Source organism: Thalia democratica, chromosome 5 (assembly GCF_965202585.1).
Source record: "Thalia democratica chromosome 5, ktThaDemo2.hap1.1, whole genome shotgun sequence".
In the NCBI taxonomy this organism is placed as follows: Eukaryota; Metazoa; Chordata; class Thaliacea; order Salpida; family Salpidae; genus Thalia; species Thalia democratica.
In genome coordinates this window covers 3,160,639-3,211,296 of record NC_139169.1, presented here as the reverse complement: position 1 = coordinate 3,211,296, position 50,658 = coordinate 3,160,639, and the positions used below count along the sequence as shown (strand labels likewise).

At 24.1% G+C, this 50,658-nt stretch overlaps 4 protein-coding genes and 1 long non-coding RNA gene across 5 annotated transcripts in view; 1 reads left to right on the top strand and 4 right to left on the bottom strand.

Moving 5' to 3' along the window:
- Nucleotides 1-7,236: 7,236 nt before the first annotated feature.
- On the bottom strand, nucleotides 7,237-13,328 carry LOC145835613 (sideroflexin-1-like). The gene is made up of 13 exons (XM_082943287.1): nucleotides 13,211-13,328; nucleotides 12,641-12,713; nucleotides 12,273-12,360; nucleotides 11,657-11,739; nucleotides 10,947-10,999; nucleotides 10,542-10,587; nucleotides 9,992-10,067; nucleotides 9,233-9,318; nucleotides 8,869-8,996; nucleotides 7,874-7,923; nucleotides 7,706-7,755; nucleotides 7,596-7,643; nucleotides 7,237-7,333 (listed from the first exon to the last, which is right to left on the bottom strand). Exons 1-13 carry the CDS (start codon nucleotides 13,284-13,286, stop codon nucleotides 7,237-7,239), a joined length of 954 nt encoding a protein of 317 aa, XP_082799413.1. The 5' UTR covers nucleotides 13,287-13,328.
- Nucleotides 13,329-16,204: 2,876 nt separating this feature from the next.
- LOC145837048 (uncharacterized) lies at nucleotides 16,205-17,862 on the bottom strand. Its single transcript, XR_014369903.1, has 2 exons — nucleotides 17,695-17,862; nucleotides 16,205-16,537 (listed from the first exon to the last, which is right to left on the bottom strand). It is a non-coding gene; the product is annotated as an uncharacterized LOC145837048 (long non-coding RNA).
- Nucleotides 17,863-21,976: 4,114 nt separating this feature from the next.
- On the bottom strand, nucleotides 21,977-23,146 carry LOC145836071 (uncharacterized). The gene is made up of 2 exons (XM_082943869.1): nucleotides 22,948-23,146; nucleotides 21,977-22,348 (listed from the first exon to the last, which is right to left on the bottom strand). The coding sequence occupies exons 1-2, from the start codon at nucleotides 23,093-23,095 to the stop codon at nucleotides 22,188-22,190; spliced, it is 309 nt and encodes a 102-aa protein (XP_082799995.1). The 5' UTR covers nucleotides 23,096-23,146; the 3' UTR covers nucleotides 21,977-22,187.
- Nucleotides 23,147-25,257: 2,111 nt separating this feature from the next.
- On the top strand, nucleotides 25,258-26,391 carry LOC145836147 (uncharacterized). Its single transcript, XM_082943959.1, has 2 exons — nucleotides 25,258-25,448; nucleotides 26,059-26,391. The coding sequence occupies exons 1-2, from the start codon at nucleotides 25,301-25,303 to the stop codon at nucleotides 26,217-26,219; spliced, it is 309 nt and encodes a 102-aa protein (XP_082800085.1). The 5' UTR covers nucleotides 25,258-25,300; the 3' UTR covers nucleotides 26,220-26,391.
- A 19,314-nt stretch (nucleotides 26,392-45,705) lies between these two features.
- Nucleotides 45,706-50,658, bottom strand: part of LOC145836196 (putative E3 ubiquitin-protein ligase RNF144A-A) — a 20,930-nt gene continuing 15,977 nt past the window's right edge. The window contains exons 9-11 of the mRNA XM_082944014.1: nucleotides 49,027-49,116; nucleotides 48,356-48,469; nucleotides 45,706-45,912 (exon numbers count right to left, since the gene is read on the bottom strand). Coding sequence (XP_082800140.1) covers nucleotides 45,706-45,912; nucleotides 48,356-48,469; nucleotides 49,027-49,116 — 411 coding nt within the window. The remainder of the gene's footprint in view (nucleotides 45,913-48,355; nucleotides 48,470-49,026; nucleotides 49,117-50,658) is intronic.

Below are 50,658 nucleotides of genomic sequence, written 5' to 3'. Positions count from 1 at the left end.
AGTCCCGCAACCCCAAACTTAATAACTGTAATACTGAAAATAATTGTAAAATCCTGTTTTTGTGGTTAAAGAAACTATTTTTTACCTATACCGTCGTTTTAAAAAAAAAACTATTTTTCAAAATACTTTTAAGTCACTTTAAGCTGATTTAAAGCAGTATCTAATTTTTTTTAAATATAATATCGTTCAATAAGCTAATTGTGTTAGAAACTTGTAAAAACTAAACAACATTTTCTAGATCATCCCTAAGCTAAAAGAATAGCGTCGACTGCAAATATAAGGTCGCTTCTGATTGGCTAGTATTTAACTTGGCTTATTTTAAGTTTTAATTAGTATTACTTTTCTTTTTCGGTTATTTTTTATATATATTTTAGTAAAGTGGATATGGGTAAATATTCTGCTCTATTATTACTTTACCTCATTTGCATAATGTAATGAATGAAAAAAGAATACGAGCGAAATTGGCATTACAGTTTTGTCGTTGCTACGAAAACAGATATTTCTATTTTATGCATTATATGCAAATTAAGGTAGTTATGCGTATATCACTTAACAATTTCTGCCATTACAAATCTGCACATTTATTTACCAATACACAAAATTTACTTCTGTTAAAAAAGTCTTGATGATTATTCGAATTGTTCTATTCTTGCTACTTTTTAAAACGCAAAGCGCTTTAGGCGACTATCCCGATGAAACTTTTTCAAACTCGAGACCTTTCAACTGCAAGACGTATGAGACGAGAGCAAAAAACGATTTTATTTGCCTGGATTTATTTGCCTATGATTGCAGAGTTAAATGCGGAGATGAATTATTCTGTTGCGCTCCAAATAAATGTTGCGAGTATTACACTTATCTAGAAAGTCCAACAGATAACTATCCTGAAACTTATGAAACAAGAGGCGGCAAAGATTTTACCTTGGGCGGAATCTTGGCCGTTTCTGGTGTTTTTGCGGTCGCCCTTTTTATTTTAGGGGGAACTTGTTTTTTGGCTATAAAAAGAAGCAACTCGAGTGTAGGCTCACCGACTAACATTTACGGTAACGGTAACTATGGAAACAACCAGACCACCCCACAAATTCCCCCACCTGTGTACTACGATGCCCCTGGACAATATGGCAACAGTAACTACGGTAACAACCAGCCGACCCCACAAGTTCCCCCACCTATGTACTACGATACCCCTGGACAACATCCCGGACAGGACATCAATCAAAATCCACCTAATGTTGTGTAGTGAATAGACAGTTTTTTGAATAGTGCTTATGTGAGGTAGATGTAGTACCACAATTTTAACTCAATGAAGAATAAACAAGTAGTAAACGTAGAAAGTATGTAAAACTTTGTCGATTTCTATTTGTTACTTCTCATTAACTTAAATCTAATTAATTTTTTTTATAACTTGAACTGAATTTTTAGAAACTATAGCGAAATGCAAGCGGTTAGAGTTTAAACCTTTCATTTTTTTTGTTACTTTCTTGAATTTTGACTTTCGGTTACGTATAGTAAACACAGCTCTAATTTACAAGCAAAAGAACTAACTGTACGCTATTATTTCCGAACTTATATGAGAAAACCGCCCCACCATTTACGAGCATTACATTTTAAGTTAAAACAAACAAAAATTTGTTAATATTTCTGTATTTCTGCAAATTTTGCCACAATTTGTGAATTCTAAAGAAGTTATAGAAGTATTAATTTTCTTTGTTTATAACAGTTATTTTTAATTAAATCTATTTTTAACTTTTTGTGTAAAGTTGTTGAAAGTTTTATTTTTTGCGTATAAAAACTTTGTTAAAACCATGTTCTGAATAGTCTACAAATCTTGCATTGCTAAACTATAGAAGAATTAAATTATAAAAAGTTTAAATAAATTATTTTAAATGCAACTTTGTAGAGTTTCATCAGAAATTTTAATACTTGTTGCATGTGTCAAAATGTGATTTATATAATGTGAGGATAAATACGAAACTTCAAAAAAATTATTCTACTATGTTTGACAATCTATGCGCCTGGATTTACTTTTGTTTTGAAAAAATTTCACATGTGTTAGAACTTTTGTGTGAGAATAAAAAGTAAACCTGTTAAGTTGTTGCCACTTTTTGATATTTAAATTATTCTATATGTTCTAATCTATTTAAGATAGAACAACTTTATTTCAAAAATGCTAGGCAACTTATTGATATTTAAACTATTCTCTATGTGCTATCCTATTGAAAATTATAACAACTTAATTTCAAAAATGCCAGGTAATTTGTTGATTGCTTATTACTTACTTCAAACTTAAATTTGAATATCGATCAAAAGCAAAGTTACTGAAAAACATCTGTCAAAATATTTTTTTTTTACAAAAAGTAAATTTTACCCTTATATTATTTTTCTTAATTTCATCATTTGATATCTTACTAGATTTAATTATCTTATGTAGAACATTTCTTTGGTTTTAAAACAAGTTTAAAGTCTAAATCTTTTGGGGTTTAAATTTAATGCAAAACCCCTTTATAAATAACTTTAGGCCTTTTTGTAAAAGTAAGTTGTTTTGTTAAAAAAACTTTTAACAACAAATTATTTTGTCCTGGAGATCTTTATATTATTTAAAATATCCACTTGAAAAAAAAACATGATTTCTTCGTTTTTATAGTACTTTTGAATACATTGCATGAAGTATATTGGTATGACTAAGCTATAAAAAATAAACTTGATTGTTGTTTTATTTTATCCTTTTCTTAAAGGGTTAGTAACAAGTTTGTATAAAATTATGATTTTAAATATATTGTATTTTTTTAAATACGTCCCTTAAATATTTAACTTTATAAATTAATTTACTTTTTGTAAATATTTCATTCCAAAAAACACTGCACTGAATATTTTTGCAGTAAAGTAAAATAATTTCTTACAAAAAGTAGTAATATTAGTGACAACGTTATAAATTTAATATTTTCACTGATAATATTAATGATAGTTCACTCTGTGTTAATGCCATATAATTTAATTAGATTTTTTTTTTATCGAAAATAAAAAATAGTAAACTACACCTGACTGTAGGGTTTTAATATAGTGTACAACCGCAGTGGTAAAAAAATCGGACCTGGTCAAATATTAATAAAATAGTAAACTACACTTGGCATGTTGTTTATTTATAACGTTGTTTAAAACTTAAACATGTATGCAAAATACAAACAAAACTAAAATGTTGCATAATCTAAAATTACAAACTTATAAGGGGTAGGCTGCAGTTTTAAGTTTATAGATTTTTTTTTAAATTTATAACATAATGCAAGCTTAGAGGTAGAGTGATAATACAGCAGAATGCCAAGAACATCTGTACTCTTGCCCCTGACCCACCTTACCCAAAAAAAAGTTTACTACTTAAAATAAAGGTAAGTAAAATATTAACCAATCAGAAGCGACCTTAGAACTGCACTTGACGCCTATTCGAAATTCTTTTTAAAATGCAAAGCAATGTGAGCTATCACCACAGCGAAACAGTATTTAATACGGCCGTCATCAACAAGTTGAGATGCTTTGCGCCAACAATAACAAACAATAAACCTTAATATAACATAGAAAAAAACTGTAAAACCCTGTTTTTGTAAAAAAAAACTAAATTTATTTATAACATAAAATATTTATAACACCGTGGTTTTGGAAGTAAAATAGTTATCGCAATACTTCTGAGAATATTTTTATTGAGTTTTAGTTTTTATCTGCTGTTTATTTTTAGTTGTTTAGTGAGCTATTTTTGTAATAAAAACTTCTAAGAATGATAACATCTTCCAAGTCCCAGCTCATCCCTAAGCTAAAAGAATAGCTAAATGACAATACAAGGTCGCTTTTAATTGGCAAATGTTTTACTTATTATTTAAGTTTTCTTTTACGGTTTATTTTTATGCATGTTTGGGCAAAGTGGGTTAGGGATAAGGGTAACTATTCTGCTGAATTATCATTTTACCTCATTTTCATAATGTAATGAATGAAAAAAGAATACGAGCAAAATTGGCGTTACAGTTTTTTCGTTGCTACGAAAACAGATATTTCTGTTTTATGCATTATATGCAAATTAAGGTAGTTATGCATATATTACTTAACATTTTCTGCCATTACAAATCTGCACATTTATTTACCAATACACAAAATTTACTTCTGTTAAAAAAGTCTTGATGATCATTCGAATTGTTCTATTCTTGCTACTTTTTAAAACGCAAAGCGCTCTAAGCGACCATCCCAGTGAAACTTTTTCGAACTCGAGACCTTCAGAATGCAAAACGGATGCGACGAAAGTGGAAAACGATTTTATTTGCCTGGATTCATCTTATGATTGCAGATTTAAATACGGAGACGAACTATTTTGTTGCGCCCCACAAGAGTTCTGTGGAGGAAGCATTGACTTGGTTGGAATTTTGATCATTTCTGGTTTCATTGCTCTCTGGTATATTGCTATGGGGGTGTTTTGTTTTCTAATGAAAAAAAGCAGTCAATTTGACAACTACGGTAACTATGGAAACAACCAAACCACCCCACAAGTTCCCCCACCTGTGTACTACGATGCCCGTGGACAATATGGCAACAGTAACTATGGTAACAATCAACCTACCCCACAAGTTCCCCCACCTATGTACTACGCTGACCCCGGACAACATGGCAACAGTAACTACGGTAACAATCAGCCCACCCCACAAGTTCCCCCACTCCAGTATTACGAAGCCCCCGGACAGTACCCAAGACAGAACAATAATCAAAATTAACACCGTATTCTAATAATGTGTGCTATATGAACAGTATATTAATAAAAAAAACTTTTAGTAGAAAACAGAGTATGGTACTAAAAGCTTAATGTCGAAAAATTTGTTTGTTGAATAATACAACAGTAGCATACGTTTTATTTTTTGTTATGTTTAATAAACAGTAACTTAATTAATTCAAATGTTTTTAGTAGTTTAGTGTTGTTTTCAACGGTTTAAGTTTATAGTAAAAATGATTAGTAAAAAAAATTAGAAATACAGTAGACTACCGCTAAAGTACGCGCTTTTTTTGGTACGCACCCCGCCTTAAGTACGCACTTATCCAGAAAGACAAAAAAAATTCAAATTTTTTTATAAATTTTTCATATATTTATATCAAATTCAAATAAACAAATAACCTGAATAATTGCTTTCACAGATTTTCACATATTTACGTAGTGGTTGCAGAAAAGTAAAAAGAATAATGATATTTGAGCTGTAATGCTATAAAATAAATAAATCTAGATGACAAAGTTAAAAAACCTACAAATACAACATAGTTAAGTCATAATTTAGTTTAAATGTACACACATTGATGTTTTGAAAATGTTTGGTAAACACAATGTAGTTTGGTACTTTTACTCTGACAAACAAAATATGGAAAATATGGCTTAATATTCTTTTTTATATCATTGACTGACATTGACTTTCTATATTAAATGTATGTATTTATTATATAGAAACTTTTTAAAGAAAAATGAAAAAATTTTAAATCTAACAAAAAATTTTGCAGATTAGCATTATGTATTAAATGTTATTTAAAATAAAAAGACTGGTTTATTTGGCTTAATTATTCGGTGGCTAGTTGTAAGAAAGAAAACAAACAACTAAATTTCATATTATACTATGTCGTCAAAAAGTACGCACTACCCGTTTTAAGTACGCACTTTTTGGTCGGGTTCAATTTGCGTACTTAAGCGGTAGTCTACTGTAAAATAAAACAATCACATTGTGATAAATAAAAATAGTTATTACAAAATATAACAATTATTTTAACTTTACTATCTTTTATCTGAGGTCAAAAATTTCCAGATTGATTAACTTGAACTGGCCAGCTCTTCTACTGAAACTTTTTACTAACTATATACTAAAAAAACTACATATTTTTTGTTTATTTGAAAATTAAAGCTTTTATTCAGCAGTCGGAAAATAGCGGCCCGCGGTAGAGTTTTCAGCTAAATAAAAATTTAAATAAATTAAAATTTAGTGCTCACTTTATCAAAATTCTAGTTCAAAAAAAAAGATTTTGTTTTTATTACTGCAACAGTTTTAAATAACAGCGAATGCGGCAGAAATTCTCTGTAAAGAGCGACCCACAAACCTTATTTCTAGGAAAATTAACCTGTAAGGGCCTCTGCTCTAATTGTTTAGCTAAGAAAAACCATAACATTTTTATAAATATATATGTTTTTACTGTTGTTGAATTGAAATGTTAAGCTTTTAATAAGTAATAAAAAAAATAACTGTTTGGAACAGATTAATAAATCAAATATACGAGACGTTAAAAGTCGTTAAATATTTATATTTTTTGAAATTTAAGTTATCTATTTTTAGAAACTAAAGAAAAATCTTAAGTATTCTGAGAGTTTGAAGAAGTAGACAGTTTATTCAAAGTGAAATTATACACAGCTTTACTTTATTATTTGTTAAAGTAAATGTTGATGTTTTACTTAAGTTTATATTTAAGAATATAGACGTTAAACATAAAATATAAAAAATAACAATTTTGATAATTAGAAATACATTTTATTAGTTACACTAAACTTAAATTGAAACTAATTGCACTGATACAACAAAATTTCAATAAAAAGCATTAATAAAAACAATTAAAGTTTGAATTATATGGTGGTTTGAGGCTAAAAACTAAAAAAAAGCATAAATGGTATAATTCAAGTACTATACCTTAATGGGTCTTTTGAAAAATTCATAAACAATTAACATTTTATCAACCATTGTATATTAATGGACTGCTGTTACTTTGAGATATATATATATTTCTATTTGTTTTTATAGTCTTATTTAGACTTTTGAGGTCAAGATTTTTCAAATATTCATGTTAATAAAAATACTTACTAGCTTTTTTAAAATTAAAATGTAAAGCAGTGTTATTATATTAACAGTAAGTTAGTTAGAAAGACAAAAACTCTTTAAAAGTTAGCACCACACAAAGTTAAAATAAATTAATTAAGGACTACCTTTAAAGTTTTAAAAACTTACTAAAGCAAGCAAACAACTTATAACTATAAAATAAATGAAAATAATAAAGAATTGTATTACATACTAAAAAACTAAAGATTTTGCAAGCTTACTTGAAATATAACGGTTTGTTTTAAATATTTTAAAATAAAAAGTGTTAATCAAGAATTAAATTACAAGTTATTACAAATCCAAAGTTTGCACTGAAGTTTTATACTAATGTATTTATTCTTAATAAATATATGATTAATAAAATATTTTATAGTCCTTTGTTGAAATAAACCCTGTCAATTTTGCTGTCGACTCTTTTAACCTGTTCTTGAACTCCAGCTTCCAAGGAACTTGTTTTCAGTGAACTGAGCAACAATTATTAATTTAAGTTGTAATCATAAGTAACACTTTGAAAACTTTCTAATATTCTATGGTTTTCCGATAACTACAACGACAACGATTTTACATATTTTTATTTTTAAACAACAAAAATTTTATTGTACAAACTTATTGTGTACAACATAAACGTTACGCATAGAAGATAATCATTTTAGTTTGATCTAATTCAAACAGCAACGTTTATATATTTGTGTGTTTCAATTAAAAAAGTACAATTTAAAAACAAACCTTTCTTGGGGGAAAAAGGCGCAGCACAGTGGTGTTGCGAAACAGGAGCTGAAAAACAAAAAAATTAAAAAAATATATTTGGAAACCTTATTCATCAAAAAAAAACTCACAAAAATCCGACTAGAAAGACTAGGATTGGTAGATTTAAGTAAGGACGTTTCTGTAAAACAAACAAAATTAAACTTTTGTATTGATAAATATTTGTTTATTCATAAATTAGTCAACCAATATGATTTTTGTTACTAAAATGTTTGTTTAAATCTTTAAGTAAAACTGACCTTCAGTAATTCTTTTGTGTACTTTTTTTCCATTATTATGGGTGGAATAACTGTTGAAAAAAAAAAAAAAAGTTTAATAAATGTCAATATAATTTTTTTATTTGAACTTAATAAGGTTTAAAAAGTTCTGCTATTCATCATTTGACATAGCTTTTGTTTATTTAAATCGTTTTTTTGTGACTAGTTTATTAAAACTGAATAAGAGTTCGAACATTCAGTAAAATCATGATAAGTAAGAAATTTATGCCTATAAACAAATTAATTTAAATGTTTTTATTTATCTTAAAATTTAAAAGTACATATTAAACTAACGATAAAACGTAACTACACGAAAATCTATAAAAACCATAATATTATAAAACAAAATTTTAGTTTTTAAATTACTCTACAAACTATTAAACAAAAAAATTACAATTATTAATAATAAAACCAGTATATTCAAGTTTTGACTATTTGTTTGAATCAAAAATCAAACTTGACTTTTTTATTTGTTTCATTTATTTGTAGTAAGTACGTAAAAATTTCTGTTGAAACCCTACTCAACAAAACTTGACTTTTTTATTATTTAATTTAAACATTTTCAATGGATAAACATTAACAAACTCCAGGAACAACCATGAAGTTCTATTAAAACAACTTGACTTATTCATTAACGAATAACAAATACATTCCTAGTACAACCATATATATTCTACTCCAGTGCTTCTGAACCTTTTTGTAGTGGCGGAACCCTTTTCCAAAGTTCAACTTTTCCGCGGAACCCATAATTTTAATTTTACATAAAATATTTAATTAAATAAATGTTCTTTTTTAAATTTCGAAACGCTTCGCGGAACCCCTGAGAGGCGTCGCGGAACCTTATTTCAGAAGCACTGTTCTACTCAAAAAAATTTGACACACATTCCAAGTGCTGCTATAAAAACTGTACTAATTACAACTTGGCTTATTTACATACAGTTATTATAACTTTTTATTTATTTATAACATTTACTAACACATCCCAGGAACTGCCATAGAAATTCTGCTCAACACAACTTGACTTATTGCCGTTTTTGCTGCATTTGAAGAACTTCCTACAATTTCTCCACACTCTGATTTTATTGGGATTCCGTTCTGGATTTCACTGCAAGATTAGTTTTATTTTGAAAAACACAAAACTATAAACTTTAACTTTAAACTATAGTTTTAAAGAACATTGAAGTATTTTTGAATGAAATATTAGTGAGCAACTAACTACATAATCCTTCGTAAATTAATATTTATATAAATAAACGTACTTTGATCGCATCAAAACAATACTTGTACAACTATTTACATAGTATTTACTAAACATAAATTATAAATATAAGGAAAATAAACTTAGATCTCATCAATGGAATATTAATGCAATTAGCGGCAGCCACTGCGGCAAAAGGAACAAATCTTGCTACTAATGGGGGCATTTTCTGTAAAACAATATACTTTGTTCTTTTTCTTCTTAGGATTATAAATTTGTAATAAAGTGTTACTTAAAATAATTATATATAGTAGCTCCAAAATTGTTAAAAGTTTGATTTGTTTACTCTCAATAAACAAGAAATAGTACGATTTTGAGATTTGCCGTTATAATTCTAATCAAATATTTCGCTGTTTTTTATTGATAAAAATCCTTGGACATAAAAGTTTTGTTATTATAAACATTAAAGTATTTTCAGAGCTAATTAATGTTCAATTGTTATTCTATTTAAAAAAAAGAAAAATTTTCTAAAAGAGATCGGTCTATAAAGTTTATTTAAATTTTTTTTAATCAAATGGAAAATACCAACAGTGAAGTCGTAAATGCAACAAAAGCTAAAAAGCTACTTATATGTTATATAATGTGTTTAACGAATTTATATGTTTTAGTAAATTCTAATTGATTTTGTATAAGATTTGAGTTTTTTAATATCAATAATAATACTTTATTCAAACTTTAGCTAAAACAAAGAAAGTATATTTGAACTTGCATAAGGTAAAACATAAATTACAAATATAAAAAATGTACTAACAATTAACTTGCTTACACTTAAAACCAAGGATAAACAAGTTTTAAATACCATATTATTACGTCATAAACCAAAACATTGTTACGTCACAAACCTTAGCAGCTCTTTTAAGTGACAAGGCTGTAATAACTGCCCCCGATGTAGCTGCTACGTACACTTGGGCCAGTTTTCTGTGAAAAGGAATGTTACTTGTAATAATTTTTAAAATATTGTTTTTGGTTTTGATATAATATATTCCTTTTTTAAGTAAAAAGTATCAGTCTCAAGTAAAAATTTTTCTAAACGTTTATATTGCTTAAAAACCTTCTTGAAATTTACTTAGATTTCTCAGATGAACTTTACATTTTTTAAAAAACTGTAAGTCACTAAAATATGAGTTTTCGTTTTTAAAACACGTTTAATTGTTAAAATTACTTAATTCTTAGGGCATGTTGTTTTTGTAAAAACATTAACAATACTTGTTTTTTTTTTAAACGAAAACTTTTTATACTAATAAAATGTTGAGGTTTTTTAAATTGATTCTATAAATAAAACTACGTTTCTGTCTGTAGGGCCCTTTAACTGTAATTTAAATATGAAAACTTAAGATGAAATAGCAAGATGATAAAAAGTATGATAACTTTATAACAACAAAATAAACAAACTCGGTAGAAATATCAGCGTCTCCACTTCTATTAGTGTAATTAATTCCTGCATTAAAATATTGTTAATTAGTATTTGTTTGTTTTAAATATATTAAAAAAGCTAAAACAACTAATTCATACGTTCATTAAAATAATGGTCATTGATATTAATTTTTTTCAAAATATACAAAACAAACAAACAAACAAATAATAATAAACTAACTAATTCCTGCATTAATTACATTATATATTTACATTTATTGATTTTAGATATAAAAAAAAAATTTAACAATCACTAACTAATATCTGCTTAATCATTAATTTTTAAGATAAAAAACACAATGATTAATTGATACCTGCATTAAAATATAAGTAATTAATTTAGTTTTAAATTTTAAGATAAAAAACACAATAATCAATTGATACCTGCATTAAAAGATTGATTGAACCACTGCCAAAATATAACTGCTGGAGTTGATCTGTTTTAAGAAAATATCATATTTATTAAAAAAAACAAAATCAAATAAACTAGGTGCCACTTAAGTTATTGAAGGTAAAACATTTATTTATGTTTTAAACTAGTTGTGTGCTCTAAAAACAGTTTTATTTTGGATTTATATTGATTAATAACTTGGACTTGATAATATTTCAAAAGTTTAGAAAATTAACAAAATGTTTTTGTTAGACTTCGACTTAATTTATACGTATCACATTTGTCTCTTTAATGTATATACGTTATTTAGTTTTTTTTAAAATAAAGTGTATGTATTAAAGAGACAGTTATTAATAAACGTAATGCATATTATAAAAAACCTTACTATTTAAAGCTTAAAATCAGTAAAAAAAGTTGTTTATAATAAAAAAACAAACTCGTAAAAAGCAGCATACATACATTTATAGCTGGTAATAAAAATTATGCATTAAAACAGTAAAAAAGCAAGTTGTGTTAATTTAAAGAAAAAAAGATGTGTAGAAACCAAGTTATAAATATATAATTAACTAACTTATAGAAAAATAGCGCAGATCAAGTTACAGCTGAAACTTTAACGAAAATGAAAATTAAAAACAACACAAAAACGAGCTAAATAAAAAAACAAACATGTGTATAATAGTAAATAAATATATAATAAACAAACTTGTAAAAAGCAAGCATGCAACCAGATATAAGCATGTTAGCTGGAACTATCGCACTCATTCTGCCCAAGAAGAACATTTTCTCCTAAAAATAATAACAATATGATTAACTATAATATAATTGATTACAATTAGCTGGTACTATAGCACCAATTCGTCCTAAAAAAGAACACCTTTTCCTAAAAATAATAAATAACAAAAACAATAATTAATAAACAAATGCAAAAAAAATCATTTGAAGATAAAAGATAATATACTTGGTATCTGGTTGAAAATAACAAACAACATTTTAAATCAAAAACAAACAAATAAATAAGATGACAACTAACCTCGGTATCGTAATTAATAAATGTAAAAAATAGTTAAATAAAAACAAGAAAATTACTAAACGCAACAGCAATTTTGTATCAGGGTAAAAAACACAAACATGTAAGTAAACGTTTGTTATGATAGTTTTTTTAACTGCCTTATATTAGTTGATTTTAAGTAGAAATTAAATTAATAAATGATAATTTAAACAAACCTGAGTATCAAGATTAAACGAGCAGTCGTATTATGAATAATACTGTCTAAACTTTAAAAGTAAAAATATAGATAATTTCTTAAACAAAGAACTACCTTAGTATCGGGGTGAAACGCGCTGTCATATCTGTATTTCGCCCTCCATAAGTCATTTTCAGTTACTCCTTGGGGGGTTTTACCCATCCTAAAAAAATAGTTGAGATTTGTTTCCAATTAGGTTAATCTTAGCAAATACTTTACCACACCTGGTAGCTTACAAATTCTAAAAAACTGAATTTAACTTATTTTACTTCGTATAAGCTAGTGTTAGTAAATTGGTTGTTATCTTAATATCAGAAGTTGCACTTAGTATTATAAGGAAGAAAATTTAATATAAAAGTTACTGTGATTTTTATTGTTTTTTTAAAAACGGTTCTAAATAGTACTTTAAAAACATTTTTATTTATTTGTTTATTTAGACTAACATATGCTGTTCGACAAGTTCTTTTGCATTATCCAAATCTTTTGAAGTCAGTAGTAGGTTTAACGGGTTTGTCACTGAAAAAATAAAACATTATTATAATGTATTTAACAAAAAAGTTTTATCATACTTTGACGTCGCTTTATAAAAGATGTCTACAATTTACATTTAAAATATTCCAATATTTAAACAAAAAAGTTTACGTTTTTAAAGAAAGCTAACCAAGAGTTTATTAAATTTCAGTTATTTAAAACAGTTTTACATAAAAATAAATAATATTTTAAGCTTTTTTTTATATGCGTCAACTGATAAATAATAAGAATAACAGTAAAGTATTTGTGCAACTAGAACTTAAATAAATTGTTTAAAATCTTAGATTATTTTCTTAAATAAGTATTAGAGGTATCTATACATTTTATTTTTTTCTTAGTGCTGATAAAATATTAATCATATGTGTTATACATTTTATATAAACAAACTTACTTTTAAATCACTTTTATAAAAAATTTATTTTTTTTCTATGTAGAAAAAGATAAACTGCGTAAAATAAAAGCCTATAAAACTTTATTCTCACCAAATAGAAAATGCTTCGCTCTCCCCAGATAAGTATTTTGGTCCCATTTCGGCTTTGATAAGTCGACTTTGTCCATAATTATTTAAAATAGTTTAAATTAATTTTAAAAATTGTTAAGTTCTACGATAATTAGATAGATAGTAGATTTTTAAACACTTTCATACAGTATACTGTTATAAATAACAAACAAGATAACCTTATTTATTATAAATTAAAGTACAACTGTGGCCATGAAAACATGTTTAAACTTTGTGAAAAACAATAAAATGTGTTAAGATTGTTATTTTATAACTACTTTTAAAGATTTTTTAAAATTAACTATAGCATACTTATAAGACAATAAAAATTTTAAATATTAAAAGGAATTCATATATATTATGCTAAAAGTTTGTTGCATAACTCTAGCTGTTTAAAGTATATTTACTACACAGAACCCAATACAAAATGTTTAAACCAGTAAGTAAAATAAAAACGTAAAGATTTTGTTTCATTAAAGGTTAGTTTTTAAAAAGTTATTTAAAGCTTGGAGCTAAAGTTTGTGTAACTAAAACAAAAAAGCTTTATACTTGTTTGAATTTTTTTGTATATTATTACTAAAATGTTTCAGTAAATTTTTCATGTTATAACTTAATTTTGAATAACCATCTTATGACAAATTTTCAAGTAATTTAAATTCATAGTTTATACTGCATAAGTTTTTTATTAATTCAAGCTAATCTAAAAGCAAAATTAAACTAAAAACATCTCTTTAGTAAAACGTACACTTAAACTAGCTGTTCAACTATGTAGGACATTACAGACTGCAATTCAAACTAGAAATTTTACTGCTTTTCAAAAATGTTAGTCGGTAATTAAACTAGCTGTTATGTAATATAACTGTATTGCCGCTTAAAATAGAAAGCAATCAAGTAGTAAATGATTAACTGATCGACTGAGTTTTTAAGTGGTATACTTCAATACAAAAGCAAACTATTTTTCAAAAGTTAAAAAAATATAGCTGTAAAATGTTTATTGTTTAAGCTAGTTAAACTAAAACATAAAAATGTGGATATGTATAAACATTTTATTTTTAAGTTAAACAAAAAAAAATAAACAAAATGTTTACAAGTAGAGTTGCTTCTCAATAAAGAAAGTACTTTTACTTTATCTGTTTAAAAACGTTGTATAAAAGTTTAAAAATAAAGTTGACTGTTGCATAAATTGCTACTTGTGTACATTGAAACAAGAAACATTTTTAAACTCTGTAAAATATTTTTTATTTTTTAAATAACTGCTTTATAAGCTTTGTCGTTTAAAACACATTCATTAAATTTTGTTTAGTAAAATAGTAGTATATAATTAAATAAGTACTACATAGCAAAGTTTTTGTTTTAGTCATTTGAAATTTGTAAATTAGAATGCAAACTTAACTAATAGTAATTCCAACGTACTTATCAATTGTCTCATTTGTGTTTTTTTCTTTTTTTTAGCAAATCATTTGGAAATTATGATCATTAAGCATATTTACATGTTTATCCTTTAATGTTATCAATTTGTTGAAGGAGTAAACTTATTTTTATTTTGTAACTTTTTTGCAAGAATTGTTTTGTTTTTATAGTATAAAAGTATTCCTTTTAAAAATTCTCACTGGCTTTATAGCATTTAGAGAATATTTTTAGAGTAAGATTACGTAGAATAAAATAAAAACTTTTTGAAAAGTAAAGAAAGCTATTAAAACAAAAATTATGCAAAAGGTTTTCAGGATATTAGCTTACTTTATTTTAGCTTTACAAAAGCTTTTTAAAACTACGTTTTATAAGTCTATTAAATTTTAATGGAACAAAAGTTTTTAAGTTTAACTGTGTAAAACAGTCCTAACAAAAATACTAACATAAAAAATATTTACAGAACAATAAACAATTTTATCAGAACTAAAAAAGTATATACCATGTATTACTGATAAAACTGTTTTATTTTTTTGCAAATAATCGTAAAAAAATTACACCAAATTTTTCGAGAAGGTAAAAAACAAAGCTTTTGATCTTATGGTTTAAAAAAAAGTTTTATAGCTTCTTTTTAATTCGTTCGTTGTAAGTTTTTAAACATAAGTTTAAATTTTTGTCCTGGACATGACTTTAAACTGTATCCTGGTGTATGACTCGATAACCGAAAGGTTTTTTCGTACACCAGGTCCTTGGACCAAATATTTGAGCGCTTTTATTTTCGTTCAATAAACAATAGAGTTTTTAATGCTTGCATGGTTTAAACTTTTTAAATAAGTGGTTATGCATTTGCAATAAAATATATATGTTAAAACTTATTCAGAGTTTAGTATAGAGAATTTATAAAAGTATTTTTATTTTAAAAAACTAAATTTCAACTGCTGTAAATAGTAAACAATATAAACTGTTATTATAAATTTATTACTTAATTTTGTACGCTATACTTTCTTGATAAAGTAAAGAAAAAATAAAGAATTTACAAAAACTTAAAGTTTTTTCGTCTCATTATCGTAAAAAACTTTATAGTTCACTAAAGTAAAGCTTTCTGATCATTATCTTTTAATTTTAGCATACTATTTGTCGTTTTATTTAGATATTTAGTTTTTTATATTTATAACGACGTCTTAAGCATTTTAAGTTTGCATATAAAACAATAGTAGAATTCTCAAAGAAGAAATTTATTTGTAATTCTTTAATAAGCTAAATATGGGATTCATATGAACTAGTTGATTTAAAAGAAACGTTTCTGTTAAACAATTATTTGATATAAAAGTATTTAATTTACGATTTAACTCTGTATTAAATAACGTTTCATACTTTGTTAAACTGTTTATACTTAAAATAGCTGACTTAATTATTAATGTTGTAAATTACTTTTTATTCAATTTTTTTTAAACAGCGTTTAAACTAAGTAAAGTTTGTCTAAGTTTAATACAAGAGCGTTCTGTGATCATTTTTTCAAAAATGTATTTTAAAATAAACTTGATAGTTTAATTAAAAAGTGCAAAACATATTCGAAGTTAAGTTTATTCAATAAACGTAATACGATAAAACGATAACGTTTTAAAAACAAGACGACTACAAAATAAAGTTTAAAAAAGGAAGACTTCGACCGGTACAATAACACAAAACAACTTATTAGAACTCTTTGTAATTTCCAAAAGATATATAATTAACAAAACAAATTATTTAGTGCAAATTCCGCACATGTAGGGGCATCTTGGCTGCACGATGTAAGCGTATCTGCTGGTGTCACTACAATACCCCTGTCCGCTCCAAAGCTCGCATTTCGTTTGTTTCTTTCCGCTGCAGCTGGTAGCCGGGCTTTGGTCGTCGTCTACACAGTCTGTTGAAAAATATCATTTTACAAAACTTTATTAAAAGTTATATATTCAAAAACTGTTTGTAAGCTGAAAAATATATCACATATAATTTTTACAAATTACAGTTACTAGTTTGTAGAAAGTGGTTATTAAAGCGTTAGTTCTAGATTCGCGATGTTTCGTTTATATGTTTTAAATTGGCAAAAAACAAACTTAAATTATAAATATAAGAATTAGGACTTAAAAAATATCGCAACTAAAGTCCGTCAAAAATTCAAAAAGATACAAAATAACTTTTATTTGTTAATATATATTTGTGTATTAAGAATTTTGTACACTTATGACTTTTCATAGACTATTCAAATAAAAAATCTCTATAAGTCAAACTACATATTTTACAAAACTTTAAAGTTTGCGCTTGTTTATGGTAAACAGAGGTGAAATACAGCTGTACGTTTACCCTAGGGTAACATTCAACATAAATTATATTAACAAATTCACTTATAAATTTGTACAAATTCGCGAAAATTGTTATCACTAGTTGCTTTTATAAGAGTTTTTTTTATTCAATTTTGGAAAATGAATTCCACGTGTAAATGAGTTTACAAAAAGTAAAGTTTCTAACTACAAAAATCTTAGTTGGTTTTTATTGTTTATCTGAAATAGACGATATTTATATAACTACTTTTTGGTAAAAATCGATTAATGTAACTTATTTTACTCTTTTGGTACTCTTTAAGTTGTTAAGGTTAAAAGTTTTGTTGTGAAAAAACTTAAAGTTATACTTTTAAATGTTACAAAAGTTATAAATTAAATGTTTGTGCAATATACTAAAAACGAAAACAACAATTTAAGTAGTTATACAAACAAGTTTTAAAAATAAATTTTCTCTAGATTTTTAACTTAGTGATTACTCAAATAAACTTTAAAAGCTTCACTTTATCGCAATTGATGCTTAATTTGAAATACTTACTTTTTATCTTTAAAAATGATAAACAAGGAATATTTAACTGTAAATAAAGTAAATGAAAAATATTAAAAGGTAATAAAAGTTTTTATTAAAGTTGCTTATGATTTATATTAATACCATATATACTTAACAAATTTTACTTCAACTCTAAATTTAATTAAAATTTTGTTCAAAATAACAAAAAATAAATGTATTAAAAACAACACTAACCCACACAAACAGATCCTCCATTTCCGGTTTTTCTCGCCAGTCCCTGACCTTCAGGACACGTGGTGGGGTTGTCGTGTCCGTCACCACTTACAATCGAGCATACCAGGGCCAATAGTGCGAAAGTGAATAAAACCTTCATTTTTTGTGCTTGTCTTCCGTCGGTTACAAAACTTCTGAATATTGATTTCAACTTCAGAGATTATATACTTGATATCTATCTTGACCTGAGGGCATCTGATTTTTTCGGATGGCGCAATATTTTGAACAAATTTTGAATTTACAACGATGGTGCAATGGTACAAGTTATATGATGTTTTAATAAATCTGTGTTTTGTTGTTGTTTTGCACACGTTTTGATATAACTATTTCCGTTGATTAGTGCAATATTTTTCACTACACAGTTTACAACTGCTTCAGCTTGATTTTAATTTAGCATTCTGTCAAGACAACCGGATTTGTCAAAGTTGAAACGAAAACGATTTAATCTTGATTTTATTTTTTGTGTAGACTTAATGTACGCAAAAATAATCTTACTGTTTAAATATTGTTAGCTTTCATGCTATCACTAGTACCTCATCTATTCACACTGCTTTATACACAATGTTTTTTTATAAGAGTAACTTTATTTACTGTAAAACTCACGATATATGTTTTTAAAATCTTGTTTAAATGCAATTTTTCATAACATAATTTAGTCAAAATTTCTAGTGAATGTAAATAAATAATAAGTTAAACTAGTTAAAGCAGTATCTTTATTATATATATAAAATTATAAGTTCTGTAAAGTATTATTTGTCGTGAATTTAAATTCAATCTACCTGTACAAAGTAGAATTTAATTTAAATTTAAGTAACTTAAATGTAATTTCTTCGAGTAACAAAAGCTTATATAACAACAAACATTTGATTAAGAAACTTTTAGTTCAAGAAATTTAAATGATTTAAATCAGTGGTTAATTAATTTTTGTTGTAGTAAACTTTATATAACTTTTTAAACCAGATTTGCAACAGACTTTTCAAAAAAATGTTTTAAATTGTTCAAACACACATTTTATGTTAGACAATATAGTACAAATTCATACTAACAATTATTACAAATTTAGACATAAACACCTATTCTTTAAAAATAAGTTAGTTAAGTAAACATTAATGCGTAACTGATATGTTATTTGTCTATTAATAAAATATGCACATTTGAAACATTTTTATTGACGATATTGAATGAACTTGCCCAGATAATTAAAGGGCAAGTTATTTCGGTATACAGTGAAATATTAGAAACATGATATTATGTAAAGGGAATTTAAGTTTAACCTTTAATAACATATCGTCACGATAAAACTGATATTTAGTTTTTTTTCTACTCGTAAAACTACGACACAACAAATTAAAAATGAGATTGTTTTTAGAGTGTAACAAATTTCATATATTTTCGTATGTAATAATTTTGGACTACATAGAAATTTTTTTAAAGGCTTCAAGTAATAGTAAACCAAATGGTTTTGCTAACTATGATTAGTTGTAGTTTTAATTCAACTTATTTAGTAGTCCAAAGTCCATCGTTTTTAACTTATACAAAAAACTTTAAAATCAATCTTTCAATATTTTGGCGCAATATATCTGATATATCATACAATTTTAACCTCAGGGTAAAAACACCTACAATATACCATTTTTTGAAGAAAAATTGTTATTAGAATATGAACTGAAAAATAGTTAAAATGTTTAATTTACTACTTAAATGTTTAACAACGTTACAATTAAAAACTATTAAAAAAAACACTTATTTTCTACTGAATAAAGTTTTTAGTTTAAATAAGAAAACTGAAATATTCACTGATAAAAGATTATTTTTAATTGAAGTTTATAATTTCGTTACCAGTTACTGTCCAGTTTAAATGGCTTTTAAAACAGTACTGATTTAAATTAACTTAATATTAACTTAAATGCTCGCTTTAAGAGGAAAAGTTATTGAAAAAGTGCATTACACAAGACAGAAGTAACAATAAGTTGAAATCGTGTGTATAACAAAAACATAAAATAAGCCGATCAAAGTTGATAAAATCGCAAGTGATATCAATTTTATTCGTATTAAATTTGACAACTCAAAGTTGTGTGTAGCCTAATAACATTGAAATGATTTAATTTATGAAAGTTTAATGTGTTGCACCATCGATAAAAACTGATAAATCGTTTCAGACTTTCATCTAGCAACAAAGTTTTGTGTGTATTACAAAAACACAAAATACTGATTTAATCAGATTTAATACTTTTTCAATATATTGCATCACATAAGCAAAATAAAAACTAGCTTGTTTGCTAATAAAAAAATATCAAATTAAATATGATTAATAATTTTAACTCTTTAAATATTTACACGCAAGTTACTTTTTTGTATTTAATCTAATTTTAATTTGCTTAAAATCAGTATTAATGTTTGATTCAGTTACAATTTATTTTAAAGTTTGTTTTGAAATATCCTATGACATTGCACACCAACGTTTTGTGCACACAAAATTTTAACCACTAAATTTTTATTATCTTCAGGACATTTTTAAAAGTTTTGCACCATTAGAGTTCTTTTTCAATAATAATTTAGCGATTTCTACAACAAACATTTTTAGATTATACGATCTTTTAATTTTAAATAGGATGCGACCCATAAAAAAAGAAATTGTGGCCCACAAATGAATTTTTTTCTAAACTTGCACTAGTTATTCAAACTAGTTTAATTTAAAATTTTTTGCTTAAATCACAATTCTACATTTAACTATAAATGTAGGTTACAATATTTTGGCGCAATATATGTAATACTTCATACAATTTTGACCTCAGGGTAAAAACACCTACAATATACCTCTTCTTTAGAGAAGAATTTCAAAAAAGCTCTGTTGTAAACTGTTCTTACGATTTGAATTAAAAAACAATGAAAATATTAAATTTAATGCCTAAATGTTTAATAACGTATAATACGAAACTAGTAAAATGAAAACACAGTTTTTTACGCAATTGATTTTTTAGTCAGCTTAAAATAAATTGAATAATTTACTCGAAAAAAACATTTTTGGATGAAGATAATAATTTTGTTACGAGCTAAAATCACTTTCTAGTTTATACGGCTACTGATTAAATTAATATTAGCTTAATTGCACGCTTTAAGAGGAAAAGTTATTGAAATACTGCAATACACAAAGTAGGAGCAACAATAAGTTTAAACTGTATGTATAACAACATAATATAAGCCGATTAAATTTGATAAAAGCAAAAAATATATCATTTACATTTGAAACAATAATTTAAAATTGTGTCTAACCTGACAACAAAAGTTAGTTGTCAAAATTGAAAGTATTGCACCATCGATTAGATTGATAAATCGTCCTAAACATTTATCTAGCAAGAAAACATTATGTGTGTAATACGACAATCCAAAATACTGATTTATCAGATTTAATATTTTTTCAGTAGATTGCAACACAGAAGCCAAATAAAATCTAGCTTGTTTGCTGAAAAAAAAGTACTTGAATAATTTTAGTTGCTTTTGTTTTTACACATAAACTACTTGTTGTTTTAAAGATAACTTATTTATTTAAAATAAGTATTGAAGTTTTATTCAACTAAATTATACTTTGAACCTATCTTATGCATGTTGCACACCAAAATTTAAACACATCAAAATTTTATGCAAACCAAAGTTTTATGCACACCAAAATTTTATGCAAACCAAAGTTTTATGCAAGCCAAAGTTTTTTGCACACCAAAATTATATGCAAACTAAAAATTATTTATGCACACCAAAAATTTTATTTACTATATTTTACCCAATTTAGCACATTTTAGAAAATGTTGTACAAACTATTTAACTTTTAGAGTTTTTTTTAACGGGATTCAACCCATTAAAAGTAAAAATTTGACCCGCGAACATTTATATTTGGCCCTCAAAAAAAAGGCTAAATATTCCGAGGTTTTAAAATAAAAGACAAAAAAAGCCTTGATACAACTTTCGGGAATGTTTTTTGAAATTTTCATTAAATATGATGAAGTTTGAAATGAAGAGTACAAACTAAAACTTCATGGTTTACTTTTATTATACAATTATGTTATACTTCAAGGTTTATATTTATCTTTTGTATTTTTTTCATCGGTTTAATAAAATCATCAGAAGTCGTTATGTTTGAAATTTAAGTTTTAACAGTTGTGTTTACTATCAACTTATGTATACCTAGTTCAAACCATTTTTTTTGAAATTCTAGACTAAAAACTTTATATACATAAAAAAGCAAACATTAAGCAAGTCATACTTTATTTTCATACAACAAAATTACCAATTATAAAAACAAAACACTTTACAAAAGTTAAAATAATCAGCACAATTTCAAGAAACTATGAAAAAAAAACATTATCTTAACGTTTTTCAAAAAAAAAAAAACAAAAAAAGATTTTTTTAATACTTCTTTTTACATTGTTTTTTTTACCAGTAAATGTTAAGTTGTCTTTTTAACACTTTTCACAAGTGAACATGCACATGGGTTGCACGAAGTAAGCCCACTTGTTGTCATCTTCACAATATTTCTTCATCTTGTACTTCTGGCACAACGTCAGTTCCTGCCCTCTAGTGTCGCAACCCATACTCCTTGTCGGGTCTTCTGGTTTGCAAGCTGGTAAAATAATTAAATTTAAAATTATGAGCATTTTCCTGTACAGTTTACATATTTGAGGTGTTGGTGTAAACTTTTGTTTTGTAAGTTTATAAGGTTTGCAAGCTGCACTTTTTTTTTAATAAATTAAGAAAAAAAGTTTAAAAATTATGAGTTGATAATATTTTTTTAGTTATCAAACTAAGGTGTTGATAAAAACATCTAACACCTAAAACATAAATTTTTGAAGTTTATGTTTTAACAAAAACGAATAAAAAGATCTAAAAAAGTTTTCTGTTTGTTTTCTTAGTTTACTTTTAAGTTTTTGAATTGAATAAAAAGTTAAACGTATTACTTTTACTTGTCTCAGACATTTAAAGCTATTATTTGAAATAACATATTGAAACTATAAAAGTTCATGCTTTCTGAGAAATAAAACTTATATTAATTTAATCCTACACATCTTGATACTCAAAACTAAGTCTTTAACGAGCTTATGCAGAATTTAAAAGAATGAATATTTTTTAGAAATATACAATCGTTGAAAGTTATTCATTTCAAATTTTTCATCATTACAAAATTACACTGTAACAAAACAGATACAAGAAAAAATTACTTACGGACGCATTTCTTCTCCGTAGATCCATTTCCGGTCCATTTAACCGCCAGTCCCTGACCTTCTGGACACTCGGTGGGGCTGTCGTGTCCGTCACCGCTTACAATCGAGCATACCAGGGCCAATAGTGCGAAAGTGATTAAAACCTTCATTTTTGTGCTTGTCGTCGGTAAAGTTACTAAACTTATGAATGTTCAGGTTTCGGAGTCAGATGCTTTATACTGAAATTTAATTTGACCCGGGGGCGTCTAGTTTTCTATGATGGTGCAATGTTTTGTGCTACTGTGTCGAAACACAGTGAAAAAAATCATATCTGATTAAGTTTTCATCTTGTGTTGTCGAATTAAATATGATATTCTGTTGCTAGTGAGTGAAATTGTCAGTATTTTTTCTGATGGTGCAATATATTCAGACCTTATTTAGCTACTGTGGCGCAATATCCTGCTCAAATGTCTTGAATCTGATTATATCAGTGTCTTTGTGTGTAGTCGTGCTTCAAATAACAATTTTTTGCGAGCGAAACGTGCAATCCTTTTAATTTTGATAATTCAGCGTTTTAAATTTAAGACTTTGAGTTATTACTTCTAGTACGAAGTGTTGTCAGATAAATTGAAATTTATCAGTTTAAATCGGCTTTTTGTGTTACACAACATTTTTGTTGCTAGAATTTGGTGCAACATTTGTGTATTGACTTATTATTATGTCGTGATGTCATATACAATGACAAATTTAAGTGGCTTTTTACTACATACGACTTTTCTTTGGTGATAATACTAGTACTTGGTGCAGTGAAATTATCAAACTCTGAAATTAGTTTTTGTTAATGTAGTACACACAACTTTATACAAATAATTTTAGCGTTTAAACGAAACTTTTAGTAAAAAAAATCACCCAAAAGTCCAACTACAAACTGCACTTAATTAACAGATTATCATTTTAAAATACTAAGTTTTGTAAGTATAATATTTTAAATAAAAACTTTGCTTTGTTTTCGTTTTCAGACTATTGTTTTAAACAACAAAATTGAAACTAATCATTCCTAATTAAAACGAAATTGAAACATTGTTAATGATTAAAAGTTATATTTTTTCTGCATTATATTTTCAATCATTAAGCAAGTTTTTTTTATCAACTACTATAAACTTTTGTTAAAATAAATAGATTAGAGTCTTTATTTTTCAAAAAACTATACTAACATTAAAAGTTTGTTATTTATGTAAACGTTAAATCAGTTTTTACGTAATAAACTCCACAAAGAATATTTCAATCAGATCGCAACTTATTTTAAAAAAATTGAGTTTAAGCTTCTAAAAACGTAGTTTTTTATGGTATAAAACAAAAAGTTATTATAATTAAGGTTAAAACAAAAATAAAAAAATATAAATTTACAGTTTTCTATTTTGTCATTAGTATTTACTAAAGAGCTTTACTATTGAGCTTGTCTCACGGAACATAAAAATCCAAAATCAAGCTCTGTACACTTTTACCAATATTTTTGTATTTAGTAAATAATAGTTAGGTAATAATAAATAGTTTAGTATTTTAATAACTTTTTACATATAACATGAAAGTTTGTTAACCTAGTACAGTTTGAGCTTAAGTTTGGGAGACACTTTTAAAGTAAAACTTGTACCAAAACGCTAAAATTATTGGAATAAAATAATGTATGTACAATAACAAACACTAATTATAAAATTTGATAATAATAAAATAGCATCGCTACACTAGGTACTAAATTAAGCATTCAATAATGGTGTGTGACATAAAAACCACTAAAATTTGTTATTTAATATGACATCACAACATAATAACAACTTAATACACAAAATATTGCACCAAGTACTAGCAACCATATTTTGTGTAACTTAAAAACACAAACAAAGCCGATTTGAATTGATAAAATTGCAAGTTGTCTTAATACACTTCGTACTAGAAGTAATAATTCAAAAACTTTAATTTAAAAAATGTCAGTATTAAAAAGATTGAGTGGATTGCACTTTTCACTAGCAACAAATTGTTTTTTCTAGTACGACCACACACAAAGGCACTGATATGATCAGATTCAAAACATTTGAGCAGGATATTGCGCCACAGTAGCTAAATCAGGTCTGAATATATTGCACCATCAGAAAAAATACTGATAGTTTCACTCACTAGCACCAGAATATCATATTTAATTCGACAGCACAAGATCAGATATGATTTTTTTACTGCGTTTCGACACAGTAGCAAAAAACGTTGCACCATCATAGAAAAATTAAACGCCCGCGGGTCAAATTAAATTTCAGTATAAAACATCTGACTCCGAAACCTGAACATTCATAAGTTTTGTAACTTTACGGACGACAAGCACAAAAATGAAGGTTTTATTCACTTTCGCACTATTGGCCCTGGTATGCTCGATTGTAAGCGGTGACGGACACGACAGCCCCACCGAGTGTCCAGAAGGTCAGGGACTGGCGGTAAAATGGACCGGAAATGGATCCATGGAGAAAAAATGCGTCCGTAAGTGATAAGTTTTGTTTTTATTTTTTAATTTAGTATACCAAGTTTTCAAAAAATCTTAACTGATTAACTGTAAAACAATGCAATTCGGTTTTTTGAATTTATAAAAATAAGTTTAAATTTTAATTTTGAGGAATAGGACTTTTGAAGTAAATTTAGTTTATCGTGACTGCGTGTAATCCAGAAGTTTGAATTTTTGTAATGTGAGCGTTAAATTTGAAAATATGAAAAAGTAAGAACTTCAAGTTTTAGTATAATTAAAATGATCAAAATAAGCTAAAAAATTTTATTGGTTTTGTAGTATTAACATTATCATATTCGGTTTGTGAAGTACGCTTTTAAAAAGCATATTTTTATAAACAATACCCTTAATTAACAATAACACAAGCAAATTTTCTTTTTATCAAACTTACTCATTTATATTACATTAATACTCTCTCAGCTTGCAAAGTTAGAAACCATCATTTGAGTTTTTTTAAAATAAATATTTTTGATTTTATCACACCTGCTTAGCGTAATGTAAACTTAAAAAACAGAAGTTTATAACAACACCTCAAATATGAAAACTGTACAGGAAAATGCTCATAATTTAAATAAAATATTTTTCCAGCTTGCAAACCTGAAGACCCGACAAGGAGTATGGGTTGCGACACTAGAGGGCAGGAACTGACGTTGTGCCAGAAGTACAAGATGAAGAAATATTGTGAAGACGACAACAAGTGGGCTTACTTCGTTCAACCCATGTGCATGTTCACTTGTGAAAAGTGTTAAAAAAAAATAAACAAATAATATAAAAGTGTAATTTTGATTTTTTGTCTTTGAGTAACGTTAAAATACGGTTTTTTTTTTTTTTGCATAGTTTCTGGAACTGTTTTGATTTTGGCAAAACTTTTTGTGTTTTCATTGCATTCTTGTTGAAAGTAAATAAACTATGACAAGTTTAGTTTTTTGTTTTTTATGTTCATTATTAGTCAAGAATGTTTACCTTAAGCAAATGTAAAAATGGTTTGGATTAGGTTTGTATAAGTTAATAGTAAACACAATTGTTAAAACTTGAGTTTGGAAATAACATCATCTGATAATTTGATTTAACCAATTAAAATAATGGTTACAAAACTTAAAAGTAAATCTCGAAGTAGCTATCAAAAAAAGTGTAGAATAAACTTTCAACTAGTTTAGCCCGTTTTAGATTAAAACAAAGCACAAGCTATAAAAGCTAAAAATAATTAAACAATATATAGAAAGTTTAAAATTAGTTTTGTCTAGTGGTGATATCCCACACTTTATACAACTGTACTCATTTAATTATTAAAAATTATTAAGTTTGATGCAACTTTGAATTAAATGTGTATTTAAGTACTACATTTCAAATAAAAAAATTACAAGGCTTAACGTTTTATTAAAATGTCTTTGTTAAATTAGTTTGTACTAACAGTTTTTGTCTTTGAATACAACTTACTTTAATTAAAATAAAATTTCTGACTAGTAATAAGACAGTTAAGTTTTAAATACTTTTGTTATGAAAAACCTTAGTTAGAACTTTTAAAATCAAACTAAAAGTATTTTATACCTTCTGGCACTGAATTAAAAATTGGATAAAATAAATTTATAAAGATGTCATTCAACTTTGCTAAAACAATAATAAAATCGTAAATAAACTTTTTATACTGTTACAAATACAATATTTTAATTAAAAACTCATTTAATTGTGAGATGTAGTTAATTTTTTTTACTATTTAATTTCTTTTTTAATCACTATTTGTATATAGATACCAGAGAGTTTTATGATCCGCGTATAAATGAATTCATGATTTGGAAACTTTTTTAGGGGTTAAGTTTACGAGATAATTTAATTTTCAGACCGGTCATAATCAACAATTTTCGTGACCCATGTTATTTAAAAAATACAAACTAAAAACATAAAAAAACTTTTGTTAAATGCAAACTGTAAAGTTAAGTTACAAAGCACTTCTGATTATTGAACTAAAAGCATATTTCAAAATACTTATTATATAAAACAACTAATTAAATAAAATAACAGTTTTATTTGTTTGCAAGAATTATTTTCAAGCTTAGAAACACATCGCGGACCATAGGTTGCTCAACGATCTCTATTAATTACAAATATTTACTGTTTATTTTAATAAAGTTTTATTAAACGTTAATTTATAGTTGTAGACTTTTTAATCGAAAACGTTTAAATTAAACTATTAGTTGAAGAACATAAAAAGCGCTCAAGGAAATTTGGTTAAGTACCTGGTGCACGAATAAATATTTTTGGTTATCGAGTCGTACATCATTCAAATAAAGTTTAATTTTTTGTTCCAGGAGTTTTTCCATAACTTCTTTAATAGTTTTAAGTAAATTACAAAACTATTGACGCGAAGTAAAAGAACAATTAATAAATATTTCCTTAAATTCTCACGACAAACTTAAGTCCAGGCTTAGGCTCTGTAGACTTTCGACGATGTTTTCTTTGATTATTTTTATTTAAGTAAAGAAAAGCTTCTTATTTATATTCTTTATGCACATTAACAACTTTTAACATGTTGAAAAAACTTATGTGATATATATGAAAACTAGGTTATAGATATAAATTAAAAATGTTTATATGGAAGTTTTTTCATCACAACTATATGATAAATATTATACTTTCAAATTTTCTCGTAGTTTATGGCCACTTACCAATATTTATATAACAACATAAACTTTAATTGTATCTGCTTTCTATGAGCCAGCTAATGATTCTGAAAAAGAAACTAGTAAAGTACTAGTTCTGTAAAGTACAATATACTTGCAAAATGTAATAAAAACAAATTAAAAGTTAATGGTTCATTGATACTAATTTAACAACCTTGAATTTGTTTGAGTTTAATCTAAACAAAAAATAATACACAATCAAAAACTTTTATTATTTTTTTATACGTCTAAGTTGGTTTAAGACTATTAGACTTCTTTATAATATCGAACTACTTTGTCTTTTTAAGCCCTGATTTGTACAAACATAAAGTCAAGTCGTCCTACCATGAACTTTATAATTCTGTTTAATACTTTTACTCTTCTACTTTTAAGTAAAAACGCATAATAAACCAAGTTAAATATTTAATAAACCAAAGTAATTAGAGCGGAAATAAGCAAATTATAAACATTTTTTCTTTTAATTGGGATGAGGCACTTGAAGGAAAACAATTAAAGCCGCGAAAACTTCTTCAAAACTTACACTAGATATTCAAAGGTTTCAAATGAAAACAAATTAAAGGTCTTAACAAATTTTTAAGGTAAATTCGGCTCACACTAAATATTTTTGTTTTGTTAGAAATTAAAACTACAAATCTGAACCGCAAAGATTTTTATTATAGAAATTTGGCGATAACTATATGCCTGCGGATCACTGAGTTAGAGCCTGTTTCAATAATACACGTAAGATTTCGATCAAAAACTATTTAAAAATAACAAGCTAAAAAGTATAACAAAATTTAAATAAGGTAAAAATAGAAAAGTAAGTAATTTTGAGTAAATGATATTTTGACTCCTTAAGTTTGAAAGGTCTTAAAATTTTCTGCTTTTACTGAATAATTTTTTAATAATTTCAGCTAAACTGTGAATCTCCACAGCTATTGCACTATGAGTTGGCAATTTGTTAACTGGTTTTGTGGACTAAATTAGTAGAACTGTATTTTTTATGCTCCAAGTATTTAAAAAGTTAGGCGTGTCAGATAACTGCTAATATTTAGTTTTTCTCAATAAAAATATACCCCAAAAACTGCATAAATTTACTGTAAAAAATAACTAAGCACACTAAAATACTTAACATATATCTTGAGAATATTTTATCATTTTTGTTTGGCGTGGTAGAAATTGTTTATAATTTAAGATAAGTAGCTTGAAATATTGATTTTATTATTGGAAATGGGTGCTTCTAGGGAACTTTAAACATTGTAATTTTTCGGAGCTCTGTTTAGTGTCATATATCAAAAAATCCACAAACTTTACTTAGTAAAAGTTATACTAGCTTAAAGCATTTAAAGGCTAAAGTCTAATTTACACAAAGTTTTGAAGCGTGGCATTTTTTAGTTGTTATAAAGCAATATTGATACAAGTTTATAAAACAAAAAAAGAGTTCTAATATAAAGTTTTCAAAGAACTCATTTTACCTTTCGATAAAACAACAATAAGAGGTAAAAAAAAATTAGTATTCCAGTTTTTTAAAGCTTTTCTTCAATGAACACTATTAAATTTACAAAAGGGTTGATCATACCAATTCGATCATCAGACCACAAGCTTCGGTAGACTGAGACCGGTTTTGTCTTCATTAGTAAGTGACAACCAAAAAACTTGCAGTCTTCAATCTACAAACTGTTTATCATGCTTTCGCATGATAAACCGTTCTTCTTAAGCTTCTTATCTCTTATTAGCCTACTAGATAAACTATTTGCTGTTCAACTTCCAAAAGATGTAGTTAGTAGAAACTACATTAGTAATTAACCGAGCATAACTCCCAATAAATTATACCAAACTAAGATAATGTTGAATAACAATAAAATTGTTAGATCAACCTTTACTTAAATTAAAGTGGACATTTGATACACTGTAAAAATAAATGATTAATTTTAACACAATTTTTAAAAGAAGAATTAATTTTTAATGAGACTGGCTAGAAAAAACTTGTAACGTTTTTTTTTTCCTTTGTTTTTAAAGCTTTGTAAATCTTTTTCTTAAAAAAGTTAAAATTATTTTTACTTTCAATTTTATTTCTTATAATAAAAATTTTTCAAATTGAACTTAAACAAGTTTCTTATACACATATACTAAGTTATTTTTATATATTTTATAATTTGTATTTAGGATTACAAATTTTTACTAATAATAATAATGTTCTATTTATAAATTAAAGAAAAAACAACATATTGACGGTTTTTGAGAAATTTCTTCCAGGTTTTTAAAAGTATAAGTTTTTAGTATAAAATTAAATTTAATGTAGAAAAGTGTTTTAATTAGTTAAACAAAATCTAAAAAATACTAATAAAAAAATCAATAACAGTAATTTTTTTTTATCTCTATGACAGATGTTTTGTGTCAAATCAAAATTTTATAACTTTTCATTAAAAAATAGTTTAAAATATCAGATTTTTTATTGATTTTCATTCAAAACTCTAGGTTTTTTCTTTTTTCAAGATTCCTCAAGTTTTAGGTTTTTCACCTAAATAGTCAAATTCCAGGTTTTTCCAGGATTCCAGGTTTTTTGGCAACCCTGCGTATTAAATAAGCATAGAAATAGTAAAATCAAACACTAATTTGTCTACTTAATATTCTATATTATTTTTTTTTTGTAGTTTTTGTTTTTTATGTCTATTACTTGTTTTTAAATTTATTAATTGTGTTTAAACTAGTGATAATAAATATTTTTTAGATTGAATAAGATTAATTAATAACTTGTTTTCCAAGTTAAACAAGTATTATTTAACTTAAATATATCAAAAAAAGTTTGCATTAAAACTAAGTTAATGTAGATTACAGTATAAACAAAACAAAAACTTACAAAAGGTATCAAGAAAAACAACATATTAAAATGAAAAGTTCTACAAACAATAAATTTAAAAATAATAATATGGTCCAAAAAAACTTTTCTGAAAATGACAGAAATAGTCAAAACATAATAACTTTTTGAAATTTACAAATTTTTGAAAAAAGCAACCATTGGATAAGTATGGATTTAAAATAGATAAATGTAGCTAAAAATTAAAATATAATAGCTATAACTGTTTACAATTCTTACATAATATTAAACTCATCTAAAGCTGTCTTAGAATTCAAATATTTGTAAAAAGCAATCAACTAGTTTTTTATATAACATTTAAAAAAAAAAATTGCAATTGTATTATAATTTTAAAAAACGTCTAAAAAGTATTAGTTTACAATGAATAACTATTGAAAATATTAAAATAAATTTAATTTTTATAAACTATTTTACAGTACAGGTACTTATTTAAGTTATTTTAATTGTAATATTGTTTTTTAATAATTTCAAAAACAAAATAAAACAATAAATTGTTAGTTGTAATAAACATATACAATATTCTAGTAATAAATATCAGACTAAACATATGTGCAAATTTATTTTTCTAACAAGTATAAAAAGTTTGAAGAAGAAATAGAAATAGTTTTCTGTATTTGCAGATAAATTTAAGCTACATTTTAAGACTTTATACGGATCTTGAAAAAAACAATGATCTTTTATTTAAACTGTTGTAGTTTTATAATATTCAATTAAGAAAAATTTTGAGAACCAAGAACAAACCTAGGTTTAAGAAACTTTATTTGAGTTGAATACGAATAAATTACTTTATAACCAAAAAATAATCATTTAATTTCGGTATTTAACAAATATAACTTTATCTAGATGTATATTTTATTTAAACCTAGGTTTTTTCTAGGTTTCCAAATAGTGCGATCTGCATCACATATGTCTCTAAAAGCTTTACTTGAAGGTTGTATAAATACATTTGAGTGTAACCGAATGTTTGTGATTTTCTAAATAATACTCAAGTAAACCTGTTTCATGCAAAACCAAGTATGCTGCATATATTGATCAAGATTTCAATTTAATATATTCAATCTTTTTTTTATAGTTTTGTCAATATATTGTTTTTGTATAAATAACTTTGACCTTACAGTAACCTCTCGGATCTTTACGCACTCGTGACGTTACGCACTCTCGTTTAGTTACGCATTTCAGAATTCTATAAGATTGAGAAAATAAAAATTTTGATTTTTTTTTAATATTACACAAATTAGGTTTAATGTATATTTTTAAATTAAAATATGTTTTTGAATGCTAACTCACCTATCTATATCTTTAGACTAATTGATAAACATTTAGTTATAATTCAGTATATCAGAAATTTTGTTAACAATAAGAGATTAAATCAAAATTCTGAAATAAACATGACTGTGTTTAATAATGAAAGTATAATGAAATAATGAGAGTTTAAAACACAAAGAAATAATACAGCAGTCTTGCCCTATATATCAATAAACACCATTTTATAATTGTAAAGAAAATAAAATTACAAATTGAATTTGCTAAGTAGAATGGAATATAAATGTCACATATAGATAAAGATAAAGGTAATTTCTACTTAATATTAAAATAGTAAAATTATTTCTACTGGTATAATTATTATTTTATAGAAATTCAAATCCTTCATTTTAATATATGTATAGTTTTATCTGTCGTTTTCATATTTATAAATTAAGTAAACAAATAGTTAAAAGTGGGAAAGTGCCCAGTCTGCTTTTAACTTGAAGCAATATTATAAAACAACCATTACAGTGAGTATATTTGGTACCTCTCGTTTCTTTACGATCTCTCATATCTTCACGCACTTTTTCTGTGGACACAATGTGCGTAATTAAGTGAGAGGTTACTGTACTCGTCATATTAAACTTCATATCAAATTTTGATTGATATTAGAAAAAAATTAAACAAGGAAAATAAATAAATTAATTAAAAATTTTATTCTCCCAACTAAATGGGCGTCACTTTCATTTTGGTGGTCAAAAGTTTCCCGCCGTTTTCAAAATCAATTATGACATCACTTTATTTTGTTTTCAATGTTACGTCATTTTCAGTAGTGACGTCGTCGTTTGCAAATGACGTCATGTTTGAAGTTTTGAGACCATTCTCTCTTGTTTTTCTGTATTTGTTATTAGTATTACTTTTACTAAAAACTGTGAACTTCTAGCATTATTAATTTGAGAAAAAAAGTTATAGTGATTTATTTAATTTAAAGTCAAACATTTGAAAAATTTTAACTAAATAATTGAATTTTTAGTTTAGTTACAGTTCTTATAACAAAACAGGTGTTATAAAATTAATAAAAATGTATTTTGTTAAATACAAAAAAGGTTTTCAAATGATACAAGCACCACTTCATTTTAATAATTTTAACAAATACGAGTTATAAATATTTAAATTCAGTAACTTTTATAAAACCTTATTGTATTTGTAGAATGGAAGTAATAACAGTTTAAATAAAAATAAAAATTCTGTACATTTAAAAGAAAAAAAAATTTATAATTGTGATAGTATAAATAATTTATTAGTTACACCTAAGACCATATTAAGACATACTTTAATATTACAATATGTCTTTTTAACAAAGATAATATACTTTAAACTATCTTAAAATACTTGCTCAAGCTAAAAATATATTTAAACTGAATTTAGTTAATTAACTAAAATTTCATAATGTAAGAAAATGACGCGACTTTAGGTCTTTTAAAGAAATTTAAAAAAATTATTTTACAAACTATACCAATTTTTAAAATTGGTTATTTTAACAGTGATACAAACTGAATTTATACCATACTTTCTTGTCTAAGCTTTGGTATAAGCAATAATACTTACATGTTAGATTATGAAATAACTTCAATTAAAATTAAATTTCAAACAAATACAATAAAGATAAACAAATATAAAATGTAAAGTTTACAAGTTTTGCTACTTAACTTTAACATTTAGACTTAAAATATTAAGTTTTATAAGACTAGTTTTAATTTTTTTACATGTTGGCATTTTTATTAAGTTAATATTATAAAAACTAAATAGACAAGTTTATTTTTGAACGGGAAATAATGTAACAGTAAACATTAAGTTAGAAAACTAGCATAAGAGTATTTCAATTAAAACTGAACTAAAAGTTATAAAAAAAGTTGTTGTTTAAAATTTGATAAGTAACTTGCTCTATTTATATGCAAAAACTTGGCATAGCTAAAATTTTTCTGAAAAATCTCGAAGTTTTTATTGAGATTTATTGAACCATATTATTATTTTAAATACAAGTCTCATATTCAAGTTTTTTGGTCTCATAATCAACTTAATGGGAAGTTAAAAAAAATCAGTAAAATTAAGTTTAAAAAATAATAAGTTGTACATTTCTTTTAAATTTGTTAACACATGTTCCAGTTTTAATAAACATTTAGTAATCACTCAAATAACATGTTTTTAATATGTTGTAATTTTTTAAGTTAAAAAAAAATATATATTTAATTTGAAATTTGCAACATGTGTTTTGAAACGTATGTCAAAATGTATGTAAATTATAATTTATTCTTAATTTTACTTAAGATAAATTTATGTTGATGTAAATTTTAGCTAATTTAAAAACTACAAACTAATAAGTACATTAGTTTGTCTAAATATTAAATATTAGTTTATAAACTTAATATAATTAAATAAAACTAATGCCATGTAAAATGTATTTATGTCGACTTCAACTACATTTTAATTTTATCATTGAGTTTTTCTATATTGTTTTAATACAACTAGTTATCTTTAATTATAAGAACTCTAACTACTTTCAGTTATCAAAGCACATTGTTACTTAAATTTTAAATAAATTTAATTAAAAAGATACTTTACAAGCAACTAGTATAGTTTACGTTTAAAAAAATATATATTTTATACTTTTTTAAAGTTGATCTTATCGTAAAATGTTAAATAAAACTATTTTTTCTTAAACTTAAATACTTTTTGTAAAAAATATATGAAACAAAGATATAAATAAACAGACTTTGAAACAACTTTTATCATGACTTATGTAATAAATTAGTTTCATAGATAGCATTCATGTAATTTTATACTGTTTGAATAAATCAGAAAAATTTGAATTATGAAGAAATTTTAATGATTTTTACATTATTTTTTAATGTTTTCATGCTCAAAACATCGAAGAACATTTTCGTTGCATGCATTTAAAATAAATTATTTGAAATACAAAGCAATTATTTTACATTTAAAACACTTTTATAAGCTAGCACATAACATTTTATTTAAAAAAAAAACGTTTTCGCTTAATTTATTCTATTCCATTTTACAGAACTTTTCTTTAAAAGTTATGCAGTCATTCATATGTTATAATAACCCTTTATGACACTATAACACAATTATAAGGTTTTTTGTGGTGCAATAATCCTATTTAAATTAATATTATGATAACATCTGCTACTTAAAACAAACTTCAGGTTGAAGGACTAGTTTATAAAAATATACCTTAAAGTTTTAAATATTTTAGTTCTAATAAACTTCATAGCAAAGCTTATAAATATAAGTGTATTTTTTACAGGTGTAGGGCAAAAAAGAGTATACAACTTAAGTTTTGTTGAACTGAATATATTAAAAATGGATTTTGTGATGTTACTTAAAAAAATTGACATTTATTTTGCCATAAATACTTTATTACCTTGTTTTATTTGCGAAAATTTCAATAACTTATAAATATTAATCACTATAAGTATTTTAAAATTCTTGCTGTTATTTTATTTTAATTGCTTGCTTTTAATAGTTTGCATTAAAAAACTATCAATCGTAATAAAAAAACTGTTATTTTTAAAAATTGTTAACTTTAACATAAAAATTACCTTTTTTAACCATTTATTTAAATGGCAATAAAGCAAGTACAATATTTTACAAACCATGTTTTCAGAAAAACTATACAAATAATAAAATCTAAAATAGTTAACTAAAATTTACCGTTTTTTTACGAATTAAAAAATGAAAATACAAACTTTTCAACTTAATATAAAACTTATTTGTTGTAAGGAAAAATAGATTTTTTAATTAAAAGAAATAACACTTGTAACATTTCTTATATGTTAATTTGAAACTTAAATGTACAAACTTAAATTTTCAAATTGATTATATCTTGCAAATTACCATTAAATCTATTTGCATTGAAGACTAATTAACATTAAATTAAAACTTTTCTGAACATAAATATGGTTTTAACTTATAAATGTATATAAAATAAATAAAAAATTAAACTTCGGATATCATTAAATAACAAAAAAATTGGATTTATTTTTTCGCTATCAATTATTTATTTACAATGCTAACTTCATATGTATTAATTTGTGTTTTGTTATTTATATTATTGTTTTGAAACTTTTATATTCAGTATTTTTTTGGTATCAAATAAAAAAGCAAATAAAAAAAATAGTGTTTTATATTTAAAATAAAATTTGTAGAATAGAAATAAAAACCTAACTATTTTTAAGCTATCATTAATATTATACATATGTTTAAACTTCAACTAACCTATTTTTGTGCAGATTAATTAGTTTATAGTATTTTAATTATGTAGAACAACTATTGTTAACGTCATTAAAACTAAAAAAAAAAACATTAAAAGTTTTTTTCTACATAAAAAACTTGTTTTAATCTGTTAACAAAGTTTTAATAATTTTTCGTTAAATAACAAACCGAAATAACTCTCTGCCTTTTCCAAACCGAAATAACTTTTCAAAATAGATTAAATAAATTATGCTTCAATTTTTTTATTTTGATAAACAACTTCTCAATATAAGTCACCATTTTAAAACAAACAGTTAATAAATTTATACCAAATTCAAGGAAATTGCGCAAGATTTTTTCGGATAATTTTTACTTACGTCTACGATTTTTTATTAAAATTAATCTAATGTTACTTCAAGTAAAAAGTATTTATTATATTAACGTAATAAAATTAATTTGTAATAATTTTTATAGATCAATATAACAACTAAGTATTCTGAAAATTTATTTTTTACGTTAACATATTAGCCTTTAAAAAAATTAAATTTACATCGAGTTTTTTTTTGTTTTCGAACAAAAAATAAAATATTAAAAATGAATGAAATTATCTTGGTAGACAAAAAAAAAAGATCTTATAAACCTTAAAAGTTATAAATTAACTTGTCTTTTACAAAAAATAAAAAATGGTTTCATAACAAAAAATTTGTACTTCAACTAATAAATTAATTAAAACTGAAAATTTTGATGGTGTTTGATTAATTTATATAAAATAAATGCTTGATATTTTTAATTCATAAAGCTGCAAGTTAAAAAACATCCAGACGCTACTTCTCTAAACTAAAATAAGTATTTATTTATTGAAGGTTCGACAAAAATTAAGCAAAATTACCCCAGTTAATTGGTAAAATTTTAACAGGTTTTAATTTTTTATATTTATGGATATTACGAAACATAATATTGATTAGTTTAGGGTTTTTTCGAAGTAAAATCTATAACCAGAATTTTTTATAAAACTTAAAGCTGTTAGATCACACTTATTACTAAAGACATAAAGCTAAATAAATTATTGTAAATTTTAATGTACTTATTTAGTAAGTAAGTTTAAACACAAAATTTATAAAAATAAAATTTAACTTTTTAAGTTTTAAATTTGTTCAACATTAAAACAGTCACTAGATCCTATTACTAAACTAAATATGTCATACAAAACTTTTTTAAATTTAAGTATAATACTGAAACCTAGTTTTTTGCATCTAAATCTATCTAAAAACTTTAGAACAGAAATAACTAAATTACTTTAAGAACCTATTCTCCATTTTACATCTCGTGGGAGAATTTAGCATTGAATATTATCAAATTTGTATAAAAAATTATAAAAACAAGACAAAGTAAGAACTTTACTACAAATTTAGTTTGAAAACTGTAGTTTAAGTTTAAATGTTTAACTTTTATTGTCTGCATTTTTGAAGTAAACTTTAACTTTTATTGTAATTAAACAAATAATTTTCTATAAAAAATTGAACAGTTAAGTAAGTTCTTGTAGTAATAACATAGTATATAAACTTATTTGAAAAACAGAAAATGTGTTTAAATTTCAATGTTTAACCATAAACTGTTTTTGGAAATAAAATACACTTTCTTGTGATAAACAGTGTTTTTTTTTAATTTTAAAAACTGTTGCTTTCTTTATTTCTAAGCACAAAGAACTGTAAAAATAAATTCAAACAATAACTGCTTTATTCACACAAAGTAATGTTAAACTTATAAACTTTTCAACAATACTTTTCACACAATTTGGTATTCTTGTTAGTATTTTGTAAAAGCCAAATTGAACTTGATATCATATGAGAACTTATTAAACGGCAAATATTTTTAATTCTCTATACTTAAATAAACAATAAAACGCAAAGATAACAACTAGACAAAGTAAGAATTATACCATAAATTCAGTTTAATTTTAAACACTCTAATTATGTTAATTACTTTATTGTCTGTATTTTCGAACTAAACTTTTAACTTGTACTGTAATTAAACAAATATTTTTTCTATAAAATGTTGTACAGTTAAGTAAGTTCTAGTAGAAACAACATAGTACTAAACTCATTATAAAAAAACGTTTAAAGTGTGTTTTATTTTAATGTATAATCATAAAACTATTTTTTAGAAACAAAACACCTTTTCTTGCAATACTGATTTTTTTTCAATTGTTGCTTTCTTTATTTATAAGCACCAAGAATTGTAAAACTAAGTTTAAACAATATCACAGAAAAGTTATGTTCGACATATATTTTTCAACAATACTTTGGTATTCTTGTTAGAAAATTAAAAAAATCAAATGATTGCTTTGAAAAACCTACAACTTTTTATTGCACAACACATAAGTTTAAAACATTTTCAGATTTACAACCTCAATATACTTTCAATAAACTAATAAAACTTTTCAAGCAATCATTTGATTTTTTTTATTACTTGTGCCGTAAAAAATCACAACAAAAAGTTGATGGAATTGAAATATATGAGCATTATATAAATAAGTAATAATAAAATATCTATCATAAATTATATATATATAACTATAAATTAAATATAATAAGTATATAAATCTTGTTAGAAAATTGTAGTGTTTAAAATTTTGTACAAATCAAGTCAAAGTTAATATCATATGAGAACTTATTCAACGGTAAATACTGCAAATACTTTTAATTTTCTTATATCTATAAAACGATTTTTATGCCTGAATAAATCATAAAACGCAAAGACAATAAAAGGTTTATTAAGAAAATAAAACTTTAGAAAAACAAGATTTCTTTCAAAAATAACTTAAATTTTTTCGTAAAGTATTTTAAACTTGATTGATAAAATAATTTTAATTTTAAGATTTAAAAGATGAATCATTTATTTTTAAGAAAAATTTAAAGAAATCTTATCTAAACTTACCTTTTAACAAAACTTATAAAAGCGCTGAATTTAATTTATACTTATAAATTATTTTTCAATGTTTTTAGTGAGAAACCATTGATAAAAACATAAATACAAGTAAAATTATTTGTATATAACATATAAAAATCAATAGTAAAATACTTTACATAATCTTGACTAATCTAGATACAAAAATCTATTGTGGCTTACACTTTAAATATTTTAGATGCATTCTTTAAAAGAAATACTTTACTTAAATGTGTTTTTTTCATTTTATTGATATATTTAAGTAGATATTAAATTCAATTTGTTTTATTGAAAATAAATTAAAATTCTAAAAAGTTGTTAATAACCAAAACTAAATTTTATAAATTAAAACATAACCTTTAAGTTGATTTAAACAATTAATATTTTTAATGTTTTAAATAACATAAACTGAAACTAACAAAGTTAATTCATAAAGCTCTAAAGACATTTTGTTTTGACAAAAGTACTAATACATCTTGTATTTTTTATGATTTATCCAAGTACAAATATCATCTATCTTTTATTTGTTTAAAATGTATCAAATCTTGTAAGCATGTCTTACATCAAAACAGAACTAATTTTTTGGCTTAAAACAAATAATAAGTTAAACATAGTAAGATAAATCAACAAAGTAATAGTACATAAACATACAAAAACATTAATTTAAATTTACAGTGCTAAATTCATTGCACTGATTTATTATCATATACAAAAACTTGCTATTTTTAGAAGTTTAACTTTTGAAAACTGAAAATATATTTAAAATCTAATAATAAACTTCTAGTTTAAACGATTGATTTTTTTATTCATAAAATTCATAAAGTTTTGATAGTAAGCTTTAAGTGATTTTAATTCATATTTGTTTAAGACTTGATCTTTAGTTTAAATATACATAAAATATAGCTTTAACACACAAAAATGCATCTTAATAAGTAATTAAGACCTCTAAAGTTTAACTATTAACGATGAAATTATAGTTAAGTTGATTTTAGAGCTATTTTGTAATAAAAAACTTTAAATAAACAGTTTTTACTTTACTGAACTATTTTTTAGCAAATTTTAAACAAAGTATTTTTCAAATTAGACGCACCTACGAATTTCTAAAGAAGCTTTAAACCCATATTTCAAACATTAGACCACTACAGTATAACAAATGTTTCAATTTTTTTTTTGTCAATCTCATTGCTATCCAAAACTTGTAAACAAAATTAAAAAGATATTTATATACTACAGTACAAAAAATTATAGTCTTAAAGAAAAAAAAAATATTGATATACTATAGGTAACCAAATTTTTTAACTAAATTTTTTTTAATGATAAAAAACTTATAGAATTGAATTACTTTTCTTTGAACCTTTTCAACTATTTAGGAGTCAGTAAAATAAAAGTTACAATTAAATATTTAAACAAATGTTCATTATGACCATTATTTGTACTTAAATAAAAGTTTACTTCAACATTTTATCAATAGTTAACTAACGTTTATAAAAGGTGTACTACAGACTACAAAAGAAAACTTTAAGTAAAAAACTACAAACTTTTATGTATAAGAAAACTATATATAACTAAACTATTTTAGACAGAATACATTTTAGTAGTAAAAAAACATAAGTTTGGTTTATAGTATTAAATTTATAGGCAATTGAAAAACTGCTAAAAATCAAAATAAATTTTTGTTCAAATACATAAGATACATATAGAAAGTAGATATGTTTGCTTAATTGATTTTTATCGATATATTTAGCAGACTAAATTATGATAAAAACATGGTAGTTACAGACCACAATCTATATTTATGTCTTAAAAAAATTGGACATGTTTGTTTTAAATTTCTTGAAGCTTTTCAATTGATTTCAGCTTTGTTAGAAATTAAATAGAACTATAGTAAGTAAAGAAAATTAATTTCATTGTAAAAACTTTAAATAACGACTTAACTCCTTTTATTTTTTTAGTACAGCCAAAAAAGCTAAAAATTTAAAAGTTAATTAAAAATAGCCTATCTAAAGAACAATTTTTATATTTACTGAAAATAGCTATTAATAGATTAACAGCTATTGCGGTGAGTATTGGTGTACAATATATTGATTTATTAGTAAAAAAAAATATTTTATTTGCACTCAAGATGCTGTTTTTCTAGATAAAGTTTTTATTATGCCAAAAATCGCTTTAAAATAAAAATTAATTGCAAACCAATTCATCAAAAGTATAAAAATAGTTCAATTGATTAGTCCAGTTGACGAGAATTTACTCTTTATTTCCTGAATTATTTTATTTAACTTATAATAAACAAAAATTGTCTTTGAATGATTTATTTGACGTATACTTAACTTTTCTGAAAAACTAGATGAAAATAGTTCGAGTTTTATATATATGTATTTCAAAATTACTTTAAATTTATTTTTATTCTTCTATGCTCAAATCAATCTAAATTTCTAAAGTAGACTGTTTGATTTAAAGTTAAATTTTCAAGCATGGCTCAGTCTGGCATCACTTTAAGTAATATCGCTCTAATTTTAAGGACAGTCTGCAAAACTTACATCTAAAAATAATTTTACAGATCTTTAAATTAGACAAAAATTAAATAAATTAGGATATGCGTCTGTTCATTGCGTATTTCTTATTTTTGGATGCCAAAATAAAAACAATGTGCGCTATATAAAAGCTACAAAGGAAAATTTCAATTTTCAACAAAGTGTTATGTGTTGAATTTATTGTGCAATATTTTATAAGCTAAAATACCTGATAAAAAGGAACTAAGATATAAAATTTTATTTACATTTTAACTGCAGTCTTGATTGGACGGAATAGTTGCGTAAGGAATTAAAAAAAAAGCTTTATTGCGAACAACAACTAATAAATAGTTTATCAGGAAGTAGAAAACACACTTAAAGTTTGTATTTAACTAAATTAAATATTCTAATTTTTATTTTTTCTTTCTACTTTTTTGTTTCTTTAGAATAAATATTATTACGAACAAATTATAAAGAAAGTATAAATTATGCAAAGTAAAATTTTTGTCCTGAAATAAAAACAAAAATTTCGATTGTATTAACAAACTTACAAAAAAAAAATTAACTTGAGGGTATATTTGTACATCAGTTTAAATTTTTCTAACAACATCAAATCAACTACAACGAATTATGAATTTTATCGCGGTCAATAAAATTGAAATATACATGCTTTTTATACCTTGATTATGTTATAAAACAAGTGCAAAAAGTGCTGGGATAACCAATGACTTAAAATACCAATTTAAAATTTTTCGTTTGTAACATAAAAAATTTCAACTTTTTATTTTACACTAGCACTTAAATACATGTAAACTTTTCAGTTACAGCATATACTACGCTAACTCAGCTAAAGTTATTAAAATATGTACGCATTTGATAAAAAACTGTACAATTAAAATTAAAAAAAAACTCTGTCTCTCAAAATGTATATCGTATAAACACTACAAAAATTATTAAAATATTAACCAACCTTATCATAATTAATCAGAAAAGGTCATTTTGTTTGACAATATTCAAGTCAATTCCTCGAATGTGGACTACATTTTCACAATTACTGCATGGACAAAATGTTCTGGTATGGTCTAAAGCTGCTTCTGTTGTAACATTTTTCAAATATCAATAAAATTTCACATTTACTTTTGTATCACTTTTATTTTTTTAATTACTAATTTGGCTTTTAAAATTTTAAATTCTTAAAAAAAAATAGTTATCAAACACATTGACTATTCAGTTAAACAGTTTTACAAAAAAGTATTATTAATAAAATAAAAAGTAACACCAAAAAACAGTGAGTTGCTATACTTAACATAAAAATTATAAACATTAAATTTAATTCATTTTATAAAAATCAAAGCTTTAAAAATATAAGCTTAAAATCTAAAATATTTTTTAGTGTTTACAGTACAAATAATTAAAGTAGCTTTTAATTGATTTAAACTCTTTTATTAATTAGCATACTATTACAACTTAATATTACAAAAAACATCTGATATTTAAACTCTATGTAAATATAATAAAAAAAATAATTAGAAAATTAGCATGTCAAAAGTTAATGTTATTAATTAACTACCTAAAAACACATTAAAACTAAGAATTTACAAATTTTATAACTTTTTAATTAGTTTTTGCGATGAAATTAATTGGTTTCTAATAAGAGAAATACGAATTATACGGTATTTATACTAATATAACAACTAAACTGTAATTTGAATATTTTTTAAACGTGTAAAAATTAGTTAAACATTTTGTGCATTTCAAATCACAAGTGTTTCTAGAAACATACTCAACTCATAATACTTAAGTTAAAAAATAACAATCTCCAGTATTTATGCCAAGTTTATTGTAGATGTATACTTGTATAAAAATATTATAATAAATACAAGTAAATATTATGATTCAAAAAATTTTTCAAGCTAAAATATTCTACTTGTAACTAAATTCCAACTTCCAATAGTTACAGTTTTTTTATTAGTAACTAATTTTTAATAGCTTAGGGAAATATTTGAAAAAAATTAAAAAATATATTTTTACTCAAGATGGGCTTGAAATTTATTTAATCATTAGCAAATATGAGTTATATATATGTAACAAAAAAAAAACTTTAAACTACATTTTAAGATTTCTGTGTAGGCTATAGTAAAAATATTGTCAAAACTTAATTTAAAAATTTATTTACTTTACAACAGCATTAATTATAAATACCACTTACCTTAGTCTAAGAACATTGAAATTCTTTTATTTTAACATGGGTTAATAAAAAAACCTGTTTATTGAAGAAAAGAAAACATCTATAACAACAATTTTTAAATTTTAACGAGGCAATAATCAAACTTGTTTGTAAAGTTTATTTATTTTAGATTAAGTACTCTGTGTATTCAGAAGTTATCAAACTATTAATTTTTGTACGTTTCTTTTTAAAGAAAAATTACAACATTAATGAAACTATAAAATACACTAAAATACAATTAGTAGCAAACATTACAAAGTATATTATTTTCAATAATTACTTTATTTTGTTTATATAAATAAAGCTTGATTGAAAAGCTTGACTGAGTCTTAAAAAAATCGACAACAAGAAATTGTGAATTGTATCGAAACAAAAATTTAAAAGAATAAAAATACCGTGAAATAAATATTTTCAAACTGTGCACCTTTTAAAAGATTGTGAAATTACGCCAATAGTTTTCTAATTATTAAAAAAAAATACATCAAAAATTGTACAAGCTTTGTCAAATAGATACATTATTTTACTCAAAATTTAAAAATATAAGTCTGTAAAAAGCACTTATTGGAAAATGTGGAGCAAAAACAGAAACATGGAGCCAAAATTTCCAATGTGGAGCTATAAGATAATTAATGAGGCTCAAAAACGAAATTTGGTACCAAAGTCTAAATATAGAGCTGTGTTTCAGAAAAAAATCTTTTAATTTTCTTATTCGAAAACAATTGTCTAAGTTACGCTGTTAGAGAAAATAAATCTTTTAATAAAACAAAAAATTTGGCAGCTAAAAAATGTAGACTCGCTCACAACACAAAGTTCTGTGCTTAAATGTAAAGCTTCGTTGTAGAATATAAAAAAATTAAGAAAATATTACATATTTTAAAGCAATTACAAAAGGCAATAAACTTTTAAAAGCTTTATTTATTTAGTAAAATACTTAGATTGGAAAAATAATTTTCATAGCTAAAGAGACATTTAAGTAAAAAAAAACACAAAAATAAACATATAGTAAAAAAAGGTTGTTTTTCAGACATAAATTTATACTTTTTTAAAGTTTTAATAATCATTTAAGACATTTTTATAAGCAAGTTAAAAACAAACTAAAACACTTAATTTTTGTAAAAACTCTTACTTTTATAAAATTCTCAAAGCTTTTAAAATAAACAAAATGTAATAATAGTTTCAGAAACAAAATACTTATTTTATCTTTTTCTAATTACTGCTTTATTAAGTTAATGAAAAAAGTGACTAGTTTAAAATATTTTTTATCATAAACAGCATTTTCATTAAATCAAAAAATATGTAAAGCTTTTTATTAATCAAATATAGAACTTTCATTAAATCAAAAAATATGTAAAGCTTTTTATTAATCAAATATAGAACTTTCATTAAATCAAAAAATATGTAAAGCTTTTTATTAATCAAATATAGAATTTTTATTAAATCAAAAAGTATGTAAAAAACATTCTAAATGTTTTTTTTTCAAATTCTCGATAAATTGTTTCGTTATTCTATTATCCGCAGAATGGGCTCCGTAGCGCCACTTTCATCTCGGTGGTCAAAATCTTTCCCGCCGTTTTCAACTTGAATTATGACGTCACCCGGTTTCGCTTTCGCTGTGACGTCATTCGTAGTAGTGACGTCATCGCTTTGAAATAAGGACATGTCGGTTTTCAAAAAAATCGAATTTCTCTTTTCCTTCTTCTTCTTTTTCTGTTTATTGAAATCAAAACTTATTTTTAACTCAATAAGTTTTTTTCTAAACTAATTTATTTATTTTTAAATAGGTATCAAACAGTAATAGTAAATAAAAAAGAATTTTTTTTAATCTTTATTTCTTTTAACTTATAAAAATTTAATATTTGGTTATCTTAAAGCCATAATTTGATAAATGCTATTTTTTGAAGACTTTACAAAATACACAAAGTTTATTGAAATACATTTCGTAAATTAGCAAATAAATTAGTTTAGCACTGTGAATTTATTCATTTCTTCAATTTTAAAACTCATAAAGTTAAAATAAAAAATACATCTTTGAGTTGTACTTAAAACTTTTACGTTGAATCTCAATTAAATAATTTTTGTTTTGAGTATAAAGGTTTAAAGTAAAGCTTTATAATTCAAAATTAATGTTTTCTGTTTAAACAAAAAACAAAATACCCCTTTCAGTTTCGGTTAGAATATCCATAATATCAAAACAGTAAACAAACATTGAAAAATTTATCTGATTAGGAAAAAAAGTTGTTGTATAAACTTACTTTTTATTTTAAAATGTTTATTAGTATTTTTAGCTTAATTTAGTAGAATTTAGTTGATCAAATTAATTAAAGAGCCGACTAATTATGCAAAAATATCTATTTACTTAAATTTACTTCTTTAACAGAAAAAAATCTATCGACTTGTTTACAGTCAAACACTTTTATAAGATTTTTTTTAAATAACTATTAGTAGGGAAATTACTAACACAGATTCTAAAAAAATGTTATATACTTTCAGGTATATGAAACTTCGCTATTGAAATTTAATTGTAAATAAATTGATATAGGCTTCTTTAGTTAATTTTAAATCTCTAATAATTTGAGCTTTACTATTGAAACTTAAGTTCAAACTTTATTATGTTCTTATGTGAATTTTATATCTCTTTAGAAAATATATTATAAACTGTAGCTTTTGTAACTTTTTTTTTTATTTAGATAGCTAATTGCTAACAAAATTAATTTTTCATTATTAATTTGACAAAAATTATATTAATATTAAAACTACAGTTATGAAATGTTTTATTTATATTTCTACAGTTATTTTCACAAAAACTTATTTGCTTAGAAGGAGAAACATTAAGGTTGTTTAAAAATAGCTTTTAGAATTGTGAAAATGCAATAACTTTTGCTAATATTGTGAAAGGTATAAATAATTTATTAGTTACGTCTTCATATTAAGATGCATGTCCAAAAGTTTCAACAAAGTATTTGACTCATCACAAAATAAAAAGGTCTAATTCTATTTAAAATAAACTTCTATAAAACTTACTTTATTGAACTGAGATTAATTTTTGTTAATTTGACAAAAAAAAGTTTGATTAGCTTAAAAGATAGTTTAAAATAAAAATGTAGTTAAGTTAATGAAGAATTCAATATCAGCTACAGATAATTATAGTTAAGAAATCTTTTTCAGTTGTTTGGCATTTGAAACTATATGCAAATATATTTTTGTTTTTTTTTATCTTATATATACGTGACCAACTAAAATGAAATCTTATGTGAAAAATCATTTTGACGTCATAAATATACTTATTTACTAAATTTATGTAAACATAGGAGTTATCTGTTTTTCTTACATACATGATTGAATAAATTCAATAAATATAAAACGTGTAAAACCAGTTATGTAAGTAATTAAATTTAAAATTTTTAAAAATTACACCCCCGCAAATTTTGATAAATAAAAGGTAGTTTAAAAGTATTTCTTACTTAATACAAATTTATCAATATTAATATAAATAGCTTAATCATGTTGTAAATAAATTAATATTGAGTTTGTTTAATTTGTAGTTACATAAAGTTGACAAAGTAAAAACAAACATTTTTATTATTGACAATTAAGTATGTTTTATTTTAAGTATTTAAACTAAAATGAAACTATATTTTTATAAACTAAACATACAGGTCATATTAAACATACACGTATAATAACTATAATCTATTTACATTTCGATTATCTCAAAGGTATAAATTTCAACTTTCTGGCAGAAATTTCGGTCTCAATGGGTTTGTTTTAAACAAAAAATTTCAAGTATTTCATTCTAAACAACAAAAATATTAAGCTCTTTGTATTTTATGTAAAAATATACTAAAGTCATGTGCAATACACAAAAACTACAATTTTTTCAATTTTATTTCTTTGTCATGTAGGTTTATTACAGTTTAGAATATTAGTCTTGTCTTGGAACTAACTTTTTATATAAAACTCATAAATCTTTGTGAAAACTTTAATTTGAAAGTAAACAATACAGCTGGTTGCAATTACCAAATATCTGAGTAAATTGAAAATCAAAACAGTTTTCGTGTGGTAAGTAGTAAAACAACTTATGTAATAATCAGTCTTTTTCGCTATATAAAATTTAATTATATACCTTTAGACTTATAAAACTAATACAGACCTTTTTACAGCACTTGTCTTTGATTTTAACACAAATCATTACTGGAGCAGCTAGTAACAAGATTGGACTTGCAATTACTATAAGTAGGTAGAATACTATGAATAAACCAATTATCTGTGAATAAAAATATTTATTGTAATAATATTGGACTTGCAATTACTATTAGTAAATAGAATGCAATAATTAACCCAATATTTTTTAAAAAAATTATTTATTGTAATAAAATTGGACTTGCGATTACTATAAGTAGGTAGAATACTATGAATAATCCAATTATCTGAGAATTAAAATATTTATTGTAATAGTATTAGACTTGCAATTACTATTAATAAGTAGAATACTATAAAAAGTCCAAAAATCTATAAAAAATAGTATTAGTAAGTAGAATACAATGAATAACCGAAAATATGTAAATGGAAACATTTGTTGTAATAAAATTGAACTTACAATTACTATAAGTAGGTAGAATAAATAAAAAGTCGGATAATCTATAAAAATATAAAGAAAAAAAAACTCTGGAATTAAATTAAAAAACAGAACAATATGAAAGGACTAATAGTTTGTTTTATATTTATAAATAGGATAACAAATTTGCAGTATATTTAAAAATGTATTTTTTACTTAAATTTTCTGTAATTAAACAAATAAAATGAATAATAAATAAAACTCACCCCTAATCGATGTCTTATGACCTGCCATCTAGAGTGGCCCAATAAATTCTTACAGGAACCTTTATCGTAATGGCGCAGCATAAAATCTTTCTGTAAAAATATTAATTATTATAAATATTTTTTTACAGGAACCTTTGTCATAATGCCTCAGCATAAAATCTTTCTGTAAAAATATTAAAAGTTATTACATAATTTATTATAATATAGTTATAAATTATTTGTAATGATGACTAATCATTTAATCTTTATGCATAAATATACCAATGTTGTTAATAAAATGTAATTTAACTGTTCAAAATATAGGTTTAATCGTTTGTTAACAAAAGATCCTAGTGAAGTAACTTCACTGGAATATAAATAAAAACAAATTATACAGTAATCTTCCTTTATTGTACCAACGTATGTTTCTGTGTGTTAACTAAATTAAATATATAGCAAGTTATTCTGTGACAATAGAAAAAGATAACAAAAGTTAAATAATAAGTTCTAAATTTATTTTACTGATAATTTAAATAATTCTAACTTTCTATTTCGAATTAAAAATTGTTTTTATTTAAACGATATTGTACAACGTTTTTAAATTTTGATTCGGTTCTAAATTTAATCTACTGATAATTTAAATAATTCTAATTGAAATGCAATTTAATTTTAATTTTTAATTAAGTATAATTAAACGCAATCTACAAGTATAATTGTTGTCGAAACTAATTAATTTGATAAAAAAGCTTGTTCGTACTATAAATAATTACTCTTGTAAAAAAATAGTTTTTAAATATTGTACAGGGTATTTAAATTTACATTATTCTAAGTTCAAGTTAAGTTCAATTGTGTTGTCCCTATAAAGTCTTGTTTTATTGCTAGTTCATGAACTCTTTTGAATTAATTTTTCGACATATGTTTCAGAATTTCGAAAATTAAAATTAATTCTTAACTCACAAATGACTAACATATAAAACCTAGCATATAAATTAACGACTTAAAATTTACTTTTAACTATCTTTTGTTTTGTATTCACTATTTTTTTTTCTATTTACTCAAAATGACAAAAATATGTTAATGTGTAATTTCAAGAAACTAAAACTAATTTTATCTTTATTGAAAAATATGTGTATTGAAATTAATTTGCATTTAATTTTACTAGTAAATTATTTTTTAATGTGTTTCAAAAAACCAGCATATGTTTTCCTTTAATAGTCGTTGAAATGAAAAAAAAAGATAATACAAAAATTATTCACCATTTTTTCTTTTATGACAAATATTAAACAAGTATTTTCAACTTCAGTAAAAAAGTTATTGTTTTTAAATTTATAGTATCGTCAATTTAGCTTATATTTTCTGTCCTTTTATTCAGTATTTAGCTAAAAATTTACAACAAAGCTTTTAGCAATGCAGAAAATTTTTAATTGGTTCAGTTAAAAACATTCTTGTAACATAATACCGTTGACTAGAAAAATACAATTTGATGTTTCAAGGTCATCCTAATGAGTTTTACATTATTTTTTAATGTTTACACGGTAAAGGCATCTACTTTGTAATTTTTTCAGTGCTTAAAAAAGTTTTTTTTTGTAAAAAATTTAATTATAATAGCGTTAATGTTATAGTAATTTTGAAATGTTTATTTTTAAATATTCT

What these genes read in the sequence shown, in the direction of transcription:
- LOC145835613 (XM_082943287.1), bottom strand. Translation starts at nt 13,286, where the DNA reads ATGGACAAAGTCGACTTATCAAAGCCGAAATGGGACCAAAATACTTAT. An exon ending in ATTCCATTGATGAGATCTAA is followed by an intron (nt 8,997 to 9,232) that starts GTTTATTTTCCT and finishes CTAATCTTGCAG; the next exon opens with TGAAATCCAGAACGGAATCC. An exon ending in GTCTTTCTAGTCGGATTTTT is followed by an intron (nt 7,644 to 7,705) that starts GTGAGTTTTTTT and finishes TTTGTTTTTCAG; the next exon opens with CTCCTGTTTCGCAACACCAC.
- LOC145836147 (XM_082943959.1), top strand. Translation starts at nt 25,301, where the DNA reads ATGAAGGTTTTATTCACTTTCGCACTATTGGCCCTGGTATGCTCGATT. An exon ending in CATGGAGAAAAAATGCGTCC is followed by an intron (nt 25,449 to 26,058) that starts GTAAGTGATAAG and finishes ATATTTTTCCAG; the next exon opens with CTTGCAAACCTGAAGACCCG.
- LOC145836071 (XM_082943869.1), bottom strand. Translation starts at nt 23,095, where the DNA reads ATGAAGGTTTTAATCACTTTCGCACTATTGGCCCTGGTATGCTCGATT. An exon ending in TACGGAGAAGAAATGCGTCC is followed by an intron (nt 22,349 to 22,947) that starts GTAAGTAATTTT and finishes TTATTTTACCAG; the next exon opens with CTTGCAAACCAGAAGACCCG.